Source organism: Panthera leo, chromosome E1 (assembly GCF_018350215.1).
Source record: "Panthera leo isolate Ple1 chromosome E1, P.leo_Ple1_pat1.1, whole genome shotgun sequence".
Lineage (NCBI taxonomy): Eukaryota > Metazoa > Chordata > Mammalia > Carnivora > Felidae > Panthera > Panthera leo.
This window is the reverse complement of record NC_056692.1, coordinates 25,246,397-25,318,485: the sequence shown is the minus strand read 5'-3', so window position 1 is coordinate 25,318,485 and position 72,089 is coordinate 25,246,397. Positions and strand designations below refer to the sequence as shown.

The following is a 72,089-nucleotide window of genomic DNA, read 5'->3' as shown; positions in this document are numbered from 1 at the left end:
TTCCAGAACAGGAGTTGGAACATAACATCAGCAAAAAACATAATTTTTCCAAATGGTTGACTGCACAGTACCACTGGGGGATTCTGGATTAAATATGGGGAAAAAAAGACCAGAGGTCACCAAACACCAAATCTGGCCCACCACCTGTGTTCATAAATAAAATTTTATTTGAATATGGCCATGCCCTTTCCTTTACATAAAAAGCAGTACTGAGTAGATGCAACAGATATTGTATGACCTGCAAAGCTTATCCGGCCCTTTTGGGGAAAGTTTGCCAACTACTGCTACACAAGACCATGAAGCCTTAAGGAGAAGCACCAAATATCCCCTCAGTGTAACACAGTGCCTGTCCCATAGTGGGTGCTCAAGTAAATGTCTGCTGCCTGAATTTTTGCTTTCTTTCCAGAGTAAACAGAATAATGACTTACATATTTCTTGAATGAACATTCTAATTCTTAGATCCATGACTACAGCTTTACCTCCACAGTTGCTACTCTGATCCAAATCTTCACAATCAATTGCACAGATTATCTCCTTTCTAATGTAGTAATGCTCATAAACACTATATTAATCTTATACCTTCCAGAACTTTTACCCTATCAGTTTTAAGAACCCCCTATTGTCAATCTATTACTCAATCTGGTATTCTTGTTTCTCTACCAAACTCTCTATTCCCTCAAAGCCTCTGACCACAGCCTTTCTCCTCCAGCCAGCAAGAACTGCTTGCCATGCAGGGTTTCCACTAACACAAAAGATGCCTTTGTAAAAATGTGATAAAGAGGCACTCTAGGGGCAGGCTAATTACAAAAAATTTTAAACGCCCCTTCCTTGGAACTAGTTTCATGCCAGGGCTCAGGGCTTAAGAGAAAGAGCAGTTTGTAGAGCCCAGGTTGGATTTCAGTACCAGGTTGCTCTCTAGAACTAGTCTTCTGTACATAGTCTAAGATACTCTACAGCCACAGCAATTCCTTTGCCTACCATACCCAGGTAGCCAGCCTCCTCCAACATCAAATACCCAAGCATTCCATTCATTTTAACTAATGCTACTTCTGATATCCTTTGGAACTTGACTCTCACTCTTTCTCTGCTATGCATTCTCTTAGCAATTACACATTCAGTCTGTACTATCATGTAGAACACTTACTGATATGCTTGTTTTAGCAATTTTACTTCCCTTAGTAACCAAGTTCCTCAAAAAAGGAAAGCATTTATTATTCCTTTTTTAAAAGTTTTTTTAATGTTTTATTTATTTTTGAGAGAGAGAGAGAGAGAGAGAGAGAGCGAGCGCACGCACAAGTGGGGGAAGAGCCGAAAGAGAGGGACAGAGGATCTGAAGTGGGCTCTGTGCTGATAGCAGCAGCCCGATGTGGGGCTCGAACTCACAAACTGTGAGATCATGACCTGAGCCAAGGTCAGACACTCAACTGACTGAGCCACCCAGGCACTGCAAGCATTTGTTATTCTTTACATGCTCCTATGAACCTTGTCATTGTGACCTATTTCCATTAGAGTTGTCTGAACATAATAAAGGAATACCAATACCCCGATACTTTAATTTATTTGATAAATACAATTTATTTAGTATAACTGAGATCTGGATTTTAGACTTTTCTAGGATGTGGTCATAAAGCTGAGACACTGGATCTATGAATGTCCTTTTCTGAACAGTGCAGTTACAGATCCCTTGCAGTCGGGAAATACTGACATCACCACAAGGAGAAAATAACTTTCCCTTCAGTAGTTCCACGGAACAGTGCTTCCCACAGCTACTGTTTCACAAGAATCACCAGAGGCTCAAACTGGATGCCACCTCAATTCCACTGAGTCAAACTCTCTGGGAAAGGGGCCTGGAAACTATTATTTTTAACACATGAGCCAAGTGACATTTATGTTAAGTCTGGAGAACACTGCACTAGATATGATCCCAGAAGGGCTGCTCTTATTCTTTATTGTTACATTTATATAGATGGAACTCTGTATAAGTTAGAGTAACAAGGTATACTCTACTTGGCATATAAATACTGCTCAATACGAAAAAGATACAGATTTGTGTTCAGTATAGTATTTAGTTAATATAATATCTAGTTAATAAAATGCAAAATATATACTTTGCATTAATCACTTCAGACAGGCAACATTTAACGAGGACAAGAGGAAGATTCTGGAAATAGAACCCAACTAGAGAGTCCCAAGTCCCATCTCTCAACTAATGTCTCACCTTGATTCTGTTTATGAGAGCAAGTCCTGAGGAATGATAATTGTGCCACTGTCAGCACAAAACTAAGGCACAAGTAATACTAACAAGTATGGTTCTACCCTACCAATGCTCAGGATGCTAAAACATCAAAAGTCTTTGTGAAGTTGATGATACCTGTGTCAAGTTTAGGAAAGAGAACATTTCAGAACTTTCCTGGCCAATGGTTCTACTACTGGGGCCTACTATTTCTGAAACTACACAGACACTTACCTGTGGTACAACATCCTGTAGAAAAGTCACAACACTTTCCATGTAGGACTGCTCCCTGGAAAGGGGTGAAATGGATAAAATTTATCCTGACAGCTTAAAACAAAACATGAAAAAGTTCTTTCTAAAGTCACTTAAAATATTTAAAAAAGAAAAAAGAAAAAAAACCAACTCTCATCAACTGATAGTTCTGCAACCCTGCTTTCTAGTTTCTTTGAATATGTTATTAAGTGAAATGCAAATGAAATTTTAATATTTTTAAACATTGTCTCTTCTTAAAAGTCATGTTCTCTTAATTTGACACAGATATTCTAACTTGTATTTGAGAGTGATGACACAAGGCTATGGCAGGACCTTCCTCTTGAGTCAAAGCAAAAGAATTTACCAGAGCAAGAAAAACTGTTGCTGATGACTCAGTATTTCATGACCTTTTCTTTAAATTGGTTACATACCTAGTCTCTTACCTGTATACAGCAAAATGAATCTGTATTTTGCTGCAGGTGCAAAATTAGGAGATACTAAGACGTCCTCACAGAACTTTTGCAATAGACAAGACATGAGAAAATATTACAATGCATAGAAGTGAAGAAAAATGATACTGTTAGGGTCACTGAGATATTTTAAATAGGAAGTATATGGATATCAGCAAGTGGGAAAAAATTCTTCAAAATATCAAATCATTTCATTTCATGTGAAAAATTACATTTAAAGAAAATCATAGGAGTTATCCTAAATCCTATAAAAAAAAGCGGTATGCCTTAGATAGTTACCAAAACTGATTAGACCTAAAAAGAAAAAAAAGAAAAACAATTTGATTAGGCCTACCTCTCCAACCTTATTTTCCTGCCACCCTCCTAACTTACTCTGCTTCAGTCTCCTGCAACTTCAATTCCTAAAATAGACCAAGCTCCTTGAATCAAAACCTTTACACCAGCTTTGTTCCTGTCAGGAATCTTTCCCATACTCTTCCATCCCTTTCATATCTCCAGCTTATGTGTCACCTCCTCAGAGAGGCCCTTCCTGACAGCCTAAGTCCTACTCCCTACTATCATTCTCTATCATAGCACACTGTGTAGTGTTCAAGCCTATAGTAACTTAGTGTTCCTCCCACTAGAATATAAACTCTATAACAGAAAGGAATCCAACTCTCATTTTCCCTTCTACCTCCAGAATCTATAATCCTGTACTTTAGGCATAGAGTAGATGTTTGAGCATTATTTGTTAAAAGAATACAAATAAATAAAAAACTTTTAAAAAAACACTAAAATTACGTATTTAATTAACAAAAAAAAGCAATATATGTTGAATACCAATATGGTAACGCAACATACAATACTGCCTAAGTGCACAGGCTCTGGAGACAAACTGCCTGGGTTTGATCCAGGTTCCCCTTCTTGGCTGTTCCCAAGGGCAATTTACTTAATTTCTCCCTGCTTTGGTATTCTCACCTATAAAACAAAGGCTGAGAGGGAGGGGGGAAAAATGAAGACTGAAATAGTACCTAACTCATAGCTAATAACATGCTTAACTTGTTCCATGGCCCATAGTTAGCAAAGAAATATGGCCCCAGGAAATACAGGAAGGAAAAAAAGGAAGTATTATAGTAAAATACATATACTTTTCTTAGTCTGAAAAGGCAATCTTTATGTAACATGCTAAACTGCCCAAGGGTATAATACAAAATATTAACATTCCCTTATAAACATTTTAAAAGGTAGAAAACAAGTTTCACCTCACCCAAATACTGAAGGATCTTAATTGTCCACCCTAACCTATTTTATATAGGTCAACCTCCCTATATTCCATTTACGAAAATAGCTTGCCTTACCCATATCTGTTCACTCTAGTCCCTTTGCCTAAAATGTACCTTTGATTCTAATTGTCTAAACTCCGTTCAGCCTTTAAAGTACATTATGTTAGCTTCTTAATAAAACCCTTTAGGATCTAAAATACTAAAATATTCCCATTAAATAATCCCACTAGAATACTCCTTTCAATTCTCATGCTGTTATGCTGGCATCTTTTTTGTTAATTATGGTGATTTCAAGTATACATATCTTTTTTTAATGTTTATTTATTTTTGAGAGAGAAAGAGAAAAACACAGAGCGCAAGCAGGGGAGAGGCAGAGAAAGAGAGAGAGAGAGACAGAGAGACAGACACAGAGAATCTGAAGCAGGCTCCAGGCTCAGAACTGTCAGCACAGAGCCCAATGCGGGGCTTAAACCTGATCATGGCCTGAGCCGAAGTTGGATGCTTAACAGACTGAGCCCAGGTGCCCCTCAAGTAACATATCTTAAAACCACATTAGATCATATGCTCCTAGGAGTGCCTGGGTGGCTCAGTCAGTTAAATGCCAACTCTTGATTTTGGCTCAGGTCATGATCTCAGAGATCATGAGATCAAGCAAGCACAGAGCCCACTTGGCATTCTCTCTCTCTTCTTTTTCTGCCTTTCCCCTTGCTCACGTGCGCAAACATGCGTGCCCCCTCTCTCTCTAAAAGTGAATAAACATTAAAAAAAAAAAAAAGATCATATGCTCCCAGAAAGTATAAATAGGCTTTGTCAAAGAATGCTTAAAATATAGAATGTACTCTTTATGACACTGACTCTGAAACTTTCTGACTGAGACTTAGAGTAAGAGATACATTTTACATCAGGATCTGGTGAACATATATATACATATGAAAATATCCATGTGTGTGTCACAAAAGAATACTCCCAATTATATTTTCTATTATATGCTATTTCATTTTTTAAATAATGGTCCTGATCCACTGAATTAATGATCCACCAATTTTTGAACCTGGAGTTGGAAAAACGATTATTCCTTAGAATTTAGCACAGTGCTTTTGACATACTCTGTAAACGTGACTACATCGACTAGACCCTCCCATTATTCCTTTTATTTGGCCTTGGCGATATTTATCATCCTATAAAGCCTTAATTAAATTTAAAAAGTAATCAACGTTCATAAAGGAAACCTGAATGTTAGTTACTATTCTGAGCAAATTTTCTTTAGTTTTTAGGCTTATACTGAAATTTGCTTACGTGACAGCCTGGGGGCGAACCACAACTCCACCAGTACAACGACTGGGTCTTCTGGGAGAATCTGTAGCCATAGCTTCATTCACTAAACCTGTTTGCAGAACGGAAGAGATAGAAAAAAACTGATCATTATTGTTGGCGGTAGAAGGAAAGGTTTATGGTTGCTCACTAGAGATCCCTTATCAAAAATGCCTAAAATATAGGAAACCTTCCCAGAAATTCCAATTATACCAGAAAGGGGGAAGATTAGGACAGGAAGTAGATAAAGAAGTTTTCTAATTATCGTGAGAGGTTTTGTTTTGTTTTGTTTTTTTTTTTTTGGACTAAGCCTCAGAACCCCAAAACTAGTTAAGACTCGTTCTGGCCCCTCTCATCCACTGTTAACACAAACTAGAAAGGTAAGATGTGCTAGATAGAGAGTCTAGCACAAGACCACTTAATATTTTTTAAAAATGTGCTATCTCTGTGTGCCAAAATTTTAAAATGTACTAAAATCTTAAATTGAGATAGTGAAAATACACATAACACACTATTTGGAGACTTAATGGAACAGTGAGGTAATATCTTCCAACTAAAACTGTTGGGAAACTATGAGCAAGACTGTACATTGTAACTATGTTTGGTGATGGATGTTAACTAGACATTGTGGTGATCATTTCAAGATATGTACAAATATCAAATCAAATTATGTTGTACACCTGAAACTAATACAACGTTATGTCAGTAACAGCTATAAAAAAAGGATTGCATGATCATAATTTGACAAGAGTTTTTAAATCAGATTTGTCAATCCCCTTACTATTATAACCTAAACACCAGAGCCTTAATAAGTAATAAAAACTTATATGACATTAGAAGCCCCTTGTCCTTTCCTGTCACATCACTGAATCTTGATCCTTGAATGTTCAATAAGCATCTGAATCACTGTGTAGATTTTAAGAACATACAGTGTACTTGGTTAAGGCTAAAAGAGGATTGACAGCAATATCAATGATCTCTTACAGGGCTCAGGAAAGTCCACAACCTGGAACTAATCTTGAAAGCCCTTAAAACCATCACTTCTAAGTAAGAAGCATTCTCTCACCGTATTTGAAAATTCCCAAACTGAGGAGTCTCACCTGCTACAACAAAAACACCCTCTGACCCACCTAGTCCAGGTACCCCTTCCTCGGTAGGTATCTTCACCACCAACCCCTCAGCACTCTCATTTCCATTCCACCCTTCATTTCCCGAAACAGAGCCTTCCAAGAAATGTCCTATAAGGGCCCTGTCTCCTGAGGACGACCCTCAGGCCCCACTCTCCTGAAAGACTCGAACAGCGATACCCACTTAACCTCCAACGCGGAGCCACCGCTGCCCCCGGCCGCCCTCTGGCCCCTTGCCCTTCTTCCCCTCCCCCTCCAATCTCGATAGCTCTCTCTCGTCGAATCCATACCAGTCAAGCCCTCTCCCCTCACGCTGCTTGCACCTCGTTCTCGCCAAGCCTCCCCAAAGCCACAGCCCCACCAGCCCTCTCACCGGCCGCCCCGCCGGTAAACGCTGTTCTCCAGCTCAAGGCTCACTGTTTGGAGTCTCCCCTCGTGATTGACGGCTACCACTTCCTACCACGCCTCAGCGGAACTACTTTTCTAGCCAATCCCAGAAGGAAACTGGCTACGGCCGGGCACCGCCCTTGGAGGTCAGCTTCGCCAACCAGCAAGTAGAAAAGAGGCGGACCCGCCTCCTGAATTTATCCAATCCGCTGGGGCTCCAGGGAAAACAAAACAGTATGTAAGTTTGGGTGAAGCCGACGTGTCAGGTTCGGTTGCGAACGCAGGCAGGTAGGGAGAGTTACGAACATGTCTATTTTCCTTTGCAGACAGCACACCTTCGTGGCTTTGTCAAAAGGAATTATGTCTCAGACTCCTCTGCACCTCAGCTGAGCGTCTCGGGCTGGGAGTCGGAGGACCCGGGACTGGTCTGTTTACATCGAATTCTCGCGACAGCTAGTTCGAAGCACAAAGCACGTGGACATGGCAGCTGCCAATCACTTTCTGCTGGCCACTCACCCATCCCTAACCCGCCTTCTGCCCCGCCCTTCTCGATGTGTTTACCTTCCGGGAGCCTCGGCTGGCTTGCGCGGGTGGGCAAACCTAGAGCCAAGGAGGTATTGAGCTAAATGAGGGGCGCGGCCGGTGATCGTGTCAATTTGAGCAAGGTTTGTGGAGCTCACCTGACTCCTTCCTTACCTGTTTCCATTTCCCCTATGGAAGAGATCGCGATTTCGCCAGTGTCATTGCGTCAGTTACATTTCCTTTACATTTACATTTATTGATTTTTTTAACGAACGCTCAATACAGTCTTAAGCATTTCATCAGTATTATCAAATGTAATACGGCAATCCCATGAGGATATAGCTTATTAATAGACATGAGGTTTGTAGAAAATTGGCTGAAACAGCAATAAAAATTTTAAAAAGGTTTTAAGCACAATGGAGGATGGAAAAGTTTAGTAAAGAAACTACCTCAACGGAAATATGCAGTTAATCAGGTGCTGGAGAGATAGATGATAGATATACCAATATAGATATAGATGTAGATGTAGCCAAGAAACCACCTATATGCTCTTGACGCTCTATCAATGCCAATAAATAGCACACCCAAAGTGCTATTTATCGAGCTAATGTTTGAACATTGGCTAATACAAGATTCTGAACATTTATCTTCTTCCACTACACACACAAATTCTGAGCACCATGGCCTTTTAAGATTTGCTTCCTACATTAAGCCCACTAACGGAAGAATCTTTCCACAGTTCTAAATTCCTTTTGCTCTTATTGCTATCATTAGCTTACTTCTTTGCTGTATTTGAAATGTTTGGAGTTTCTCTTGTGCATATCTCATTTTCCCCAACTAGAATGTTAAATTCTTCCTAGGTATTAGAAGACTAAAGTTTTCATATTTTTCAATCCCTCTTAACACCTAACAGCCCCAACCACAACAGGTATTTCAAAATTCAGACTTACTTGAATTAAATAATTACTATTTTCATGCCGTCTAGACCCAGAGCAGGAATAAAGAGGAAATCCAGAGAAAACCAATAGGTAATAATCACAAATGGGACAACCAGCATTTGTATAAAGCTATTCAGTTAAAATAGCTGTTTCATATGCATTGTTAAACTCCATAGCTCTTTGACTATTCCTCTACAAAGCTATGGAAAAAAACAAAGAAACAAAAAAACATAAAGAATACCGTTGTACACAAGCTCACTCATTCATTCATTCATTCATTCAACAAATATTGTAAGAGCTATTAAATGTCAGACATGTTCTAAGCTCCACAGGTACAGTGATAAACAAATCAATCAATGTGCTTTCCTCAGCCAGAGAATTTACATTCTGATGGGAATACAGAAATAAACAGAGAAATTCAAGTAGTGTAAAATGCTATGAAAAAAATATAATAATCCAGATAAATAGATGGCTGGATATACGTAGCGTCATCAGGGAAGCCCTCTCAGGAGATAACATTTTATTTTTATTTTTTCAATATATGAAATTTATTGTCAAATTGGTTTCCATACAACACCCAGTGCTCATCCCAAAAGGTGCCCTCCTCAATACCCATCACCCACCCTCCCCACCCTCCCACCCCCATCAACCCTCAGTTTGTTCTCAGTTTTTAAGAGTCTCTTATGCTTTGGCTCTCTCCCACTCTAACCTCCTTTTTTTTTTTTTTCTTCCCCTCCCCCATGGGTTTCTGTTAACTCTCTCAGGATCCACATAAGAGTGAAAACATATGGTATCTGTCTTTCTCTGTATTTTAACAAAGACTTTAATGAAGTATGTGAGAAAGCTACTGTGGGAAAAAAGCAGTCCAGACAAAAGGAACAAGTACAAAGGTCTAAGAAGGGAATGAATTTTGATGAAGAGTGAGAAAAGAGTATGATTTAAGCAAAGTGAGATAAGTAGAAAGTGATAGCAAACTAGGTAAGTAGTGGCAGATGGAGTATGGTCTTGTATAGAATAATAGTTTCAATTTTGTTCTAGGTGGGAATCTTTTGGAGGACTTTCACCTAGAAAGTATCATGATCATGTTTACATTTCTCAAAGAGTATTCTATCCACTATACAAAGAATAAACTCTTGTCAGGGAGGGAGTATGAGCGGAAGCAGTGGGTCAAGTAGTGAAGCTATTTCAGTAGACCAGGTGGGAGATGCAGTCTAGAACTGGGCCTAGAAGTGAAGCAGTGTTGGGTTAGTTGTGGGATAGAAGGGAAAAAGAGAATCAAGGATGATGCCTGTGTTTTGGGCTTTAACAACTAAGTGATGACATTATGAATAGGATGAACACTGGTGAAGTTACACATTTTTAGGAAGGGCGCATTTCTGTGCTTTGGTTTCATCCTTTATAAATTGTAAAAAGACTGTTCTGAGGTTCATAGGATTTTTATGAATAGTAAGGAAATTTTAAATTCTTAGAACCAGGGGCACCTGGGTGGCTCAGTCAGGTATTGGGATTCTGCTTGGGATTCTGTCTCTCCCTCTGTCTGCCTCTCACCTGCTTGTGCTCTCTCTCTCTCAAAATGAATAAGTAACTTTAAATAGATAGATAGATAGATAGATAGATAGATAGATATAGACAGATTCTTAGAACCAGTTAGAAATTTCTCCAAATTAACTACTTCTAATTAACCACTATTTCTAATTACTCCATTTTTTTTCTCCACAGAGATGGTATAAGATTCTCTCATGAGACTTCAAATAGAGAGAAAGCAAATTTGTGGAGATCATTTTTTAAATGGAAGTAACTTAAGGCTACTCAGTACATATTGCCAGCTTTTGAGTCATTTTAAAGCATTGGTATATGAGGAAACTTTTCAACAATCTGTTCTTGTAGCTGAGCAATACTAACTAGGAAACTGATTTTCAGTGTAAAAGAGTGACTTCGAGCCAGAATTCTGTGTTCTTCCAGTTCCTAAATGATCCATTATAATAAATCACTAATGATTAAAATTGCCTTTCCTAATGGCCCTGCAAGTCAAAACAAAAAATCTCCAGAAAATCATCAGGGAATGATCCATATGAAAACCAATTTTGGGGCACCTAGGTGGCTCAGTTGGTTAAGTGTCCAACTTTGGCTCAGGTCATGATCTCACAGTTCATGGGTTCAAGCCCTGCATCGGGCTCTTTGCCGACAGCTCAGAGCCTGGATCCTGCTTCAGATTCTGTGTCTCCCTCTCTCTCTGCCCCTCTCCTGCTTGCACTCTGTCTTTGTCTCTCTCAAAAATAAATTAAAAAACAGTAAAAAATTAAAAAAGAAGAAAACCAATTTCAAGGGCAGTTTATACTTTATCATGAGTTTTTGTTTCGGTAGCGTTAGGAGTCCTTTTTAGCCTCAAACAAGCCAATGCCTCATTTACCCTGGCCACCAAAACCACTTGGACAACAATCACATGATTTAAGCAGTGGCAAAATAATCTGATTTCACACAGAACTATGATAAACATTAATATTTTAGTTTTTAGTCAAGTGAAAGGAAAAAAAACCAAAGAGGTAAAAAAAATAACCATCATCAAATGTAGGATCATCAATTGTATCACACTGGGGATTTTGATAACAAGGGATACTATACATGTGTTGTATAAGTAGAAAGTGATAGGAAACTAGTTAGGAGAGGGCATACGTGGGATATCTGCACTTTCTGCTTAATTTTGCCATGAACCTAAAACTGCTCTTAAAAAAAAAGTCTATTGTTTAAAATCACATTTCTCTAAAATCCCCCAATTGTGAGGTAAAACTACATTAATTGCTCACTATATAGACTTTCTTTGGTGCATTTATTAGGGTTGAAATTTTGAACACTACCTTTTATAGTAATATCCTAAAAAGTAGAATTCTAAACTTTGTAGAAGAGTAAAACCAACAAAGGTCATATCACCTCATATCTATTTGATTGCAATAGTGCCTGCCATTTATCTGTCCTGCATATTAGGACATAACTGTGGCTTCTAAAACAGCATGTTCCCACATTTCTATTCAAAATTCTAAGTCTTTGTTTAGATTAATTTAGCTCATTCTGAGGCCCAGCAAACTTTCTGAAGACATGGTGATTGTTTTCCTTTCATTGTCTTGAAAATAACCAGTATCTATAAAGTAGCCATATAATTCATCATCCTAACCAGAAAACCTTCATGAAATATAACAATTACACACACACACACCTGCAAGAAAAGGTAGAGTAGAACTGTCTCAGGCAAACCATTAAATATGGCTTCCCTTTATTTCTGATACATTAGTACTACTTTGTAACTCTTCTAGTTGATTAATGTATAATTCTATTGTCTACTTAGAAAACATGTAAACTCTTTAGCAGAAGGGATCATTTGTTTCATTTCTATTCTCCATAAAACTATGAAACATAAAACTAACAGGAAAAATTATATGTCAGAACCCCAACGATTTATCCTGCAATCTGGAGCATGTATTTATAATTAAAAGATACTGAAAACCAAAACTATTTACAAAGATCAAAAATTAGTTTCATCAACCGTTTTAATGATGCCCAGGGCATAGTTTGCCTTCCCCATATACACATAACCCTGAATAAAAACTACTTTAAAATCTGAGAAAACTGAATCTGTATTAATAGTTTTGAGAGGCTAAACATTTAACAAGAGTAATATTAGGTAACATTTAGCTATATAGGCCAGGCATTGTGGTATTATTATCTACATTTTATAGATGAGTACCAAGACACAAAGGTGTTAAGCCATTTAGCTCCAGATGTAGGCGCATGGTAGAAGTGCATAGTTCCTAAAGTCACAGCTTTCTGCCCAGAGAACTGAAAAGGGGAGGGACACTTGGGTGGCTCAGTCATGATCTCATGGTTGGTGAAATCAAGGCTTGTGTTGGGCTCTGTGCTGTCAGTTCAGAACCTGGATTCTGCTTTCAATTCTGTGTCTCCTTCTCTCTCTGTCACGCCCCCTCTTGCTCTCTCTCTCTCTCTCTCTCTCTCTCTCAAAAATAAATATTTAAAAGGGTGGTGGGAGGGCCTTCTGGGTGGCTCAGTCAGTTAACTGTTGGACTCCATCTCTGCTCAGATCATGATCTCACAATTCATGGGTTTGAGCCTCACATTAGGCTCTGTGCTGACAGCGTGGAGCCTGCTTTGAATTCTGTCTGTCTCCCTCTCTCTCTGCCCCTCCCCTGCTTGTTCTCTATCTCTCTCAAAATAAATAAAAATAAACTTAAAAACAAAAACTGAAAAGGGGAGATGCTGAGTAGGGAAAGTACCATGGAGACTGTAGGAAGAGAGGAACTCAGGAGAGGGACCTTATAGATAGCAAGGATCTGGTCCTAATTAGCATATCAAAGACTTTGAGAACTTTGAAAGAACCAGGAAAATCTTAACTCACAGAGAAAAAACAATCAACAGATGCCAATACCTAAATGACAATTATCCTTCAAACACTTTAAAGCAGTACTATAAAAATGTTTCTGGAGGGGCTCCTGGGTGGCTCAGTCGGTTAAGCCTCTGACTTCAGCGCAGGTCATAACCCCACATTTTGTGAGTTTGAGCCCCATGATGGGCTCTGTGCTGACAGCTCAGAGCCTGGAGCCTGCTTCAGATTCTGTGTCTCCTCTCAGCCCCTCCCCGCTCATAATATAATACGTATTATCTACATCTATTATATGTAGATAATATTTCTGTCTCTCAAAAATAAATAAAGATTTAAAAAAATTGTTTTTAAATGTTCCTGGGGCACCTGGGTGGCACAGTCAGTTAAGTGACTAACTCCTGGTTTCAGCTTAGGTCATGATCTCATGGTTCCTGAGTTCCAGACCTGTATCCAGCTCTCTGGAGCACAGAGCCTGCTTTGGATCCCCTCTGTCCCCGCTCTCTCTCTGCCCCTCCCCAGCTTGCTCTCTTCCTCTCTCTAAATAAATACATAAACTTAAAAAAAAAAAAGTTTCTACGGGCAATTGTGAACACCCTTGACATGCATGAAAAAACAGAACAGCTCAGCAAAGATACAAAGAAGACCCAAATGGAAAAAATAAAATAAAAATAAAGAACCAAATGGAAATTTTCAAACTCAAAAATATAACAACAAATGTTCTAACAAAAGGAAAAACAAAGAGTTTCAAAGAAAGAAGAAAAAGAATGTGATGCTGAAAACAAAAATGGGGAAGGGGGGAAATGGTTGTAAACCTCCCCAAGTTTGGTGAAAGATATAAACCTACAGATTCAAGATGCTCAGCAAACCCCAAGCAGAAAACCTCGAAGGAATCCATGTACAGACACTTCATAATCGTACTACTAAAAACTGAAGACAAAGGAAAAATTGTTGAAAGCAGCCAGAGAAAAACAATGCATTACCCACAGAACAATTTGAATGACTACAGATTTTTTCATCAGAAACCAGAAAACAATACTAGAAGGAAACCTAGAATATCAGGAATGAAAAAAGAGGAATAACGATGGTAAATATCTGGATGAATATCACAGCGTTCTCTTGAGTTCTTTAAAATGTTTGATTTTTGATAGCAAAAGTTACAACACCACATGATGGGGTTTTCAACATATACAGATATGACAACTATAACATATAGAGGAGAGGGTAATACAGTGGTAAATTTTCTACATTGTACTTTAAGTGGTAAAATACTGACTTTAAGTAGACTACCAAAGTTTGTATATTGTAATCCCTAATGCAACCATTCACAGAGCCAAAATATTTTGCCTCAAGGATCAAAGTTTAAGTTTTCAACTTTTCTATGACATAGTATATTCAAGAGAAAAAAGCCCACTAAAATGTTTCCCTCCATTAAAGCACTATCTTCCAGATATCTGGAAGATGAAAATAACATCATTAATGTGACCAAAACAAACTTAGTGCACAGCTTATGAAAGCAATGCTAAAAAGCCTGTATTTTACATGATTAATGCTTTTAACTTCTAGATTGTGCTAGACTCCAAGATGGCTTTTAATGATGCCCATCTGCTGATATTCATGCCCTGTGTAGTTGCCTCCTACACTGTTACCAGTTTGGTCTGTGCAACTTATAAAACACAGAAATTGGCACAAAAACAGACAGATCAATGGAACAGAATAGAGAACCCAGAAATGGACCCACAAATGTATGGCCAACTAATCTTTGACAAAGCAGGAAAGAATATCCAATGGAATAAAGACAGTCTCTTCAGCAAGTGGTGCTGGGAATACTAAGCAGTGACATGCAGAAGAATGAACCTGGACCACTTTCTTACACCATACACAAAAAGAAACTGAAAATGGATGAAAGACCTCAATGTAAGACAGGAAGCCACCAAAATCCTTGAGGAGAAAGCAGGCAAAAACCTCTTTGATCTTGGCCACAGCAACTTCTTACTCAACACGTCTCCAGAGGCAAGGGAAACAAAAGCAAAAATGCACTATTGGGACCTCAGCAAAATAAAAAGCTTCTGCACGGTGAAGGAAACAATCAGCAAAACTAAAAGGCAACTGACAGAATGGGAGAAGATATTTGCAAATGACACAACAGATAAAGGGTTAGTATCCAAAATCTATAAAGAACTTATCAAACTCAACACATAATCCAGTGAAGAAACAGGCAAAAGACATGAATAGAAACTTCTCCAAGGAAGACATCCAGATGGCCAACCGACACATGAAAAAATGCTCCACATCACTCATCATCAGGGAAATACAAACCAAAACCACAATGAAATACCACCTCACACCTGTCAGAATGGCTAACATTAACAACTCAGGCAACAACAGATGTTGGCGAGGATGCAGAGAAAGAGGATTTCTTTTGCATTGCTGGTGGGAATGCAAACTGGTGCAGCCACTCTGGAAAACAGTATGGAGGTTCCTCCAAAAATTTAAAGAACTATGCTACAACCCAGAAATTGCACCTCTAGGTATTTATCCAAGGGATACATGCACCCCCATGTTTATAGCAGCACTATCAACAATAGCCAAAGTATGGAAAGAGCCCAAATGTCCATCAACTGATGAATGGGTAAAGAAGGTGTGGTACATCTGTACAATGGAGTATTACTTGGGAATCAAAAAGAATGAAATCCTGTCATTTGCAACTACATGGATGGAACTAGAGGGTATTATGCTAAGCAAAATTAGTCAGAGAAAGACAAATATCATATGACTTCACTCATATGAGGACTTTAAGACACAGTACAGATGAACGAACGTAAGGGAAAGGAAGCAAAAATAATATAAAAACAGGGAGGGGGACAAAACAGAAGAGACTTAAATATGGAGAACAAACAGAGGGTTACTGGAGGGGCTGTGGGAGGAGGGATGGGCTAAATGGGTAAGGGGCATTAAGGAATCTACCCCTGAAATCATTGTTGCACTATATGCTAACTAATTTGGATGTAAATTTAAAAAATAAAATAAAATAAAAAATAGAACTCCTCTACAATTGCAATTGCACTACTTTGTATTTTGTACCCCAAGGATACAAAAACACTAATTCAAAGGGAATCACATGCACATGCATCCCATTGTTTATAGCAGCATTCTAAACAATAACCAAATTAAGGAAAGAGCCCAAATGTCCATTGACTGATGAATAGATAAGGAAGAGGTGGTATATATACACAATGGAATATTATTCTGCCATAAAAAAGAATGAAATCTTGCCATTTGCAATGGTGGGGATGGAACTAGAGAGTATTATGCTCAGCAAAATAATTCAGTCAGAGAAAGACAAATACCATGTGACTTCACACATTTATGGAATTTAAGAAATAAAACAGAGAAACATACAGGTAAAAAGACAGAGAGAGAGAGAGTCAAACTAGGAAACAGACTTTTATCTATAAGGAGAAACTGAAAGTTACTGGAGATCAAGTGGGTGGGGTTGTGTTAAATGTCTGACAGGTTAAGGAGGGCACTTGTAGTAATGAGGACTGGGTATTATATGTAAGTGATGAATCACTAAATTGTACACCTGAAATGAATATTACGCTGTATGTTACTGTGAGGAATTTAAAGAAAAACTTGTAGAAACTCCAGACGTGCATTAAGTAATAGGAACTAGAGTAAATATGCGTCTAGCATGAAGGGTTATGTTAGTTTGGCTGGGAGTCAGATTTATTTAATGTTGGCTGTAGCCAGAGGTGCCAATAAATTCAAATGCCTATCACTTAATTTTTGTGTCCTCTCTTGACTTTGGGCTTTGCACTACTCAGAGAAAGTCTAAATTTTATAGTTTCAGCTCTGTGTTTATACTGGATATACTCTGTTGTGTGGTGGTAAGATGTGGAGGAGGAAAAACATTCTATAATATTATGATTAAATCTCAATCTTTTAATAGAAAAAAATAAAAATAAGATTAAACACAGAATTGGTATATTTTTTTGAGGTTAGGTTACAAAAGACACTGAGCCTTCTGCATTGTTTCTGGTATCATTTGCTATGGCGGTGGCAGGGGCGGGGGAAGAGTTAACTAACATGTTGTGAGAAGCCGTACATGTGACGGTAACTGAGGCCTCCTACTAATAGATAGGCTAAGTGAGCACTGTGCAACAATGCTAGTGAAGCCTTTGGATGACTGTCGCCCTGATTGGTATCTTGACTGCAACCACATGATTCTGTAACCTAGCTTCATCATTCCCAGTTTCCTAACACTTAGAAACTGAAGATAATGTTTTTTGTTGTTTTAGGCTGCTGAATTTTGAGGTATTATTATGCAGCAATATATAATACGTATTTTAATCTTTGAGAAACAGGATAATTATCTGTTTTACAAAATATTGAAAAGAACCAGTGTGTGGATGTGATATTGTGATAAAATAAGAAACACATATTTTGGCCTTTGTCCCAGGCTCCTGGCTAGAGTATGTAAAACCTTTGTGATTTCTTAGGTAATAAAGTCACTAGGAACTTTTGTCTTTGGTCATTAACTCCTATTCCTGACACCGAGTTCCTAAATCCCTTGGAATTTCCTGGTAGGAGCAGCTTTTGTTCTAATGAGATAACTCTTTCTTGGAGAGCTCACTACACACACACCTTTTTTTTTCCTGGAAGGGAAGAGGCTCGAGATTAATAATTGATCACCTAAATGATGAAGCCTCCACAAAAATCCCTGAAGTATGAGGTTCAGAGCTTCTAGGTTGGTGAATACACTCACATGCTGGAAGAGGTTCACCCCAAGCCAATGGTCAGAAGCTCCTCTGCTTGGGTAGAGGTCCATTCTGGACCTCACCTGATACATCTCTTTATCTAGCTGTCATCTGTATCCTTTATTATAGAATAAACCAGTTTCCCTAAATTCTTGTGAGCTGTTCTAGCAAATTATCAATCTAGAGGGGCTTGTGGAAACGGATTTACAGCCAGTTGATTAGAAGTATATGTGACAACCTAGGACTTGCAGTTGGTTTCTGGAGTGGGGGCAGTCTTGTGAGACTGAGCCCTTAACTTGTGGGATCTGATGATAATCCTAGGAAGTGTCAGAACTGAACTGAATTGTAGGACACCCAACTGGTATCTACAGAAAATCAGAGAATTGCTTGGTGAAAGAAAACCTACACATCTGGTGTCATAAGTATCGTATGAGTAAAGGAAGAAATGTTTTCCTTTCAGTGGACATAGGTAATGCACTGTTAAATAAACTTACATCCACAGATTAGAATACTAAAACCTGAGGAGGCTCTGTGAAATAGTGATAGAGAAAATTTTCAAGATTAAGAGGTAAAGTTGCATGTGTATTGCATGCTATGCATAGATTATCACTAAAATAACACAAAAAGGGGGAAATGTTGGCTGCCTTGGGAACCGAGGTGGGAGTTCTTATGTACCATCTCATACATCATATACTTTCCATAATGTACTATACTACTGATCTATGTCACACAGGCAAATAAATTTAGAAAATAAAACAAAGTAGAAACATTAAAACACTGCTTGTGATTGCATAACATCTTCAACTCCTTAAAGTACAGGACTAAACACAATCCTAGAAACACATACAGAAAAGGGCTAATCTTAGCATTTGTAGTCGTGTCTTAAACCAAAAATGTTTCTAGTATTAAATAGCTACTACTATATGGAATTGGACTCCATTGCACTAAAAAGGTGATCTAGGAAAGAAATGTGTAACGTTTTTACATTAAAAAACTTATCTGAGGGGCACCTGGGTGGCTCAGTCTGTTAAGAGTCCGACTTTGGCTCAGGTCATGATCTCGCAGTTTGTGAGTTCAAGCCTCACACTGGGCTCTGTGCTGACAGCTTAGAGTCTGCAGTCTGCTTCAGATTCTGTGTCTGCCTCTCTCTTTCCCCGCTCACACGCTCGCTCTCACAAATAAACATAAAAAAAACTGATTTGAAAAATCAAGATTCAATAATGCATTACTCTAATTAAGTGAAAATTTTAATTTCATGTAGATACATTTACAATCACTGGCAAAAAAAGTAAAAGCAGTTAAATGAATTTTCTTTAATATACATTCAGATTGGTTCAATTTCTAGTTGGTGCAGCTAAGATGGTATCACAGGTCTAAAAGATGGAACCCCCCCCCCCAAAAAAAAAAAATAAATAAAAGATGGAATAACCCTTCACAATAAATTGACTTCTAAAGTGTCTATTAGTTGCTAGGTCTCTGTCTCGGAAAGATTGGAAAAGCAAACTCTTCAGTAACTAAAAATCCTTCTTAAGAACCACAATTACTGTTTTACCTGGACCACTGGTTCTCAACCCTGTTATTGAAAACTGGTATGCTTCCAGTTGTGCAGTTCCTAGCATATTGTGGATGTTGAATGCATGAATTAGCTCTTCAATCTCTTAATGAGATATCTTGTTCTAAATTAATAAATTAAAAAGTTTTCTTATTGGAGAACAATTCATACCAAAATGACATACTCTTAGGTATAGTATACTTCTACTCACTTTTAAGTGGGACATAATATTTCATCAAATGGTTACAAGCCATAACTGACTTAACCATATTCTTAACCATAGTCTATTGTTGGATATTTAGCCTGTTTCAATGTATTCTAAAATAAAATTAAAAAGTCAAGAGCTAAGGGGTGCCTGGGTGGCTCAGTTGGTTAAGCATCTGACTTGGGCTCAGGTCATGATCTTACGGCTTGTGAGTTAGAGCCCCGCGTCCGGCTCTGTGCTGACAGCTCAGAGCCTGGAGCCCAGCTTCACACTCTATCTCCCCCTCTCTCTACCTCTCCCCTGCTCATGCTCTGTCTCTCCTTCAAAATAAATAAACATTAAAAAAACCAAAAGTTAAGAGCTAAATAAACATGTAAAAAAGAGGGGGGCACCTGGATGGCTCAGTCAGATAAGCGTCTGACTTCGGCTCAGGTCATGACCCTACGGTTCATGAGTTCAAGCACCACGTCGGGCTCTGTGCTGACAGCTCAGAGCCTGGAGCCTGCTTCAAATTCTGTGTCTCCCTTTCTCCCTGGCCCTCTCCTGCTCACTCTTGGTCTCTCTCTCTCTCTCTCTCACAAAATAAATAAACATCAAAAAAAGTCAAGAGTGCAAAAATAAACTTGTATTTTTAAAATGTTCCTCTAAAGCATGATCAGAGCACAACAAAAAATTAATATCTACCATTAAACCAACGACAAAATTCCAGCACATCAACAACAGTTCACTGATTTATTAGATGAACAAACATATATCCATATAATCAATGAAAACTGTCTGATATATAAAATAATTTAAGAAATGTTGGGAATTAGCAGCACCATCCGTTATTGAAATAGCAAGAAAAACTTCACATATTTTATGCAAACACGAGAAGAGGGTAACTACTTTAAGACCCAATAATGCCACTGAATGTCTGGGATGATTGAGAAGGGCACCTTTTTAGGCAAACACACCTCCTTCTACTCCAAAGATTTGAGGAGTATATCTGATGATTGATGTTTTACAAAAATGCTAATGAAATAAGAGATACTGCATAGTATTTTTTATTAGGACAAGAAGACTAATGCCGGGCTACTTTAAGCATGGCTCAACACTTCTGCTATGAAAAATTTAGTTCTGAATTATGAAATTAGAAATAAAAATAATTTTTAAAAGACACTAGCTGTCTCTAAGAAACATTAAGTGGAACACAGGTCACTATGAAAATACATCACTTTTCCAGTTTGCTTAATAATTTACTTTAAAAAGTTGTGTAGTTTTCATCACAAGTGACTTATACAAATTTCTTAATAAGCATTTTTAAAAGTTTAAATGTATTTCTAAAATCTAATAGATTCTTTTGATTTTTTTTTAATTTTAGCCCTGTTGTTACATTTACTGTGTCAGAATAAGAGACTGAGTTTGTGTGGAGTATACAAATTTACACACATTTTACAGCAACTTATACCCTAACATCTACAAAATTCACATTTATAATACAATACAAGGCCAGGATAAAACTGCCAAATTCCAAAAAGTGAAACTGTATACTATTTTTATTTTGTCCCCCTAAAAAACGTTCAAGTTCTGCACCAACTTCAAAAAGCCCTCTTATATCCTAAGTTTGGGAAAAAAACATTTTCCAGATACATTTCAGCAGACACAAACAGTTTTTCTGTGCTGATGAAGTAAAGGATTTCCCATTTTCTTCTGGCCCCTAAGTCTGCGTCGCATGGTAAGTTTAACAGCGTTCTTTCGCTGTGAGGTGGTGGGGAGGCTTGCAGTCTGAGCACCACTACTTCTACTTAAACAATTTCGTCTATGCTTCTTCATAAGAGGACCAGAGTTGGATTCCTCTAATGTCCTTTTAAAGTTTGCTGGAGGGGTTCTTTCAACTTCTTGGGCTTTCATTTGACCTGGAGTTGACATCTTTAAATTTTTTTGGTCCATGATGGTATTTGTTGAATTGGTAGGTGCAAGGCCAACTGACAGGCTATTATTCAAAGAATCATGTATCCTTAAAGTCAGGGCTTTAGTGCAATTTTCTTCAAGTGGCTCTGGATCTTTTGCGGGTATGACTGCCGCCGGGACATTGCCTCGAGCTATCTCAGTTGGGACTTCTAAATAATTCTCTGAGAAGGCATTACTACGAACAAGGGCAGGTATATGGTCCTTAGAGTTCAGCCGTGGCCATGGGTCCTCCTCCAGTGACTGAAAAACAAGAAAGTAAGCCAGATAAATAATTTATTCTAGAATTCAACTCAACCATTGGGGAGATGAAGAAGTTTCATTAGAGTAAGTGACAAATTTGGTTGGTTTATTTCCTACTTTCCCATTTTTTTCTATATTCTCATTCCTGAATATTTAGTAGTATAGATAATGTAAAGTGTAACATTAAAGCAACAATGTCATAATGCAAACTCATATTGTTGCTTTGTATCTATTTCCCAAACACTAGAGGCTGTTCTGTGACTTGAGAAAAGCAGGACATATGGGAACCTACAGAGCATGGATGGGGCAACTCTCAAAGAAATAAATGAAAATCATATGGAAACTTTCAGATAGTTTTTTAAAAGTTTGACAAGTGATTCAGATATGCATTACTCCTTCAGATATAGTGCTCTACATACACTCAGAATATTTTTCCCATTGGTAGATGATATTTTTCCTATCAAACCCAAATCTTCCACACCACTAATATTTTATAAAATCCTTGGGGCACCTGGGTGGCTCAGTCGGTAGAGTGTCCAACTTCAGCTCAGGTCACGATCTCACAGTTCGTGGGTTCAAGCTCTGCATCAGGCTCTGTGTTGACAGCTCAGAGCCTGGAGCCTGCTTCAGATTCTGTGTCTCCCTCTCTCTGCCCCTCCTCTACTCGTGCTGTCTCTCTCTCTCTCTCTCAAAAATAAACATTAAAAAAAATTTTAAATCCTTGTCTTAATAGTTTCTCAAAAATGGATTTTAAGCATAAATATTATGGCTCCTTCAGGTATGTAACATTTCCCTCAAATCATTACCTCTTTTAAATCAAATCAAGTTTATTAAAATATTAACATATTCTGAAGTAAACCCTTTTATAGAAGGGTAAATGAAAACATATTATTTTCCTGATATAAAATCCCTTAGAAATAAACACCTTTCAGAAAGTGCTATATAAAAGTATACTTCTAAAAAGAATGTTTTATGTTTCTAGAATTAAAAAGAAAAGGGAAATTTAAGCCATCTGAAAGCATTTCAATCAAACCAAATCAAAATATAATGACTTTAGGTCAAATGGAGACTGGAGATGAGAAACCCTAGTTCCTAATTTGGTACTGCCTCAATTAGACTGCTGCTGTTTTTATCGTTGTTGTTTTAACTAAGAAAATACTCTTTCCTTCTGCAGTCATTGGTTCATTTATTTTATATTGCATAGTTTATTGAAAGCCCAGTTCTTATCTGTTTTAACACTGACTAGATGTTGGGCAGCAATCTTATTTCCAAGTGCCACTGTCAAGAAAGGACAACGGAACAGTCTTCATTCCAGGATATTTACATATGACTTTCAATAATATCAACAAGAGTTGTAGGTGAGTTTATCCTTCTGCATTAGTTGATTCCAATGCCTACTGTGGTCACAAGCATGTTCTGGATAATCACAGAAAACTGTATCTACTCATAAGAAATTATTGACCTCGAGTTTGTCCTGCTTTTAATACGGAAAAAGGATTTACAACAAGACAAGGCAGACAGAAGGATTCCTACTAACCAAACAATCACATCACTAATTTAGGCCTAAGAAAGAAGGTAATAGTCAAGCCATTGATAGGAATAGAATATACTGCTCCAGTTTGTAAAACAACGTTACACATTTTAACACAATTTACTGTAATTTCTGGTGTGCTGGGTCTTTTTAAATTCACAGATTATTATTCTGACACTACAGGAGTGCTGGCTTTTCTTCCCCCACTTTCTCCTTGAACTTTTCCTTTTTATTCTCTTTTTATTGGCATTCTGTGGGAATACGTTGCATCTGTCAGCACAGGCAACTGCTTAGAGTTCTCACACTCATCCCAGATTAATTAGTTGTTTTACTAGACCTTTTTACATATTCATAAAACGTATGTGATATTGAGATTACCTCCTAAAAATACATACTTTACAAGTTTCACTACTTCAGAGATCAACTTCCTCGCTCCATCTACCTTACAATCCAACAATATTAAACAACTAATTGAAAATTGTGTGGAGAACTCAACTGAAACCAAATGTTAATTTTCTGAAACAACTCCCTTCCCTATTCCTCCTTCCTATAGCTCTTGGCTTATTAAAAAAAAAAAAAAAAGGTAAATTTAGTTTTGCCCTAAAGAAAGGATGGAGAAAGAAACGTGTGCCAGAGTAATATATCACTTAAACAAAGTATTTCTACCATATCTATTCCAAAACAAAGATATAACTAGTGGTATACCTTAGAATCCATACCCAAATTCACATGTCTATAGATAGATAAACCTACACTCAAATGCCTAGTCCAAATGTTGGACAGTTTGTTTTTTATTTCCTTATTTTTAATTTACATATAAGTTAGTTAGCACATGGTGCAATAATGATTTCGGAAGTAGAATCCAGTGCTCATCCCAACAAATGTCTTCCTTAATGTCCCTTGCCCATTTACCCCACCCCCCCATAATCCCTCCAGCAATCCTCAGCTTGTTCTCTATATTTAAGAGTCTCTTACATTTTGTCCCCCTCCCTGTTTTTATATTATTTTTGCTTCCCTTTCCTTATGTTCATCTGTTTTGTGACTTAAATTTAAATGTGGGAAAGTCTTAAAAACCAAATTGACCAAAATGTCATTATATTTATCTAGATGCTACTAAACATGGGATTATTTTAACAAGGAAATAAATCAGAGACAATGTACTTATGGTTGCCAATTAAGATAAAACATAATTTCTTGGGAAGAAATTTGCCTTTACTTACTTGTTAGGTCAGAGCCAACAACATAATTATTCTGAATGGCTCCAAATATTTTCCTCTATTTGGGTGGGGCCAATTGGTTAACAAGTAACTATGCCTAAATATAAGTTAGTGTATACATAAATCTCCTTATCTTTATTTTAGTATTAGATCATTATTTCGTTAGAATCATTATTTTCCTAGATCCTTATATCTCTAGATCATTTCTAAAATTCTAGAAATAATTTTTGAAACATATGTACAATTTTTACTAATGCCAATCAGCAGGCTGCAATAATTTTTATGTGAAATCAATATTAAGAATATTTATTCTGGCAATCCCTATCAAAATCCCAACACAAGCATTCTTCACAGAGCTAGAACAAACAATCCTAAAAATTGTATGGAACCAGAAAAGACCCCAAATAGCCAAAGCAATCTTGAAAAAGAAAACCGAAGCTGGAGGCATCACCATCCCAGACTTCAAGATGTATTACAAAGCTGTAATCATCAAGACAGTATGGTACTGGCAAAAGAACAGACACTCAGATCAATGGAACAGAATAGAGAACCCAAAAAAGGACCCACAAATGTATGGCCAACTAATCTTTGACAAAGCAGGAAAGAATATCCAATGGAATAAAGACAGTCTCTTCAGCAAGTGATGCTGGGAAAACTGGACAGCGACATGCAGAAAAATGAACCTGGATCACTTTCTTATACCATATAACAAAAAGAAACTCAAAATGGATGAAAGACCTAAATGTAAGACAGGAAGCCACCAAAATCCTTGAGGAGAAAGCAGGCAAAAACCTCTTTGACCTTGGCCATAGCAACTTCTTGCTTGACACATCTCCAAAGGCAAGGGAATTAAAAGCAAAAATGAACTACTGGGACCTCATCAAAATAAAAAGCTTCTGCACAGCGAAGGAAACAATTATCAAAACTAAAAGGCAACTGACGGAATGGGAGAAGATATTTGCAAATGACATATCAGATAAAGGGTTAGTATCCAAAATCTATAAAGAACTTATCAAACTCAACACCCAAAAAAACCAAACAATGCAGTGAAGAGATGGGCAAAGACATGAATAGACACTTCTCCAAAGAAGACATTCACATGGTTGACACATGAAAAAATGCTCACATCACTCATCATCAGGGAAATATAAATCAAAACCACAATGAGATACCACCTCACACCTGTCAGGATGGCTAACATTAACAACTCAGGCAACAACAGATGTTGGCAAGGATGCAGAGAAATCTCTTGCACTGCTGGTGGGAATGCAAACTGATGCAGCCACTCTGGAAAACAGTATGGAGGTTCCTCAAAAAATTTAAAATAGAACTACCCTACAACCCAGCAATTGCACTACTACATATTTACCCAAGGGATACAGGTATGCTGTTTTGAAGGGGCACATGCACCCCGATGTTTATAACAGCACTATTGACAACAGCCAAAGTATGGAAAGAGCCCAAATGTCCATCGACAGATGAACGGATAAAGAAGATATGGTGTGTGTATGAATGGATAAAGAAGATATGGTGTATACACAGGCACCCCATAAGAGACTCTTAAATATAGAGAACAGAGGGTTGTTGGAGGGGTTGTGGGAGGTGGGATGGGCTACTCCTGAAATCATTGTTGCACTATATGCTAACTTGGATATAAATTAAACAATAAATAAATTAATAAATTTAAAAAAAGAGAGTATTTATTTTGGATGCCTGGGTGGCTCAGTCAGTTGAGCATCCGACTTCAGCTCAGGTTATGATCTCATAGTTTGTGGGTTCTAGCCCCATGTCGGGCTCTGTGCTGACAGCTCGGCACCTGGAGCCTGCTTCAGATTCTCTGTTTCCCTCTCTCTGCCCCTCCCCTGCTTACAATGTCTCTTTCTCTCAAAAATAAATAAACATTAAAGAAAAAAAATTTTTTTAAGAATATTTATTTATTCCTTGGGGCACCCAGGTGGCTCATTTGGGTAAATGTCCAACTTTGGCTCAGGTCATTATCTCATGGTTCATGACTTGGAGCCCTGTATCAGGCTCTACACTGACAGTGCAGAGAGGGCCTGGGATTCCCTCTTCCCCTCTCTGCCCCTCCCCCACTTGGTCACGTGTTTGTTTGCGCTCTCTCTTTCAAAATAAATTAACTTAAAAAGTAATAATATTTATTCCTATCACAGTCTATGTCCCCTTACCCTTTATCTCCATTCTAATGCTTCCTTCTTTATTCTGCCTAAAGGTCAGTGATTCAAATACAAATAAATACATTAGGGAACACGAAAGTAATGAATACATTCAAACTGAGGAATAGACAAATACTCAAATGAACATAAGCTCCTTCACAACTCTCAAAAAGAGAAAGGAGATTTTAAAAGGTTTCAATCCGCACTATTATTCAAAAGTTTTCAAAGAAAAGAAAGCTTTGACAAGAAATTCTTCTAAGAATATAAGTATAAAATATTAATTTGTCAGTTTCTAAATGAAGAGTCAATGCAAGGAAAACTAAGTTGCCACCTGTATGTGAAGTAAAAGAAAGCACTAAAAGTAAACTTCCAAGTACTGAGCATAGGATCACAATACCAAAATCAATCAAATTTTTTGTACTGTGTAGCTCTGAATACCTTAAAAAACTGCCGAATACATAACATAAAATTCTACTGTATTTCCTATTTTAATGGTCAGTCTTCTGAAAAGCACATTCTCAGAAGGCCCAAGTATAACAAAGTAGTTATCAATACTACTAATTTTTAGTAGGAAAATACTGGGATGAAATCAGAAAAAAAGGAAATATGGTACCACTTAAATTTGTTTCATAGCCTATCTTAAACTCATTCAATATTAACATGAGTAAGAAGAGGAATAATGTTTCTTATCCATGTTATCAGACAACAAGTTCTAAGGTCTGATATCCTAAGGTCCACTTCAATCTTGAGTCTGTACGATCTAATCCAAACTGTTTTATCTCTCAGTCTTATTATCTATACGACGGAATAACAACTGCACTATTTACCTATTTGGGTTATGAGGTTCAAATGAAATATATATGAAAGTACTTCACAAACTTTTAAATGCTTACACAAATGTTCATAGTATTAGAAGAGGATCATTAGAATATTATTAATCTACATCACCTTTCTATTAGGTGCTGTACACATAGCTAGCATTCAGAATAGCACTGATGTGAAGATGAATCAATGACAATAAGTTACATGACAAAGATCTATCACTTTCTTGAACCTCATTCAAATCCAAAATCCTTTTCTATGAAGAATCTGAAAACTTTTCAGGCAACACCAACCAAAGAAATTCTATTTATTAAAACAACTTAAATACCATTTAAGAGAATTACATACCTTGACTGGTGGTGTAGAACATGGAGAAGGAGTCATCACGCAGGTTTCTTGACTATTATAGGAAGGACTATCCGTCAGGTTCAGATAGAGCTCATCTTCATTGGTGAAATTTCCCTGACTGTCCACTCCTGGAGAAATGCAGATCACTATAGCACTAGTATTATCTGCTCGAAGCATACGCTGCCTCCAGCGGCCTAGTGCTCGATTCACAAGCATTTTGGCACAAGACTGTCCATGCTCACCCTATATTTAAAAGAACAAGAAGAAAGAAAGTTCACAACTCAGATTTAGTTGCCACTATATCTGTTATCAAATTTAAAGGTGTGTGTGTGGGTTTTTTTTAATGTTTATTTATTTTTGAGAGAGAGAGACAGAGCGTGAGTGGGGGATGGTCAGACAGAGAGGGAGACACAGAATCCAAAGCAGGCTCCAGGCTCTGAGCTGTCAGCACAGAGCCCGACACGCGGCTCGAACTCACAAACTGTGAAATCATAACCTGAGCTGAAGTCGGCTGCTCAACCAACTGAACCACCCAGGCGCCCCTGTTTTATCAAATTTAAAATGAGGTATTCATATGGCTTAAATTAAATCTCCAAAATTTCAAACATTATCCACAGTCCCCATAACTATGTTAAAATAGTATTGCTCTAAATTTTTTAAAGTAATAAAACAAGGCCTTATCCTGTGGTTAAATTTCACCTGTGTTTTTTTCTTTTTGGTAGCAAGAAACTTACGTCTTCACTGTAATTTTAATTAGGAAAAGCTATATAGAAGTTATCTAAAATGGGAAGTAACATCAAATTATTACAGATAAATAATTCACAAATGAGATAATCAGGCATGGTAAAAAAAAAAAGAAACACAAACAAACAAACAAAAAACACATAGTTCAAACTCATGTTGTTTAAAGGTCAACTGTACATAAAAATGATGCCACTGATATGAGAAAAAAAACAATACAGTAAGTGGCTATGGTATGGAGATCACCACATACAAACAGAAAGCGTAAAAAAAAAAAACAAAACTCCAAATGATCTCATGTTATGCAAATAAATGTGGCTTGGAATAAAACTTTTAGTATCATACACAGATTCAATACATGTATTCAATAATTACTAAGTTTCAAAGAACAGAAATGAAAACGATTTTCTTCCACCATACACTCTTACTAGGTGATCTCATAAGTTGTCACAGCTTTACCTAACTCTTAATACTCAAATTTGTATTTGAGAGGCTTCTCTCTCAAATATTTCTGCCTAATGAAAATACCTATCTAAATTAACCACAAGCACCTCCAATTCAACATGCCTACATCTGAATTAATTATCACCCTTCTACCCCAGAATAATGTGTTTCTTCTTGATAATAGCTATCACCAGTCAAAAATTTGGGCATCACCACATTCGTCCTCCTTAAAAACCCAAATTCTATCAATTCTACCACTCATGAATTTCTTTTGTTATTGTGTATATATGGATTTGTTGTTTTTTACCACTGTTACCCTATATCAAGCTTGCAAAATTTCTCATTTGGAATATAACAGTAGCCTCCAAAAGGAAGCCTAATAGATCCATTGCTAAAAATCAAATCAGGGGCACCTGGGCAGCTCAGTCAGTTAAGCATCCAAGTCTTGGTTTCTGCTCAGCTCATGATCTCATGGTTAGTGGGTTCTGGCTCTGTGTCAGGCTCTGTGCTATCAGCACGAAGCCTGCTTGGGATTCTCTCTCTCCCTCTCTCTGCCTCTCGTGTTCTCTTTCTCTCTCTCAAAATAAATAAACTTAAAAAAAAAAAATAAAAAATTAATGAGGTTTCATAGGCCCTTAAGTCTTAAGGCTATTCATAAAAGTCTATGGTTGTGTGTTTTGTTATCTAGTTTCATTTATTTATATCCTGTCTCCTCCTGATGAGTTGCAAAGTCTGTTTTACTAATTCTAGAGCCAGGCAAATGCAAAAATCTACACAAAGTGAACATCCTTAGTTCATATTCAAGACTCCTGACCAACGTACTAAAACAATGTACAGGTCATAATATCAAATTATTGAGTCACTTCTCACCATCAAGTATTTTTTCTCCTCTTGGTCCTGGCACATTGAGATGGCATCCTGCGGTGGGATCATATTCCAAAGTCCATCACTCCCCAAGATAATGTACTTGTGCTTTTGGGGGTCAAGAGTGTGGACACTTGTGTCTGGTTCAGGTGATACCACAAACTCACCACTGAAGAAATCATAGCTCCACAAATCACCTGGGGGTGGGGGGCAGAAGTAAGAAGCAAGAAGTATTATTTCCAAGCTAGTAATATCATGTCAACAGATTAAAGGAGAAAATCTACATATTCATCTCAACAGATGTAGAAAAGTATTTGATAACATTCAAAGTCTACACATGATTTAAAACACACACACACACACACACACACACACACACACACACAACTTCTTAAGCAAACTAGAAATAAAAGACAACTCCCTTAACATGATAAAAGTTCTTTTCTAACACTATACTGAAGGTCCCTCCCTGCATAGTAAGTTTAAACAATTAAAATCAGATATATAAACTGGAAAGGAGAAAATAAACTACCATTTGTTTCAGATAATTTTATTTCTACATGGGAAATCAAAACCAAATCAGATAAATTATCAGAAAAGGAACATTTAGAAAGGTTGTTAAATACAAACCCAGTTTATAAAAGTGAACTGTATTTCTAGACAATAGTAAGAAATAGTAAATATAAATTTAAACAATTTATTTATAAGTTAACCAAATGTAAATATCTGGAAATAAATTTAACAAAAGTTGTGCAAGTCTTTTATGGACAAAATTATACAATTAGATTACAAAACATTAAAAAGACTATCTAAATAAATGGAGAAATAAACTATTTCAAAGGAAGACTTAATACTTTAAAGATGTTAATTCTCCCAAAAATAGCTTTAAAAGCTTTAAAAGTCAATGTAATTCCAAGCAAAACCCCTAAAGAATTTTTGTAGAATGACAAGCTTATTTTTAAAATGGACAGGGAAGAACAAGGGCCAAGATTAACCAAGACAAGTGTGAAGAAAAGATAAAAGACAGAACTTGCTCAACAACTAGGAGTCTTAGTTGCTATCTGAAAACCCCTGCTCACCCGTAGGGTCAAGAAAGGATCTAGTCAAAACTTACAGAATAAATGTCAGTCACTTGGAAGAAAATTCTAGAAATAAAAATGAGCATTTTTATGTTCTTAAACTACCACATGACCAGTCTTTGGAGATTAATAGTTCACCCTTTCAGTGAGTGAGGAAAAGAAGTCCTCATACAGTTACCCTCCTTCTTGATTAGCTCTCTATGAAACAATACCTAAACTCCTACCTTTCAGACGTATTAGTACAAACCTCAAAATGTGCAACTTAAGAACTTTTAGTTGACTCAGGCCATCAAAAACATTTTTACAAGTGAGATAGAAAAAACATTTTACAGAAACCATTTATTCTTCTGTGATACATAATACAAAATAAGTGGAACAATGTAACTTTTCTTTTGCTCCCCAAAACTGGGGGAAGAGTAGAAAGAAAGGAGAAAACATTAATCTCTGACTCTTTTGTTTATAGTGAAATGTACTCTGAGTAAAGACCTAAATTAAAAGCAAAAGGTTTTCAGACAAGAAGGTGGTTTTTGCACTTTCACCATGTCTGACTTCTTTTTAAAAAAGAGGAAGCTCCTGGTCCTTTCTCTTCCTTACTTAAGCCTCCCTATTACCACCCAGCAGAAGTATCGGCCAATTCAAACATGCTCAGAGTCTAAGGAAAAAATAATTCATATCAATTACTCCACTCTAAAAGAGCAAAATTCATTGCTAAACCAGCCCCTTGAAAGAGAAAGGGGCAATTCAGTCTTCAGAGTAGCAACAGAGTGCACAGACGGGAACCTGACTGGCTCAGTTGGTAGAGCATGCAACTCCTGACCTTGGGGTTGTGGGTTTAAGCCCCATGCTGGGCTTAGAGATTACCTAAAAATAAAATCTTTAAAAACAAACAAACAAAAAAGAACACACGGGACCACTAAAAGCTAATTATAATCCAGGTCGACTCACAAAGACACATTTAGTTCTTTATGTTAACAAAACAAAGTTCTTTGGCTGATGAAACTTAAAATGAGCATGGAAACAGTTCAGATAAATATTAATATAGCAAGTACAGAATTCATAAGTGATGCTAAAAGCTTTCAAAAGCAGTTTTTCCTCATTATTTGGAATTACTATTGCCATTCCAAGTAAGAACATATGTCTAAATTTAAAATCTATGTAAAAAAAAGAAATTCCAATTTTCAATATAATGCAGATTACATGACCTTTAAAAAGGGCCACAATTTCTCATGTATAAACTAGTATTAATACCTTTATAAATTTAAAAATATTTTTAAATAAGTAATTTTTTCACTTAAGAGGCACAGTGTGTCAGTTTCTCCCATCATTGGCAATGCCAACCTGAACCATTTGGTTCAAATGCTATCAACCACAACTGTACAGGTGCCCTTTTCATTTTGTAATTGATATGTAATCCAAAGAGTGATAGCTTTGAGTCTGTGTGAAATATCCTCTTGTCCACCAAAATATGCCATGTTTTAGCATTCATTAATGATTCTTAGCCCCCTATGTTTAACTGTATGTTTAACTTTAACTCTCTATAATTAACTGTTACTATGATGGTTGTAAACTGTTGACAGAATAAGAACATTCTTAAATTACACTTTTTGTTGTGTTTTCTGAAGAAGAGTTTCCCATTCTCCTCTACTTGTTTATAATCTTTTTAGTATCTTTATAAACTTATGGATTCTTTTTACTTCAATATGCTATAAATTACTCCTGTCATTATTTGTTTTGATGCTCAAGTTGCTTTAAATTTGCCAGTAAAAGTCCTTGGAGTGTTTGTTAATTTTTAACAAACTCATTACGTGAGTTGTATTCATAGCCAGACTTAAGAATATATGATATAGCCACAGTTCCCTTATGTTACCAATTCAGAGAATTTACATGGCTTTACCTGAGATCAAATGAATGAGGATTAGAATTGGCCCTTGAACTAATTGTTTCTATCACTGACCTACAGTTTGTACACCAAAATAGGATCACAGAGTATCATTCCTGTACATTCTAAAGGAAGGGACCTTGGGCACTGGGGCAGATGTAGTTGGTTGCCTGCTTGTTGGCTGTTTCCTTTTTGTCTTCAGTAGAGGCACTGGAGGGACCCCAGAGGAGAAAGAGGTCTTCCTTCTGGTTTCAGTATGTTTTCTGCTTTCTTCTGTGGCACATGGCAGCCCAGTGCACAGGACACAGTGGTCCTCACCCCTAGTGAATTTCAACATTCCTCTCCCTACCCTCTTTGGGTGGCTTCCCATGGAGAGCTCCCAAACAACTTTTGCCTCACTTAATCCATTCTTAAAACTGCAACCCAAATCATCCTTTTAAAACTCAAATTTAACATGGTGGTATGGGGCGCCTGAGTGGCTCAGTCAGTTAAGTGTTCCACTTTGGCTTAGGTTATGATCTCACAGTTCATGGGTTCAAACCCCACATCAGGCTCTGTGCTGACAACTCAGACCCTGGAGCCTGCTTCAGATTCTGTGTCTCCCTCCGTCTCTCTCTCTGCCCCTCCTCCACTAGTGCTCTCTCTCTTTCAAAAATAAATAAATGTTAAAAGAAAAAGTTAAAGAAGAAAAAGATGGATGGTGGTGATGGTTGCACAACATTGTAAATGTACTTAACACTACCACTGAATGGCACACTTAAAATGGTTAAGATGGGGGGCACCTGGGTGGCTCAGTCAGTTAAGTGGTTGACTCTTGATTTGGTCTCAGGTCATGATCTCACAGGTTCATAGAATCAAGCCCCCCCTTGGGCTCTGCACTGACAGCGCAGAGTCTGCTTGGGATTCTCTTCCTCAAGATAAACATATATTAAAAACAATAATGATAAAATAAAATGGTTAAGATGGCAAAACTGTATATGTATTTGCCATAATTGAAAACACACACACAAATCGAGTTGTTTCCCACTTCTACTCTGCAACAGTTTATTCGTATTCTTAAGACACAACTCTTAACCACAGTCTAAAAGCATGAAATATTTTCTCATTTTATCTGTGCCTCTTATTTCTGTATCAATCTCTGTTCTAGCTACACTGGCCTTTGTCAGAGCTCCTTATATTCACCAGCCTTCCTCCCATCACAGAGTTGTTCGTAAATGCAGTTCCTATGCCTAGAACACACATTCTTCCACTTTTAACATCAAGTAATTGTTAGACTTAAATATCTCTTGCTTCTCCAGCTAGTAAAATACCATTTTATTTTATTTAAATGTTTTATTTATTTTTGAGAGAGAGAGCACGTGTGCAAGCGGAGAGAGTGAAGGGGGGGAGGGGACAGAGGACCTCAAGTGGGCTCTGCGCTGACAGCAGCGAGCCTCATAATGAACCGTGAGATCACAACCTGAGCCAAAGTCAGATGCTCAACCAACTGAGCCACCTAGGCGCCCCTAAAATACCCTTATTTTAAGTTCTTATTAACATGCATACAAATATTTAGAGATGTAATTTTTCAGTCCTTTTTGTGATCTGATGAATGCCTCTCCCCTTCTCTAAACTGTAAGATTCCATGAGGACAAAGGCCAACCACATGCTTGACACATACTGTAATCAGTATCTGTTCAATGAATAAATGATTTGCAAGATTCACATGCAATTCCATGAGGCAGCCACAAGAAGGCACCTTTGTCACATCTGTACTCAAGTAACTATAATCCTAATGAGTGCCTAAAAACGATACCAATTTCTGCTAAGCAAACTTCCCTCTTTCCCAAAAAGCTAGAAGAAAAATGGCCACATGCCATAAGAATGGTGCTAAATACGATAATTTAATTTACTATGAGCCAATAAGTATTATCATGCAACATGTTAAACTATTAATTTTTTTAATTAAAAAAATTTTAGCAGGGGTGGGGAGAGACGGAAAGAGTACACACATCCACATGTGTGCGGGGGAGGGACGGAGGGAGAGAGAGAATCTTAAGCGGGGTCCACGCTCAGCACGGAACAAGACACAGGACTCAATCTCATAACCATTAGATCATGATCTGAGCTGAAACTAACAGTGGGACACTTAGCCAACTGAGCCACTCAGGTGTACCCCATCAACAGTATTTAAAATACTATCTATGCCACTGACTCCCAAATTGCTATCTCCAGCCTGGACCTCACCTACTGCCAATTTTCATGAAGTCAACTACATGAAGTCAACTGGACATCAGTGGTTTTATGTCTGATAAGCACCTCAAACTAACTTGTTAAAAACAGAACTCCTGACCTCCTTTTGCAACTGATGTTTCAGTATTTGCTATGTGGTTAATAGCTGCTCAGTTAAAAAAAAAAATCATTAATAAGGCTATCTGCATTCATTGTTCCTTCTGCCTAATAAATTCTCTTGCCCCAGAAGACACCCATAGGTCTCAATGCCTCATCTCTTGATTCAAATGTCATTTTTTTCAGATCTCCTCTGAGTATTCCATTTAAAATTACACCCCTACTTCCCACAACATTCCCTGCTTTATTTTTCATGATAGCACCTTTCACTACATAACACAATACATAGTCTACTTATTATTTCTTTATTGTCTGTTTTCTCCTATTAGAAGGTAAGTTCCATGAGTCCAGGAATTTTTTATTGTTTTGTTCATTGTGGAATCCCTAGAACCTAGAAGAGTACCTGGCACATAATAGACATTTAATAGATATTTGGTAAATAAATCAACAAAGATTCATTTATGAGTCATGAAGAAGTGGGAACTCTGTGTGGTTTTAAAATATGTGCACAAATTCATTATACTTCGTAAGAAGCACAGCTTAATTCTGCTCAGAAGAAAAATCGACTAGATTTTCTAGTCTAGTCTAAGAGGAAGTGATGATGTGTCGCTTTTGACACTAGACCATAAAAACACATTATGGTTGTTGCACCTTGCTCTCTTGCATCACTTGATCAGGGGAAGCCAGCTGCATCAAGGAGCCCTACAGAGAAGCGCACAGGACAAGGAACTGAGGCCTACTTCCAACAGCCAAGTATGTAAGGCATCCTAGAAGTGAATACTCCAACCCCATTCTGGCTTTCAGATGATACCCATAGGTGATATCGTGATTACAACTACATGCGAGACCCTGAGCCAGAATCACTCCCAGGTTCTGAGCCACAGGAACCATATGAAATAATAAATGTTTTAAACTAAGTTTGAGAATATTCTGTCAGATAGCAAGAGATAACTAATTCAGTTACTCACTCTGGGGAGATATTAAGATCTAACAACATTAAAAATGTACTTATCTATGAACTGAGTTTTCCAACTGGTATCCCTTGAATGGATTGAGTATGACCATGTGTTAGCAGGATGGGACCTGAGTGGCTAGAGCCTTTAGGCCAGTTACCTCCAGCCTGAAGTAGCCTCCTTCACTTACTGAAGAAATATTATCATACTGTATGTGTATGTCATAGTATTTAAAAAAAAATTTTTAATGTTTACTTATTGAGAGGGATAGATATTGAGAGAGACAGAGCATGAGCAGGGGAGGAAGAGAGAGGGAGGCACAGAATCCAAAGCAGCATGGGGCTCAAACTCACAAACTGGGAGATTATGACCTGAGCTGAAGTTGAACGCTTAACTGACTGAGTCACTCAGGTGCCCCTGATGTGGTGTTTTAAAAGTAGGGGGCGCCTGAGTGAATCAGTTAAGTGTCTGACTTTGGCTCAGGTCATGAACTCACAGTTTCATGAGTTCAAGCCTTGCATCAGGCTCTGTGCTGACAGCTCAGAGCCTGAACCCTGTTTTAGATTCTGTGTCTCCCTCTCTCTCTGTTGTTCCCCCACTCGCACTCTCTCTCTCTCTGTCTCAAAAATAAATACAGATTAAAAGTTGGTAAGTAATGTACTATGACCCAGCAATTCCACTTCTAATTTATATGCCTTAAAGAAATCTCATAGGTGTATATATTCATAGCAGCATTTTTCAAAGTAGCAAATGCATAGGTATAACCTAACTGTCCAATCAGGGTGTGGAAGAAGAAAATACAGTTTCATAGTGAGACTGAACATCTAATAGTCAACAATTAAAACTACATTTATAAAGATGAATAAATCTCAAAAACAACACACAGTGAAAATAGCAAGTTAAAAAAAGGTGTTTTGACTATGATAGAAAGCTAATCCAAAGATCAACATTTATTTATTTGTTTAACTTATTTATTTTAAATAAAGGCAGACTGCCACATGCAGACCTCATTTGGATGTGTCTGGAGTCTTGGAAGCTTGACACTACCCTATGTTCTCCTATCAGTGGACCTCGAGAGCTTGTTTGGAGACTCTAGCTGGGGAGCACAGCTACTAATATACGCTTAACCGAAGAAGGGTCCTCCTCTATCAGGGAAGGTCATCCTCATCAACCAAGTATGCAGCTTCAGGAGGGATGCACATGGAGCAGTGAGGGAGGAAGGGGACACCCACCTAGCCAGCCAGATCAGTCAAATCAACCCTGGCAATCAATGGGTTGACAGATGTCACAGCCAGATCGCCCTCACATCCCAAAGATCAACAATTTGAAAAATATTACCATGGACTCTCAAAACTATAAGAGATCCTCAAAGTCTTATATTCTCTAACTTCCTATCCACTGTAGAAATCTATGCTAACCACAGTGGGTAGCCATTTAGCCATGTGAACACTTCATGGAACACTTCGTGGTTCGTGGGTTTGAGCCCCACATTGGGCTCTCTACTGTCAGCACAGAGCCTGCTTTGGATTCTCTGTTCCCCTCTATCTGCCCCTCCTTTGCTTGTGGTCTCTCTTAAAGAAAAAAAAAAATCTCTCCAAATACACCAATCAATACTTTTTGTATTGACTATACATTCTGTAAGAAGCTCATTGAATGCTATTACTCAGTCTCCATCTCCCCACCCTCACTATCCCAATAAAGAACAAAGATGTAATATAGAAATTTGACCTGGTAGCAGTTAATAAGAAAAACATCTAAAGACTGGAGCTATTTGAATAAAACAAATGTGGTATGATTACTAAAAGCTAATGACAGGATTCCAGGACACTTATTAGTAGAAGTACAACACTCAGGTAGCAGGAACTAAATATTTCCATTATACTTCAAATTGGTCACACCACATCTTGTAGAGTGTCCTCAATTCTGGAACATTTACTGAAGGAAACATCTAGAGGAATATGATAAGAATAATGAAGAGACTGAAATTAGCCTAGAGGAAAGACTAGAGAAACATGCTAGGCAATTTTGAATAGGTAAAATGATGGTCATTAGGCAAAAGGCAAAATAAATATACTGCTTTGTTTTTGTTTCAGCACACATAACTAGAGCCAACATCTGAAAGATTCATGGAGGCAGATTTTAACTGACAATTATGCAAGTGTTTATACTATGAAATATTAGGATTTACTGAAGATATTCAAGCATGGGCTGAATTATTTCTTGTCTGAATTGCTCTAGAGATATCTCTGAACAGAAGAATATGTGAAACAGAAAAACCAGTTAGTTTTCTTGGTCTTTCTGCTCCTTCTTTTCCACTACACAATCACTAATGGGTTTCAAGGCTTAAAATGCTTGGCACATATACTTCATATATACATAATAACTTGGCATCTACTCTTTAAAAAATGTTTATTTATTTTTGTGAAGAGAATGTGAGCAGGGGAGGGGCAGAGAGGGAGGGAGAGAATCCCAAGCAGGCTCCGAGCTGCCAGCCCAAAGCCAGATGCAGGGCTTGATCTCATGACTGTGAAATCACGACCTGAGCTGAAATAAAGAGTTGACACTCAACCGACTGAACCACCCAGGCACCCCAGAATCTAAACTGAAGGTTCACTTTACTTTTTGAACCTGAAGTGAGACCCTGCCCTCAGTCCAGTGAATTGCCCCATAAAAAAACCCTCTATTCTTTAGTAATATTAATTCTCTACCAATTATCACCTTCCTCCCTCTTTTTCCTTGCTAAGAATTGAAGGATCTCTTACATCACATGCTTATACTATGACATGAACAACCTGGGTAACTAAGATAGCATTCTAGTTCTGCAAAAATCTACAAAATATGTAAAGTGCCTATATACTGCTACAAGCCCCTAAATAGTACCCTTGTCTCTAATTTTATTACCCTATAATTTTAGCCATTATAGCAGCCAAAACGACCCTTTAAAAACAAACTGGATAGTACCATCAACAATAGCCAAATTATGGAAAGAGCCCAAATGTCCATCAGCTGATGAATGAGTTAAGAAGATGTGGTATATATATATATATATATATATATATATATATACACATACACAATGGAATATTACTCAGTGACCAAATGAAATCTTGCCATTTGCAACAACGTGGATGGAACTAGAATGTATTATCCTAAGCAAAATACGTCAGTCAGAGAGATAAATATCCTAAGATTTCACTCATATATGTGGAATTTAAGAAATAAAACAGATGAGCATATGGGAAGAGAAGGAAAAATAAGATAAAAACAGAGAGGGAGGCAAACCATAAGAGACTCTTAAATACACACAAACTGAGGACTGCTGGAGGGGGTATCTGGTGAGGGGATGAACTAAATGGGTGATGGGCATTAAGGAGGACACTTGTTGGGATGAGCACTGCATGTTATTTTTAAGTGATGAATCACTAAACTGTACTCCTGAAACCACTATTACACTATACGTTAACTACTTGGATTTAAATAAAATTAAATGAATAAAATAATAAAAAAATAAAATAAAAAACTGAATCAGTCCGTCCTACTTCGATAAGCAGTAACAACAGCTAACATTTATAGAGTGCTTATGATGTGCCAGACACTATTTTAAGCACTTTAAATATATTGTCATCCAATCCTCACAAAAGAATGAGGCAGGTACCATCATTAACCCCATTTACAGCTGAAAAAACTGTACCCCATTAAGTAATTTACATATAATAAGTGATCTGCCCAAGTTTGTATAGTAAGTAAACAGCATTGGATTGGAGCCTTGGAATCTTGGCTCCAAAGTTTCTCTCTTAACTACTGTGGTATACTTCTCCTACTCCTCAATTCCTTCCCAAAAGTATTTATTTATTTGTTTATTTATTTTTATGTTTATTTATTTTTGAGCGAGAGAGAGTGCGAGCTGGGGAGGGGCAGAGAGAGATGCAGACACAGAATCCAAAGCAGGCTCCAGGCTCTGAGCTGTCAGCACAGAGCCCAATGTGGGGCTCGAACTTACAAACTGCTTAGATCATGACCTGAGCTGAAGTGAGATGCTTAACCAAATGAGCCACTCAGTCGCCCCAAAAGTTTATTTATTTATTTTGAGAGACAGCACAAGTGAGACAGGAGCAAAGAGAAAGAATCCCAGGCAGACTCCACGCTGTCGGTGCAGAGCCCAATGCCTCAGGGCTCAATCCCATGAACCACAAGATCATGACTTGAGCTGAAACCAAGAGTCAGTCAGATGCTTAACCAACTGAGCCACCCAGGTACCCTTTTCTCAAAAGTATTTAAAATGAAGTTTCTTATCATGGTCTAGCCATAAAGCCTTGTGGGGTTTAGTTCCTGCCTACCACCCATAATGTCTTCACCAAACTTACCTTACTTAGCCTGCAGAGCCCTTCTTAATTGGGTAAGTATCCTCATCTCCACTTTCATTTTACATCTCTACCTCCTCTCTCTCACACTGGTTTCATTCATGTTCCTTAAAGACATCAAGCCCTTTCTTTCCTGCATTAGGATTCTGTGCTTGCAAATGACAATTTCCAACTCAGGTTAAATTAGGCCCAAAAGGCAACTCAGAAGAAAACCCAAGTAGTTCACACAACAGACAAGAAGCTGGAGAACCAAGCATGGATACAGGTCAGTTTCAAGCCTTAGGCAGGAAAACCCTACCATATCAATGGGCACTGCCGAAAGAAGTCAGTATTCCTAAGATGAATTCATTCCAACCAGTTTCTTTGTTGTTAATTTTTGTCCTTACTAGAGTCACAATTCAAAATCCTAGAATAGAGAATCTGACTGATTTAACTGAGCTGACCTATGTTTTACAAAAGGACCCTGAATAGGAACGTCTAAATTAAGACTGCACATATTAGGGGAGACATAATTCCCAAAATTTCAGTATGTTATTTAGTAGGAAAAGAGAATACATGCTGGACAACTCACCCATCCACTGCCCCAAATCAAATACCTACTGCCTAATGGCTTTGTGGGAATGTTTTGACTATTATTTTCCTCGCCCCCTTCTCCTCCTTCAGGTCTTAACTCAAGTAATAAATACTTTTTTAAAGAATGTTCCTTGATCATCCTCTTTAATGTAGCCTTCCACTGTTACCCACTAATCCTCCTACCAATTACAGGTATATCACCTTGTTTAATTCCTTTATGACACTTTTTAGAACAATTTTCCCATTTGTTCATTTGTTGTCTATTTCCTCCACTAGATTATAGGTTCCATGAATGCTCAGCCTATCTGCATTTGATCACCAAAGACGAATTAAGAGATAGTAATATGAAAGGTAGAATGATCTTTTGAAAATGCAAATCAGATGGTGTTACTCTTTACCTTAGTATCATTCAATGTTTCCCAGTACACTCAGACTAGAATGCAAATATCTGCCATGATATGGCCCATGTCTGCCTCATTAACTCCAGTCTCTTGATAATTCCTAGAACATGTCAAGTTCTTTCCCAATTCAGGATCCAGGCCTGAAATATTCTTTAACAGACTCTTTACAAGAATAGCTCCTTCTCAGCCATCAAATCTCAGCTAAAATAACACCTCCTAAAAGGAGCATTTCTATTACACTATATAAAAGTTTTTCCATTCTAAATTATTTTTTATTACAGAACCCCATTTCTTTTCCTCACAGTATTTCCTAATCCATACTTATTTCATTTACAAGCTTATTTCTTTATTGCCTATCTCCTCAACTACATAGTCTTGTTCTGTGAAAACAAACAGAATATATCTACCAGTAAAATCTCTCCAAAGCCTAATTCAGTGCCTGGCACTAAGTCAGTACTCAAGTTTCTGTTAGAGGAAAGAAGGAAAAAATCAGTGTTTCCTAAAAGAAATTTGCTGTACAAGAAAATTTAACTGGCACATCCCAGGTAAGATATTTCTGTAGCTATAATCCTCTAGCCTTTCTTCCAAAACCAGGTAGACTAGAAAAGAAGTATTTTTATTTTGTAATGAACAATTATTTTGCTAGCTAAAAAGAAAAGAACCTTAAAGGCTCTTAAGAGAAATATGAAAGGCTGAAGGAAGCACATTTAAAAACAGTTTTAAGGGTAACACCAAGCCCAGACATACATATACTTCCCTAAGTATAGGTAGGAATCAGCAAAACATTAAATGTGACTCCTAATTAAGAAGCAATTGGCACTGAAATCCGTATTTTAACCTTCCCCTGGATTGAGTGTTAAAGCATTTACTATTAAAACAGCATATTTCTACCCCCATTATCTGTTAAATGAAGGTTTAGTTCTTAGTTTCCTCTTTTATGTTACCACCGTTCACTGTAGAAAATGTAATAGGATTTCACTAAGTAAGTCCTACTTACCAAGCGCTCTTGCTACTGCCAGAAAAGGAATCTGGTCAATAACTGTACTCCTTCTAACAGGTCCATTGTGAGTGAGCCGAGGTCGTTTCCAAACTACACGATTCACCCCAGACTTGTTCATCACACTGAAAAAAGAGTTCATAAAAATACTCTAAATGAATAAAATATAACAAAGTAGATCAATGTGTCAAATACCTAATATAATCAATTATCACGAAATAATGACTTATCTATTTCAGACACAAAGATGCATAAGCCAAGATTCCTGTTCAAAGAGCAAAGACAAAATAGGGTAGATTAACATGGGGAATTTGGAGATTACTAAGGTAGGTTAGACAGAACAGAGTGGAAGTAATGAGAAGAAAAATGAGTAGATAACTTGTCAGAGAAAAAAGCAAGGTAATGTGATAACTAAGAAAACTGAGGAGAGGAAGAGGCTATAAATAAACAGTGATAAAAAAATTAAAAGGGGAAGGTTATATAGTTTTTGAAACTTGTACTGAAAACGGTACAAATTCAGTTTTAATATTCTTAATTTGAGGCATAGGATATACCTAAATAGAAACAACTATGTATTACAGAAATATTTCTGTAATTAGAAGTATGAGAGTAGACTTTGCAAGCAGATGAGCTGTAGAGATATAGATGTGGGAGTTACAGAATAAGGAAACTCTTAAAAAGGAATGTGGCATAGGAGCAACAGAAATCTGTAATTAGTATATGGAGAAGTTAGTACATGTTAGGGTACCTAAAACATGAAAATACAGTCAATCTTTGAGCAAAAAAAGTAATAACACAATAGAGATGGTCTCTCTGCAGTTACCTGGTATGACTGAAATGGTAAACTGACTCTTAATTTAATCATAACCTGCCTGGATTAAAAAAAATCTACACAAGAAAAATGTTCCTCTGGAAGGCTAGAAAAGTTGGGGAGAAAACCACAAAGAGAATTTTCAAGAAACTATATTAGCCTAATTGATATTAAGTCCACCTGACAGATACATGCAGAAGACAGAGGGTGATTCCCAAGACTCTGAGACAGATGACACTAAGATAATATAATTAAGTCTTCTCACTTAGAACTCCCGTGCATCCAGACACCCTTTGATTATAATCTGAAATTTCATTTCATCAACAGCAGGCCAACTGACAATAACATGAGGTTTTCTTGTCAGTTATTTTTCTCATGATTAATGAGTACTAAGACATCTTGATGAATACATGAGTCCCTTATCAGTTGATTATGTTGACCTTGAGTAGCATGACTCTATCCTCCTAAACTTGATGAACACCAAAATAAAACTGGCTTTAAGATTTAGAAAGCTGTGGGGTGCCTGGGTGGCTCAGTCGGTTAAGCATCCAGCTTCAGCTCAGGTCTTGACCTCACGGTTTGTGGGTTCGAGCCCTGCGTCGGGCTCTGTGCTAACAGCTCAGAGCCTGGAGCCTGCTTCTGATTCTGTGTCTTCCTCTCTCTCTGCCCCTCCCCTGCTCATGTTCTGTCTCTGTCTCTCAAAAAAAAAAAAGAAAAGATTTAGAAAGCTGAAGACAGGACAACTAATGGCAACCACCCTCAAAGGAATGTCACTATAAAATGCTATATACCTCAGCAGCTGCCAGCTAGTTAAGCCCCAACTACGGCTTTTCTATCTCTACTCTAACTTCAAAAGAATGAAGATACTAGAGAAAAAAAAGATAACAAATGGAATAAAAGTCCTAAGAGAAGAAAAATAAAGGCATAAGCCATATAAATGAGAAAAGGCCACTCTTCCTCTGAGCCAAGAAAAACATGAATATGGCAGAACAGCCTCAACCTTTCTGAAGTAGAAAACAAACTTATCTGATAAGGGCATGCCAGGGGACTTGAGCAGCTGTCTCACGAAACTTTCTGTAACGATGGAAATGTTCACTCTGCTGCTCTCCATGGCTACTGAGCACTGTAACTGTGGCTAGTGCTAAATGAGGAACTGAATTTTTAATTTTATTTGATTTTAATTCTATTTAAATTTAAACAGCTATATGTGGCTAGTGGAAACTATATATAGGATAGCACAAAGGAGGAATGAAGCAAGTACAGAATGATCACAAAACGCTGTCAATGATAACACAGAAGAGAAAATTAAGAGAGTTGTTTATTTACTATCCCTTTGAGAACCCATTTAGTTTAATTCACAGTCCTCAAAGCAACATTATTCTAGGTCATAGTCTCAAGAGTGAGACTATCAAAGGTGGCCATTTTGTTATTCTATGCTTTCTTCAATGCTGATCCTCAAAAAACAAACAGGAGAGTAAAGATTAAATCTACCATTCACAAGAAGAAACACCATCATTCTGTCTTCATACCACCTAAGTCCTATTCTTTCCTAAACCTGCTCCCTAAAATGTAAGTTTTAATACATACTTAGGTAATTACAGTAGCTACCCAAATTGTTTCCATTATAAATCTAAGTAGGAGCTCTCTTGACACTTAATAGTCAAAGATATTATGGTCTCTGTGTTTCTGAGGAACAAAAAACAAAACAAAAAACAAAAGCAGACTGCTTTTATTGTACTCCCTGCTGTTGTCCTGTATGATTAAAAGGCATACACAAAAGGAACAGCCTGATATGCAGAGAGCTGACTTAGCAGCAACAGAAGGCTGGAAAAACATAGCACTGGCCAGTTGCCTAGGGTGAGACAGAGGGAAAGGAGGAAATAACTTCTAATAAAACAGCTCAATTTGTGCAAAAAGACACCTGCTCCCAAATGGCAAAGAGCATCTGTCCAACTATCCAGATGGTATTTTAAGTGATAAGACAAAAAACAAACTCTAAAAAAAGTTATTAAAAAAAAAAAAATCAAAGAAAATCTAATTTAACAATTCATATAAAAAATAAAGAATCATCAAGAAAATATTTTTAAAAGATTAATGAAAAGGGATCAGGCCTACCAATATTAAAAATTGCAACAAAGCCTCAATTTAAAAAAAGCATGCTATTGGTACACATATAATATAAAAAAAGCTCAGAAAAAGACCCAAGGATATACAGGAATTCAGTTTATAATTGCAAAGCCCACTTTGCATGACTACCAGTAGTGGTCTCAGATACAGACTGACTTTCAAACTCATAGGATCACATAAATGACAGCATGAAACCAGGCTCATTTAACTTTGTAGGATACAGAACAGGAAGCACAGTATGCCAGCATGGCAGCTTCAGTCATGTTGTCTCCAGAAATGATCCTTAACAGAAATCCAAGAGCCATTTTCTAGCCCCCATAAATGAGCTTCATATGCCACAGGAATCAGTGTCTTTTAATAGCCCATCCCTGCACAAGTCAAACTGCATGATATAGGGCTGCTAATAAGGTCTGTGCTTTCCAACAGAAATTTATAGTACACTCAAAATCTTCTCTAAACAGATATAGTTCCAATTCAAGGATCAGTATACCATAAGCAATGTTACCTTATAACAGAGCTAACACTCTGTTATTTATCTTAACCAGAGAAACAGTGCTAGAAGAGAGTAAACTCAAGGTCATCTTCCCATTAAAGAGGGGTTTTATGCCTGGTAAAGACTTCTAATCAGTAAGAAAAAGATATATAATTGTTCAAGTAGCTACTAATGGCCATAAAGAAAAAAAATTACTTGTACCCTACTACACATCTCAGATTTTAAAATTCCAGGGAGACTGAAGGTCTCTCCATACAAGTACTAGAAAAGTGATTCCCAGATCTTTTCAGGGGGTCTGCCAGGTCAAAATTATTTTCGTAAGACCATGTGTATACAGTGGAATTTTTGAAAGGCTACATGTCTTGATATATGATAAAACGTGTCAATATTTGGATATGTGTAACTCAATAAACCAGTATTTTACAAATGACCAATGCCTATGTTACAAAATCACACATGGGCACTATATACTATACCATTCCAACTATATGATCTTCTAGAAAAAGCAAAACCATGGAGACAATAAAGAAACCAGTGGTTGCCAGTAACAAAGGAGGTAGGGAGGATAAATTGGCAAAGCACACAGAATCTTTAGACAGTGAAACTATTCTTATGATACTGTAATGGTAGATACGTGTTACTGTATGTCTGTCAAAACTCTAGAACATCCCTAAGGTAAACTGCGGACTTGGGGTAATAATGATATGTCAATGTAGGGTTATCAATTGTAACAAATACACCACTCTGGTGTAGGAGTGAAGTTTGTGTGTATAGGAGGAGGCAGGGAGTATACAGGCATTCTCAGTACCTTCCACTCCATTTGGCCATGAACCTAAAACTGTTCTAAAACATAAAGTCTATTAATAAAAAAAAAAAATCCTCTGTGGATTAAAAAAAAAAGCCATTTAAGCAATAGCTCTCAATTGATATACCTATGGATCTTAATGTGAGTGTATAAAAAGGTCATTAATATATACTATTATTAACCTTTAAGAAACTACCTCTTTTGGAGTTCTGGAATAACATCAAAGATGACTATCTCCAATACATGGAAAAGTTTTTAAAATATTCCTCCTTGGGGCACCTGGGTGGGCTCAGTCAATTATAGTCACAATCTTGCAGTCTGTGGGTTTGAGCCTCGCATTGGGCTCTGTACTGACAGCTCAGAGCCTGGAGCCTGCTTCCATTTCACCCTCTCTCTCTCTCTCTCTGCCCCTCCCCCGCTCACATGCTGCTCTCTCTCAAAAATAAACATTAAAAAAATAAATACATAAATGAATGAATGAAACAAAATACTCCTCCTTTTTCCAATTATGTATCTATGAAAGACCACATTTTACTTCTGATACTGCAACTAAAACATCTTACAACAGATTGAAGGCAGAAGCAGATATGAGAATCTAGCTACCACTATTAAGCCAGACATTAAAGAGACTTTCAAAAGTGTAAAACAATGCCAGTCCTCTCACTAAATACACGTGTTGAGAAATAGCTATTTTTCATAAAGATGTTATTTATATTAACACAATGGGTTTAGTATTATTTTTTAATGAATTAAGAAATATTTGAAAATGTCTCCATTTTTAGTTTCTAATACGGTAAAATCATTATATATAATCCATATAAACAAAAAGCTCTTTGAGGTCCACAATTTTTAAGAGTATAAAGGGTTCCTGGGGCGCCTGGGTAGCTCAGTAAGTTAAATGTCAACTCTTGATTTTGGCTCAGGTAATGATCTCATGGTTTCTGGGAAGCATGTTGTGCTCTGTGCTGACAGTGCAGAGCCTGTTTGGGATTCTCTCTCTCTGCCCCTCTTCCAATCACATGCGCTCTCTCTCGATCCCTCTCAAAATAAATAAGTAACCATTTTAAATTAATTAATTAATGATTTAAAAATTTAAAAATACTCCTCTTTGGCCCAGCAATTCCATCTAGGAAATAATCCTACAAATATATTTGTATGCACAAAAAGATGCGTGCACAAGATTTTTCATTTTACAGTAGTGTTTGTAATATCAACAACAACAAAAAAATAGAAACAAATACTCTTCAACAGGAGACTAGTTAAATAAATGATGGTACATCCATACATGGTACAGCTTCTTATTGGATTGTGCATGAATAGCTATCAAAGAATACACAGTAATACTGGCTTCTTGAGAGGGAGAGGAACTGGGTGGCCTGTGGGACAGTAGTAGTTGAGAGACCTTCTAAAGTACATCATTTTATGCTACCTAAATTTTAACCAAATGAATGCTCCCATTAAAAATTATACATATTTAGATATATGTAAATCATCATACAGAAAATTATTAACATTTGGTGTATTCCTATACTACTCCTTTTCTCTGCATAGTTGAGATCACACTACAAATATAACTTATATCCTGCTTATTTTGTGACTAGTAAGCATTATCCTTTATTACTAAAAATTCTTCATACATATGAGAGTTCATTATACTACTCTCTCTACCTTTACCTATGTTTGAAAATTTTCTTAACACCATGATTTTTAAAAATTTACTATAAACATTATTTTTAATAGCTATATCATATTCAATGTTATAAATATGTATGATAATTTACTTAACAATTCTTCAATTGTTGGGCCTTCAAGTTATTTCCAGGCTTCAACAGCCATTAAACATCACTGCAATCAATAACTCTCTTTAGATATTCTGGTCCACATTTCAGATTTCTTTACAATACATTCCCAAAATTACAGAATCTATAAACATTTTTAAGTTAGTGATGTGTATTATATTCTATACAGGTCATACCAATTTATAATCCTACCAACAGGATTCCCATTTCACACTATAAAATATTGAGAAGTATCTGTTTTTTTTTTTAACTTTGGTAACCCAATAGCAAGAAATAGTTTCACTTCAGCAATTTTTTCAAATATTTACTCGCTTTTGCATTTTCGTTGCTGTTGTTCAAAAGTCCTCTCCTTCATTCACCCATCTGGGTGTGGCAGTGTTTTAGTGTTTTTCTTACTGATTTTTGAACCCCTTATAGTTTAAAGATATTAATTCTTTTCCCAGTTTATTAATACTCTGGAAAAAACTATTTTGATCTAATAGAAGGAAGAAAAAGGAGGCAAGAAATAATATGGTAAGACTTTAGTTAGAACAAGTATTTAGAAAATACTGGATTCTATTTAACTTGCCTCATACCCTCAATTTTTAAAAATTAGTATTGGAATAATTTTTAAATGTTCTCATGTTATTCATTCCTCTGGTTTTTAGAATAATCTTGCATTTTAGTGTGCATTATAAAATATGCTAAAGCCACTTTCAGTTCATAGTTTACAAACTACACATTGAAACAATAACTTGAAACAGACAAAATAAAATAATCAGAAGAAAGGTTTGCAGCAGCACATCTGACTTAAAAATCAAAGAGCTAGGGGCGCCTGGGTGGCTCAGTCGGTTAAGCGTCCGGCTTCGGCTCAGGTCATGATCTCACAGTCCGTGAGTTCGAGCCCCGCGTCGGGCTCTGTGCTGACAGCGCAGAGCCTGGAGCCTGCTTCAGATTCTGTGTCTCCCTCTCTCTCTGCCCCTCCCCTGCTCATGCTCTGCCTCTCTCTGTCTCAAAAATAAATAAAAACATTAAAAAACATTTTTTTAAATAAAAAAATAAAACAAAGAGCTGAAGGTTAACTGTAACAAAATTCTATTCTCAAAGCCAGATTCAAACTGTTCTACTCCAGAATCCTAAGGGCTGTTCTGTTCAGATTCTGAAAGTCATGCTGATCAGTATTTATGTAAAAGGTGATCAGTAAATCCTTGTATGTGTTACTTGACTCCCATTAAAATAGGATTTCCCTCTGGAGCCATTATTAGAAAAAAAAAAAAAAAAGTCAATTCAAAACAATGAGGTAAGTATGAACACAGATGGGTACTTTATTAGGCAAACTAAAAACATGTAATACTGAGAAAATAACTTCAAAAGTGAGTAAAGGTCAATCTGGATAGTAAAGCAGAAAAGGACTAAATAGAACCAAGAGAGGAAAGACAAAACAGCACAATGATTACCTCCCACCAAGTCCTTCGATTCGTTCTCTTTCCTTGGGAAGTTCTGGCTTATGGTCCTGTGTCACCTCCACAGCTCTGACAAAATCATCCTTCGGGTCATCCTGAATTCCAAGAACCACCCCTGAGTCACCCACGTGAGCTACATACATCTTCATGCCCCGTATGATGACCACACTGGCAGTTGTCCCTGATGTGCTGGGAAGACCTGTCATAGTCTTTGGCCATTCTGCTGTAATAAGAAATAAAATATTTTACTCTTCCAGATATAAACATTAGTATTGTATCAGAATAAAAATGGCAACATGTGCTGAATCAGACTTGATTTAGAAAAAAAAGACTTGAATTAGCATAGAATAAAATTTAAGAATATTTTTAAAGCTATTCAAAAAACTTGTGTTAATTCCTTCATCAATATATTAATGAATTTTATAAATAATATAATTATATTACAACCATCAAACCAACACTAGGAAAAAAATATTACAGGATAGGGGCAGCTGGGTGGCTCAGTTGATTGAGAGTCTGACTCTGGCTCCAGTCATGATCTCCCTATTCGTGAGTTCAAGCACCATATTGGGCTTGCTGCTGTCAGCCTGTCAACACAGGGCCCACTTTGGATCCTCTGTCTCCCCTCTCCCAACCCCACCCCGCTTGCACTCTCTCAAAAATAAATAAATATTTTTTAAAAAATATATTATAGGATAAAGTAACTAGTTCCAAATGTCTTAGTCCTAACTACATTTAGCAGCAAGGATGTCCTCAGAGTTTTGATACCTCTATAGCCAGTAGCTTAGCATCTATTTATTAATTTCTCTTTGAAAAGATTTCCATAAAAAAGCTACTTGAGTTGTTTTTGAAGTAGCTGTTTTGAATATTCGTAATCTAACAAATAACATTTTTATTGAGCACTTATTGTATACCAGGTTCTGTGCTAAGAGCTTTACATGTATAATCTAAAATAACCACTTGCAAAAACAAAAACAAAAAAACAGCAAAATAACACGTGCATGGGGCGCCTGGGTGGCTCAGTATGCTAAGCATCCAACTTCAGCTCAGGTCATGATCTCATGGTTTGTGGGTTAGAGCCCCATGCTGACAGCTCAGAGCCTGGAGCCTGCCTCAGATTCTATGTCTCCTTCTCTCTACTCCTCCCCCGCTCACACTCTGTCTGTCTCTCTCAAAAATAAACATTAAAAAAAATTTTTTAATTAAAATAATACTTGCAGCAAACCTCCAAGACAGGTAAAATTATTCCCATTATTTTTATTTTGCAAATAGGGAAATCAATAGGTTGAAATAGTTCAGAAAGTTGCTCAATATCAAGTGGCAGAGACCCAATATATTTAACTCCGAAATCTTAAATGTCTAGTTCATTGTTATTGAAAAACTCTAAATATTCTGGGGGCACCTGGGTGGCTCAGTCAATTAAGGGTCTGACTCTTGATTTCAGCTCAGGTCATGCATGATCTCAGGGTTTGTGAGCTTGAAGCTCAAAGCCTGCCTGGGATTCGCTCTCTGCCCCTCCCCCACTTGTGGGCGCGCTCTGGCTCTCTCAAATAAACTTTTAAAAAACTTGAAATATTCTGTAATATTAAATAAACTACAATTTATGGTTCAAGATAGCCAACTGAATCCAAACACTGTCACATTCTCCTCACCAAAATCCCATTGAAAGGACAGAATATAAGTATTAGAAAAAGTCCATAGCAGTCATGAACACAGAGAAGGGGCATAAGCAAATCTGAGGAATCCCCAGAATTTTAAAGAAATGGAATTACATTAAAGGAAAAATCAGAATGCAAAACTTGTAATCCAACATAAGCAAAAACCACAGTCAGTAAAGAAAGCAATACATCAGTTTTCCCTGTTAAAAGAGTCCCAGAAAAACTCAAACTCACAGACAGTGACAGCAGCTGTGTCAGGAATAGATAGCAGAAGTTTGGCAGATATAGTTAAAACTTCAGGAGCTAGGTCAGTGCCTAAACTTCTGCACAATAAAAGGTGAAACATTTTAGTTCTTAAGCTGCCAGTAATTATAATACCTTTCTTTTAAGGGAAGTGATGCATCTGTTGATAGAGACAACAGGGGCTCAAAGGGGATGAGGGATAAGAAATAGGGTCTAAAAAACTGGATGGGGTGCTACACACCTTTCATAGCCACAAGGTTTCTCTAGTGTATTCAGGTTAACTAGAGTTCTTTTCTTTAAAAAAAAAACAAAAAAAAAAACAAACATTTATTTACTTTTGAGAGACAGAGCATGAGCAGGGGAGGAATGGAGAGAGAGGGAGACACCGAATCCAGGCTCCAGGCTCTGAGCTGTCAGCAAAGAGCCCGATGCGGGGCTTGAACTCATGGACCGTGAGATCATGACCTGAGCTGAAATCAAGTCGGATGCTTATGCACTGAGCCACTCAGGCGCCCCTACCTAGAGTTCTTTTCTTTACAATATTACATACGCTAAAAAGATATTTCTTGAATCCTACAGTGCATCTCCTCATCTCATCCAGCAGATGGAATCCACCCCACAGAATGTCCTGTCACTCACAGCAGAGGGCTGCTTGCAACATATGAAATAATGGCCCTCACAACTGCTGAGGGAAACCAGAACAGCTACCAATACTGATGAAGCTAGAAATTCACACAATGTAAAACCACTGCAACAGTACTAGACACACAGTAAATGCTCAATAAATGTTAGTTTTTGTTATGACCATTATTTAAGAAAAGCAAAGAGCCTGAGAGGCATCAAGAGGAGTATACAAACAAAAAAGGCCCCCCCCCCAAAAAAAATCTGTGGAAAAATCCTAAGAATCTATAGATTATTGGCACTGATAAGGTTCAGTACGGTTATATATTGTTATATAAAATATCAATGCTATTTCTGTAAACCAGCAACAAAAAATTACAGTGTTACAAATGTTGGGGCGCCCGATGGCTCAGCTGGTTGAGCATCTATCTGACTCCTGATTTTGGCTCAGGTCATGATCCCAAGGTTGTGGGATTGAGCCCTATATCCAGCTCTGTGCTGAGCATGGAGACTGCTTAGGATTCTGTCTCTCCATCTGCCCCTTTCCGCTGCTCAGGGGCACACGTTTTCTCTCTCTCTCTCTCTTACTTTTAAAAAAATTACAAAATGTAACTTTTAAAATACCACTCACAATTAACAGCAAAAGGTATATATCTGGGAACATGGCTAACAAATCTCTAACAAGACTTTTATGGAAAAGTTGTAAACCAAAGTATGGTTTACAAGAGAATGGTAAGCACAGAAACGGACCCATGCATAAACACTTGATACACGAACAGTAAAGATAGCATCCAGTACATGAAATTGCAACAAGATTTAAAACAAAACAAAAAACAAAAAACAGGTGTCTGGGTGGCCGACCACGCAGAGCTTGCTTGAGATTCTCTCTCTCCTTCTCTCTCTGCCCCTCCCCTGCTCTCTCTCTCTTTAAATAACCCCAAAACTACCAAACATTTTGGGTCCCTGATGCCAAGCACAAAAAGTCAATTCCAAGTACATCAAATGACTTAATATGAAAGTAAAGCTTAAGCTGCTTAGAAAATATTTAGGAAGGTACATTCATGACCTCAAGATAGGGAAGGATTTCCTAAAGACAAAAGATGGGCTAGCCATATAAAGAAAATGCGAAATTGTACTACCATCAAAATTAAGAATTCTTGTCAGGAGATCCCATGAGTAGAGCGAAAAGATATCTCAAAAAATGGAGTTTGTAATATATATACATTCCACAGGAATGGTATCCAGAATATATAAAATGCTCCTACAAAACAAATCAATAAGACAGACTATGCAATAAAAAATGGACAAAAGGCTTGAACAGGCCTTTTGCATAAAAGGAAATCCAAACAGACAAAAACCATGCAAAGGTATTCAGCTTCTTTAATCAACAGGGAAATATAAAATAAAAACCACAATGAGATTCCACTACACAATTACCAGATCACATAAATAAAAGTCTGACAATAGTAACTATGATTAGGAATATGGAGCAACATGTTCTATCAACTACTGGTGGGAGTATAAACTGATATAACCACTTGGGAAAACATCTAGGCATTATCAAAAATAAATATACGTATACACTTTGACTACTCACTATCCCTAGACATATACCATAAATCAATGTGTGTATGTGCATATATATATATATATACACACACATATACATACACACAATACATATGAATGTTCAGAGATGCATCATTCATGTGGGCTGAAAAGGAGGAACAACCCAAATGTCCTTCAATGTGACAAAAGACTACAATAGACTACACTACATGTAACATGTAAGAATCTCACAAGAAGCATGAGATAAAAGCAAACCGCATGATTTTCTTCAAAAGAAAACGATCATGTTTTAAAATAAGTAGTAAAACTATTGAGAAAAATAAGTAAATCAGGGCAGCTGGCTCAGTCAGTGGAGCATTCGACTCTTGATCTTGGGGTTGTGGGTCTAAGCCCAACGTTGGGTGAAGAGATTACTTAAAAATAAAATCTTTAAGGAGTATCTGGGTGGCTCAGTCGGTTAAGCATCTAACTCTTGATTTCGGCTCAGGTCATGATTTTGTGGTCATGGAATCAGGCCCCACGTCAGACTCAGTGTAGGGCACAGAGCCTGCTTGGGATTCATTCTCTCTCTCTCTCTCTCTCTCTCTCTCCCTCTCCCTCTCCCTCTCCCTCTCCCCCTCCCCCTCCCTCCCTCCCTCCTTCCCTCCCTCCCTCTCTCTCTGTTCTTTCTCCACTTGTGCTTGCTCTCTCAAAAAAACTTTCTTTTAAAAAGGAAAAAAGAAAGAAAAATAAGTAAATTGCTATAGAACTATCACCACAAAAGTCAGGACAGTGGTTACCCCTTGAGAAGATAAGAATATGAGATCAGAAAAGACATATGTGGCTTCTGTTGTACAGGCAATGTTCTCTTACTTAACTTTTAAAGCTCATTTTGTAACTACTCACTGAAGTGTACATTTACATTTCGTGACATTTTTATATGTATGCTATATTTCACATTTTGTTTAAAGTTAAAAAACAAAAACAAAAAAGCAGGAAGCAAGCATCAATTTTGCATGCATAGATCACAGCAGACAGCTCCCTAGCCCATCTACTTTCCCAGTTTGGTCACAGGTATTACTCCTAGAAGCTCAACCTACAGTATGTTGAATGTTTCTTTCAATTATTTTGTGGGTTAACTACAGCTCCCGCTTAAAATTTTCCTTTTCTTTTTTAACTTTCATTTATTTATTTTTGAGAGAGATGGAGAGAGATGAAAGAGAGAGAGAGAGAGAACAAGTGAAGGAGAGGCAGAGAGAGAGGGAGACAGAATCCAAAGCAGGCTCCAGGCTCTGAGCTGTCAGCACAGAGCCCAATACAGGTCTGGAATTCACGAACTGCGAGATCATGACCTGAGCCAAAGTCGGACACTCAACCAACTGATCCACCCAGTCGCCCCCATAAAACCTTTTCTTTTCAAATAAGCTAAAATAGATTTTTTTTTAAAGTTCTTAGCTGCAAAAAACAATTATCACAGTAAGTATGAATGAGAGAACTCCCAGAAAGGTTCTTAAGCACATTCAGAAAGCAAAATTTACCTAAAATTTACCAGCTGTTTGCAAAAAGCACCTAAACAAGATGGAAAAGAAGAAAAAGAACTTTAAAGAAAAAGAATATTCAAAATTATAATATTAACATTATTTAAATCACATTTTTTGGTCAAAAACACTAATATGTACAAAGTGATATTCTGCAATGATCTAAAAATACTGAACATGCTCTCATCATTTGAAAGTCACCTTTTATCATATGCTACATTTTGCCTCAGACCTATTTCTAGACTCATCCTACTAATCTATTTATGGTTCTTTTCAATAATTAGGAATTTAAGTATTCCCCAATTCTTCTTCTATTTTTAACAATCTTAAGATTTCCATGGGGCGCCTGGGTGGCTCAGTTGGTTGAGTGTCTGACTTCGGCTCAGGTCATGATCCCACAGTCCATGAATTCGAGCCCTGTGTCGGGCTCTGCGCTGACAGCTCAGGGCCTGGAGCCTGCTTCGGATTCTGTGTCTCCCTCTCTCCCTCTGTCCCTACCCTGCTCATGCTCTGTCTCTCTCTGTCTCAAAAATAAATAAAAACATTAAAAAAAAAATTCCAAAAAACTTTAGAAGTTGGAAATTTAAAATGACAAACCCTGTTGAGGTCTGATTAAAACTGCAATAAATTTATATACTAAGGAATCAATATCTTTATAATTAGTGTTCCTTGTTTTCTACTTTACATTTTATTTTAATCTTTTAGTTTTTAAAAAATGACTTAACAGGGCACCTGGGTGGCTCAGTCGGTTAAGCATCCGACTTCAGCTCAGGTCACAATCTCACAGTTCGTGAGTTCAAGCCCTGCGCTGGGCTCTGTGCTGATAGCTCAGAGCCTGGAGCCTGCTTGGGATTCTGTGTCTCCCTCTCTCTCTGCCCCTCCCCCGGCTCACACTATGTCTCTCTCTCGCTCTCTCTCTCTGTCAAAAATAAACATTAAAAAAAATTTTTTTTCAATGACTTAAAAAAGGGGCGCCTGGGTGGCTCAATCGATTAAGCGTCTAATTGTTGGGTTTTGCTCTGGTCATGATCTCATGGTTCATGAGTTTGAGCCCCACAACAGGCCCTGCACTAGAAGCACAGAGCCTGCTTGGGATCCTCTCTCTTCTCTTTCTCTCTAAATAAACTTTTTTAAAAAATGTATTCAAAAAATGATTTAAAAATAAATGACTTAAAACTAGGAGCATATTAAAAAGACAGTATCATAGGGCGCCTGGGTGGCTCAGTCAGTTAAGCATCCAACTTTGGCTCAGGTTATCATCTCACGGTCTGTGAGTTGGAGCCCTGTGTCGGGTTCTATGCTAACAGCTCAGAGCCTGGAGCCTGCGATTCTGTCTCCCTATCTCTCTGCTCCTCCTCCATCCACGCTGTCTGTCTCTCTCTCTCTCTCAAAAATAAATAAACATTTTTAAAAATTCAAGAAAAAAAAGGAATTAGGTAAACACTAAAATCAATTTTTTAATATTTTTTTAATGTTTATTTATTGAGAGAGAGAGACAGGGCATGAGCATGGGAGGGGCAGAGAGACAGAATCTAAAGCAGGGGGCTCAAACGTGGGGCTCAAACTCACGAACTGTGAGATCACAACCTGAGCTGAAGTTGGACACTCAACCAACTGAGCCACTCAAGCGTTCCAACACTAAAATCTTTTAAACACATTTTATTGACCCTTCTCTTGAGGCAAGAATATTAGTCAAAGAAGCCACAACTAAAATGGGTTCCTTGATCTGTGTAGGGATTAGAGAACCATGAGGTTACAGAGATCAGATAGGAATAGTTAGATAGGAGTAGTTAACGCAAAGCAAAGTTGGTAGGGTTACCTTACGTTAGGTAAGGGCAACAGGGCAGAGGGAAAAAAATGCATCTCCAGAATGGTCACTCACAAGGCCTTATTTGATTCAAAGAATCAAAAACAAAACAAAACAAGAAACAAAACAAAAACCAAAAACTTTTCCTAGTTTAATTAAAGAAATCATTAACCTTCTTCAAAATGGTATATGGCCATTTACATGTACTTGTACACCAAGGAAAGAGAAATACCCACATCATTGAGTAACTAATGAACGATGGCTCTAAGATAATAATTCTGGAGCTACAGAACACAACCACAGTCCACTGGTCATGGGCTAAGGCTCATGGAGACCAAGTACTAAATAGCACTTTGAATCCAGTCCACCTCAGGCTCAGTGGAACCCCAAGCCTATGCCACAGCTAGTTTAGTCCCCAAATAATTGCAGCAACTAATAGCTTCTCCTCATAGCTCTTAATTGACGAGTCAGGAAGCCTATTATACTTGAAGAGGCCAAGTGTTAAGATTTTAGAGCACCCCAACAATGATACTCTCCTCCAAAATAGTAAATGAAAAGCATTATCTCATCTCTCAAAGAATCACAAAGATTGGTTGGCACCATTAAAACATGAAAGCAGGGGTAGGGATCCAACATATTTAATTCTATAGTTTGACCACTGCAAAAGTTCTGACAGTTCTTAGAAAACGACAGTGGATTACATTCAGTGGTGATCCTAAATGCAACTGCTGTTTCTGATTTATCCTCTTTAGTAAAACAAATAAATACAGACTTGGCTATCTGGTATGCATTCAGCAGCAGGGCCCTGATGAAACTGCTACTTAAATTCCTGGAGATACCCAGGCTTCTGATCTTTCTGAGACCTGTTTCTTTGGATTTACTTTTTTTCTTTTTTGCATAAAATGAAGTAATTATGCATGAATAATTCAGAGAATTTCTTGTTCTTGAACAGATAGAGACTAAATAGCCAACAGCATATCCCATCACTCCCAAGTACTATCACAGTATCTAATTCCTATAAACAAGGGCATTCTCCTACAGGTCCACAATCAACCATCAAAATCAGGAAATTAACACTGATACCATACTACCAACTAATCTACAGATCTCATTCAAATTTTCATCAATTATCCTAACAATATGTTTTATAATAAAATGATAAAATTCAGGACCTCTTTATTATATTTACTCATATCTCTTTAGCCTTTCAATCTGGAAAAATTCTTGTTTCCTTGATGCTTTTTAAGAGTACTAGATCAATCATTTCAAGAATGTCTCTCCATTTGGGTTTGTTTCATGTTTCCTCATGTTTGTATTCAGATTATGCATTTTTGGCAGGAATAACACAGAAGTGTTAAATATCTTCTCATTGCTGGCAGTATGCAATCTCAACTTATTCATTAAAATAACGCTACCTGGGGCGCCTGGGTGGCGCAGTCGGTTAAGCGTCCGACTTCAGCCAGGTCACGATCTCGCAGTTCGTGATTTCGAGCCCCGCGTCGGGCTCTGGGCTGATGGCTCGGAGCCTGGAGCCTGTTTCCGATTCTGTGTCTCCCTCTCTCTCTGCCCCTCCCCCGTTCATGCTCTGTCTCTCTCTGTCCCAAAAATAAAATAAAAAACGTTGAAAAAAAAAAAAAATTAAAAAAAAAAAAATAAAATAACGCTACCTTTGGTCACTTAAGGTCGTGTCTACCAGGTTTCTCCACTCTAATCTTTTTCCTCTTGTAATTAATAAGTATTTTGTGGGAAGATAATCTGAGACCATGTAAAAAATCCTTGTAGTGGGTTGAATGAAATATAGGTCCACCCTGAACCTGTGAATGTGACCTTATTTGGGAAAAAGATCTTTACAGGTGTAATTAGGTTAAAGATCTTAAGAGATCATCCTGGATTAGACTGGGCCCTAAATTTTGGATTTAGTGCCCTTAAAGGGAACAAGTGCCCTTAAAAGAGAAGGGGAGAAGACACAGAGAAAGGGATATAAAGATGGTGGATGGGGCTCCTGGCTGGCTCAGTCAGTGGAACACACAACTCTTGATCTCAGGGCTGTGAGTTCCAGCCCCACTTTGTGTGTACACAATGCTTTAAAACAGGGGTGCCTGGATGGCTCAGTTAAGCATCCGAATGGATTTCTGATTTCAGCTCAGGTCATGATCTCACGGTCCACAAGTTCAAGCCCCACATCAGTCTTACGCTGACAGCGTGGACTCTGCTTCGGATGTTCTCTCTCCCTCAATCTGGCCCTCCCCACTGTGTGTACGCCCTCTCTCCCTGTCCCCTCTCTTTCTCTTTCTCAAATAAATAAACCTAAAAAAAAAAAAAAAAAAAGGTTGCTTAAAAATAAAATCTTAAAAAGACGGTGGCAACTAGGTGATAAATCTACAAGCCAAGAAATACCAAGGATTGCTGGAAGCCACCAGAAGCTAGGAGAGAGCATGGAACAGATTCTCCCTCAGAGCTTCCAAAACAGAGGCTAACACCTTGATTTCAGATGTCAGACCTCCAGAACCATAAAAGAGTAAATTTCTGTTATGTTAAGCTACTCAATTCATGCTAATTTATTATAACACCTTTAAGAAACTAATATAATTCTGTTCCTCAAATTTTCACCCACTAGTTTTAGCATTCACTTATGTCTCCTGATTGAATCATTATTATGATGGTTACTAAACATGATTCTCTATCATTCCTGCTACATTTATTAGTGGCCTTTCTACTGTAAAGCCTTACACATTTGTAATAGCCAAAACTGAAGACAACCCAAATGTCCATCAGTAGGTGAATGGATAAACAAATTGTGGTGTATCTACACAATGGAATGCTACTCAGTAATAAAAAGGAATGAACTACTGATATATGCCAAAACATGTGGTAACAGAAATTATCTAATACTGATCGAAAGAAATGATTGACAAAAATAGAAAAAATCTAGTACTGGATAAATATGGCAAACTCTTTCGAACATGTGATGTGTGAGAAGGTGAAGGTCCTTGAAAGTAAAAACAGAAATACCAAACCAAAATAAAGATACAGGTTTAAAATTCTCTGATTTAAGAGAACTCTTCTTCAAATTTAATTCTATCACACTTTCCCTTATCTTTCCTTCTATCCCTCCCATTCTCTTTCAGTGTTGGTCTCATTTCTAAATTTAAGGAAAATGAAAACTATCTGCCAAACCTATTCTTCAGCAGCACCTAGGTGGCTCAGTCAGTTGTGCATCAGATTCTTGATTTAGGCTCAGGTCATGATCTCACAGTTTATGAGTTCAAGCCCGGCGTCAGACTCTGTTCTGACAGCTCAGATCTGGAGACTGCTTTGGATTCTGTGCCTCTGTCTCTCTCTCTCTCTCTCTAAAATGCCCCCCCCCCAAAAAATAAACATTAAAAAAAAATTTTTAAAGCACAAACTTTAAAACATTATTTCTTAGAAGGCGAGCATAACACAAGAATAACGCATACATGTGAATACACATAAATTAGGTACGTATTATAACTTGGGAACAAAGAGTAAAGAAAATAAGAAAATAATATGAAAAAAAATGACTTTAATTCCATTTCTAGGGTTTCTACCCAAAAGAAATGAAAACAGAATCAAACAAACCTATGTTCACAGCAGCATTATCCATGCTAGCCAAAAGGTGGATACAACCCAAATGTCTATCAACAGATGAATGGATAGACAAAATGTCATATATACACAGGATAGAATATTATTCACCATTAAAAAGGAAAAAATCCTGATACATGGCTATAATCTGGATGAACCTTAAAGACATTATGCTAAGTGACATAAGACACAAAAAGACAAATATTACATGATTCCACTTATACGGGGTACCTAGAATAGGTAAATTCATAGTGACACTAAGTAAAACAGACGTTACCAGGGGCTAGGGATGAGGGTAATAGGGAATTACTGTTTAATGATTACAGTTTCTGTATGGGAGGATGAACAAATTCTGAAAATGGACAATAGTGATGGTTGCACAATACTGTGAGTATACTGAACTGTATACATAAAATTGGCTAAAATGGTAAATCTTGTATGTATTTTACCACAATTTTTTAAATGGGAAAAAATTTTGTATTAAAAAATAGAAGTAAAAAATCCAATTTAATCATTTCACCCACAGAAATTCAACTAAACTAGCAGCTACTTTAAGCAAGAAATCAGCTCTAAGAGATTAATTATGAAGTATGTAAGGCATGCCCAACCAAAAGACCTCAAAATTTACCTGAAAGACAGAAAAAAACATAATGGTCATCTCACAATTGTCTGTGTGATCTTTACCGGGATTTCACAAAGCCAAACTCTTTTCATAATAATTCTAAGAGCTTATTTGCCCTTTTCACTGTGTTGACATTTGAACTGATGGTTCAAAAGCAGTGGTTTGTAAAACTGCTGGTGCCTTAGCAGGAATCAAGGCAGTGACACCAAACTGAATTAGTAGTCTCTGTATTCTCCATAGCCACCCACTTACAGTTTAAAAAAAAAAAAACAACCAAGTGGGGGGGGGAGGTGGGTCGGGGGGGGGAACCAAACCAGTTTTACTTAATGTCCTTGATGTTGCAATAAAAAATTAATTTTATTAAGCCTCCACCCATGAACACATGTCTTTTTATATTCTGTAGAGAAAGGGAAGTACATACAACAGGCTTCTGTTGCATATTATGCCTGTCTAGAGGAAAAGTACCTTTGACTCTGTGAGTTATGAAATGATCTAGCCCATTTTTCACGGACCATCATTTTTACTTGCAATACTGATAAACTATATTAACAACACTTGGGCATTTGACATACATTTTCTTCAAAATGAACAAAGTGAAGGGCGCCTGGGTGACCCAGTTGGTTAAACGTCGGACTAATGATTTCTGCTCAGGTCACGATCTCACGGTTCGTGAGTTCAAGCCCCATATCAGGCTCTGCACTGACAGCATGGAGCCTGCTTGGGATTCTCTCTCTGCCCCTTCCCCATGCATGTGCCCAAGCACACTCTTTCTCAAATAAAATAAACTTAAAAAAATAATAAACAAGGGGCACCTGGGTGGCTCAGTCGGTTGAGCATCCAACTTCAGCTCAGGTCATGATCTCACAGCTGGTGAGTTGGAGCCCTGCATTGGGCTCTGTGTTGATAGCTCAGAGCCTGGAGCCTTCTTCAGATTCTGCGTCTCCCTCTCTTTCTCTCTGCCCTTCCCCGCTTGTGCTCTCTGTCTCACTTAAAAATAAATTTAAAAACATTAAAAAATAAATAAAAAGTAAACAATATGTACAAAGTGAGCTCTTGACTTCAAGAAAAACAACTGGCAGTATTTGTTGCCAGTGATAAACTTTTTCTTTTTTTTTGAGAAAGCAAGAGAGCACAAGTGGGGGAGGGGGAGAGAGAGAGAGAAAGAGAGAATTCCAAGCAGGCTCTGCTCTGTCAGCACAGAGCCCAATTTGGGGCTCAAACTCATGAACCGTGAGATCATGATCTGGGCCAAAATCAAGAGTTGGACGCTTAACTAACTGAGCCACCCAGGTGCCCTGCCAGCGATGAATTTCTAATTGCTGCTTAAAAACTCACATTTTGGAAAATGTGTATTCACTACAGTGAACTTGATAGCTTCCCAATCTTAAGACTTTTCTGATGAGATCAGGAATATTAACAAATGTGATATTTTCATATTGCATAATAAAATGTCAATATTTCGAAAATCGGCATAATTCAGTGATTATTTCCCAAATGACTAATGTACCATGTCATAAATTACACACGGGTAATGATTCATGATTCATTCAAAGTGCAAGGCAGACCAATCAATCAGGTTTCAGATTCCATTTTTACCAACCTTAAGAAACTATCACTTTGGTGTAGGATATCCACAATTATCTGAAAACACCACTAAACTATTCCTCCCTTATCCTATTATATATGTGAGGTTGCCTTTTCTTTATATACTTCAACCAGAAAACCCAACACAATAGACTGAATGCAGAAACAGATATGAGAATATTTATTTCAATATTTCTTATTTCAGAAAAAAGCATTTTCACTTAAATTATATATTGGGGTGCCTGGATGGCTCAGTCAGTTAAGCCTCCCAGGTCATGATCTCATGGTTCATGAGTTCAAGCCCCACATCGGGCTCTGTGCTGACAGCTCAGAGCCTCCAGCCTGCTTCAGATTCTGTCCCTCCTTCTCTCTTTGTCCCTCCCCCGCTCACACTCTGTCTCTCAAAAATGAATAAACGTTAAAAAAATTTTTAATTATATATTAATAATGACTATTTATTGAATAATGAATATGATGAATTATGAATATGTTCATTTAAATGTATTAACATACATTTGATTTACTTTTAATAGGTTAATAAGTATTTTTAAATGTTCTCAGTTTTAATTTCTCACAGTGCAAATATAATGGATGTAGTCCACATAAACAAAAGCTCTTCAGGGTCCTCAATCATTTAAGAGTAAAAAGGGTTCTGAGAGCAGAAAGTTTGAGAACCACTGCTATAACCTAGGGAGCACTACAAAAGTAGAAACAAAGGATGCTTAATTCCAAAAGAAACAGAAACCTTCACAGAAGAAAACATATTGACTTAGAAACTTAGAGGAGTTTATTTTTCAGTTTTCTTTTTTGGGGGAGAATTCAAGAAAATGGAGTATTTCAATGTGCTCTGGGACGGTGAAAAGACTAATGTAATAGAAATGTGGGTAACAAATAAAATTGAATAGAGTCTAAAGTTGGACTGGGAAGGGCTTACCCTATAAATTATAAACGCAGTTCATTTATATAGAAAATGAGGGGCCATCCATGAATTTGGGACTGAAGAACAATTTTTTTCTAACAACCTTTATCTCCTGGGTGTGCCTGGGTGGCTCAGTCGGTTAAGCATCTGACTTTTGATTTCCACTCAGTTCATGATCTCACAGTTCATGAGTTTGAGCTAACAGCGCATAGCCTGTTTGAGATTCTCTCTCTCCCTCTCTCTGTCCCTCCTCTGCTTGTTTCTCTCTCTCAAAATAAATAAACTTAAAAAAAAATCTGCAACTCCTGTGTCAAGACTTTCATATACTCAGCATATTCCTTTTTTTTAGGTTTATTTATTTTGAGAGACAGAGAGGGAATTAGTGGGGGAGGGGAAGAAAGAGACAGGAACCTAGGATCCAAAGCAAGCTCTGTGTTGACAGCAGAGACCTGAATGCAGGGTCTGGAACTCAAAAACAGCAAGATCGTGACCTGAGCCGAAGTTGGACACTTAACCTACTGAGCAACCCAGGCAACTTAACCTACTGAGCAACCCAGGCACCCCAATATTTTTTTTTTCAAGTTTTGAGTACAAGGCTTAGCTGTGGAACAAAGCAAACTTTAACATCCGTTTGGTGTATAAGGCTCTAAACTATGCCTCATAAGAGTGAAAGTCTGATTTAAAAAGTATGTGTATGTCAAAAAACATACACATTCACATTTGACAGCATTGTCCCTGCCTTATTAAAAAAATGCTCAAGTAACAAGGTTTATACTTTATACTTTTAGTTCAAATATATGGCACACTCATGCTGCTCCAAGTGTACTGCAAAATAAATAGGCCTCTAAATACTTCTTTGTATCTAATCTTCCTCTATCTTGATGTCCACTCCTAGCTGCCCTGTAGGCAATGAAATGACATATTTCTGGAATATACTGCAGCGCTTTCCAGCTCTGCTCTGCCTACACGAAAACAAAACAAATAATAGGGGCCTCTGGGATTGGATGGGAAACGCCTCTGACAGGAGGACTGGCTGTTCTATGAGTCAATCAAACAATTCTTGGCAGAAAGCCAGACAAACAGAAAACAGACTTTGAAAGAAGCTAGTCTACAACTCTGACAATACCTTATAAAAACTGTTCTTTATTTGACCAATTTTTACACTCTTCTATCCCCCTGTCCCGCTGCCGAAAATAAAGCAATATTATGCTACCACAAACAAGAGAATTTTTTAAATGACAGAGGTTATTATCCTCTCTCTAAAAAAAAGCTCATGCCATTCATTCGGAGTAATGGATAAGCGCCTATAACTCTGTATAACGCATGTTGGGTACAGAAACAATGGCTGCTTTAGAAAACATTTAAAGCTTAGAGGAAACTACAACTCTGCTGAATTTTTAAAAATAAACCTATTTCCTTTTAGCATATCAGTAATTTCTCCTGTTACTTTGACCGGCAGTTACAACTTTTAAGTAGTAAAAGTGAGAACTGGTGAGAATTATCTGATGGCTTAGCTAAGGCAACTATTAAAAAAAAAAAAAAAAAGTATACTTTTAAAAAGCCCTAGTCGAATTTAACACACACGCCTAAGGCGGGGCCAGTTTGAGACATAGCAATGCATTCCCCGCTTTTTTTTTTTTCCCATAAGCAGTATAAGCATAAAGATCTTTAAAACATTTGATGATAAGCAACCGAATTCCTCCCAAGACTTAACTCGTTGGATAATTACATTTAACCTTATTAAATTAGTCTGCAGTATACTTCAACTACCAACCACCCGGGGTCAATTTGGTGAACCGACACCACCGGTAGGAGGCAACCGACAGGGACAAGTCCTTCCAGAGCAAAATTATGACAGATTCTTGGGAAGCACTCTCATTTTTGCCGTCTCCCGCTTCCTTTGCGCGTGGCCCAGGTAACAACGTATTTTCAGTTCATCTTTTGGCCAAAATCTGGCGCCAGGTTTCAAACACATTTCCGCAGGCTGCCACCAAAGTGACGCTGGGAGAGGACCGCTTCCCTGGGTCCTTGGAAGGTGGAAATTAAGCGCGGGCCGACTGCGGGGAGACAGCGATCCGATCTTTCCCAAAGCCACTTCGCCCGACCCTCCACCCTCGAAAGCGCTATTCAACCTAGGAGAGACTTCACTTACAACCAAGGTGCACTTTGTAGCGATCTGGGTGCCGGGGGCCCACTCGGGGCTGGCGCTCTTATAAGAGCCCTCAACTGCACGAAGAAGACACAAGCCAGCGAACTTACCCAGTTTCTTCCACATGGCGAGGTGACAAGCTAGGAAGCCTTTGCGGATGGCAGCGCAAACCTTCGCCGGCTCGGACGAGGTGAATCCCTTCTGCTTCTTGATGAAACCCCACAAATGCTCCCGGGCAAACTGTGCCGCCTCCCGCCCGCCGTGACCGTCGCACACGGCGAAAAATGCCACTGAGGAACGGCGGCGGCAGCAGCGACCGGGAGTTGGTGAGGCCGCGGAGTCCGGGGGAGGGTCGCGAGCTTCTCGGGCTGCCGCCGCCGGGCCTCTCCCCGAGACTTCGCTGCCAGCAAGAGTCGACGGTGACCGCTGCGGAGGCGACGGCTGAGAGAGCGACCGCCGCGTCGGGGGCTTTTCTTCAGCCGTCGGCTCGGGCTCCACCACGATTTGAGTAACGTCCTCCATGTACTTCCTCCCGCCCTGGTCGGAGAAGACGCTCACTCCTAGCGAGTACAGCCCCGCCATGGCCGGCTGGCCGGGATCCCGCCGGTCCCACGCAGCCCGCCGAATCTGGCGGCGGGAGACACACTCCGCGCCCGCCGGCCAACTATTGTTTACCTTCGACGACGCCGAGAGGGGGGAGGAGGCGGTCCCGGAGGGGGGGCACGCGATGTCGGGACTTGTCCGCGAGAGCTGGGCCGGGGCTCTAGGGCGAGAGGAGCCGAGCAGCTGCGCCTGCGCAATGCGCTTCCCCGCCTGCCCGCGCCCACCACACAAATCAGACGTTCTCCTTGGCTGTCGTCATTCGGCTCTCTGGGCCTGACCAATCCGGAGTCGGGTTGGGGCAAACCCGCCCCCAACCCTCGCTCCTACCGGCAACGGCCGAGCTTCATCCTCCGTGCGCGGGCACTGGGCCCGCGCGCTGTCCTGCCGGGCTTTCCGCTCTGCCGTGGGTGTTGTCGCCTCCGGGTTTTCGTCGGATGCTGAGCACTTGTACAGCTTGGGCTGTCACCTTTATTGCTCAGTCGCCGGGATCGTAATGCAGCCTACTGCGCTTGGCGTTCCGCCGCTCGCCTGAGTGGGAAGCCGCGTAGGCTCGGGCCTCCCACGAGTGGAGAATCTGGGAAGGAGAAACCTTTCATTCGTTGAAGTGAAATGGCGGGAAACCCCACTTAGGAAGGTAGTTGTGAAAAGGCTGGAAAAAGTGTGGCACTCTTGAACTGGATTTGGGTGGGATGTATCCGACTGGCAGGGAATCCAGTTTGTGTTGTTAAGGAAACGGGAAATTTCCACCATCCGCTGCAGTTTTGTTTCACATAACTAGTATGTAGGAGACTTAAAAGGGTTATATTTTAACTAATTTTAAACATCTTTTCAGCTTTTGTTAAACCTAGTACTTTTCCCAACGAGCCCTGGGTACAGTATTGTACTCCTTTGGTGGTACCACTTCAAGTTATCACTTGGGAATAGCTTACGAAAATTGCCAAGCACTCAGTGCTCTAACAATTGGGTTAGCTTTCCACCCCCTTTGCCCAATAGGTTGTATTCTAAACACTGAGACCTTTGCACGGATTTCCACAAATGAAACCTCAGAGTAGGCAGGTTATATGTTCTTAGCTGCAAACTTTCTTGAAGTGAATCCGTTTAAAGTTCCCTTTTTCCAGTTTTAGCCACTTCATCAATTATCCCGTGTGCCCTTTGCTGTAGGGCTTTCCAGAGTCTCAAACGGAATTCTACTAGTACAGAAATAGGAGTAGGGAAAATGTTCATTCAAACAATTGGCACCAAAAAAAAAAAAAAAAAAAAAAAAAAAAGTTGGCTCAAGAAGTACAAATAGGAGGAAAAAAACCTCCTTGTACTACTACTAATAATAACCAAATCAGGGGGCGCCTGGGTGGCCCAGTTGGTTGTGTCTGACTTCAGCTCAGGTCATGATATCTTGGTTTATAAGTTCCAGCCCTGCATGGGGCTAACTGCTGTCATCACAGAGCTGCTTTGGATCCTCTGCAACCCCACTTGCGTTCTGTCTCAAAATAAGTAAACTTAAAAACAAACAAAAAAGCTCAAAATGTAGAAAATCTGAGTTACATAAAATTACAATTAAAAGTGTAATCAGAGATGACCCTATACACCAAAATACACTAGACCAGATAGTTTCAGAGTGTGAAAATACTTGGAAAAATACCAGCTTGTTTTGAAAGATAATCAAATCCTGTAACCAAATCAATCAGGAGGACTGGGTGGCTCAGTGGTTGAGTGTTCACTTTTGATTTCCACTCAGGTCATGATCCCAGGATCATGGGATCAAGCCCCTTGTGGGGCTCCTTCCTGAGCATGGAGCCTGCTTATGAATCTCTCTCTCTCTCTCTCTCTCTCTCTCTCTCTCCCCCTCTCTCTTGCCCTCCTTTCCCTCCCTCTTCCTCTTTCCCCCACTCTAGCTCTCTCTCTCTAAAAATAAAAAACAAACAAGAAACCTAATAATCATAACACCAGAAGAAAATCTATAGAGTATTTTATAACTGTAAATGCAAAAATCCTAAATGAAAAATTAGCAGTTCTAACCCAATAGCCTGCATACCTTGAGACCTGCAAGAGAAAACAGTTTGTGTAGCTTTATATTATTCATCTTAAACAGTTTACCCACCTTCCCTCCCTCCCTAGAGATTACAAAATAGATAATTCCCTTGAGCTTTATAATCCTTTTCACTCATTCACAACCAGTAGCCTCCAGGTCATACACCATTACCCTGATTAGCATCTCCATGCTACCCACTACTTCCATTAATCTGATTCAGCGTCCACTTTTCACCAACCATTCTAACCATTTCACTCCACACTTTAGATTTCAACATCTGCTAACAGTCATTTCCCCTTTATTCTTCACCTCTTCTCTAAATGTTCCCATCAACTTCCTGTTCCAACTGAAAACTGGTTTATCACCTGGCAAAATTACCTCTCTTGCAACTTTCCAAGTAGAGGAGATTGTTTTACTTCTCACAGTTTTTTTTTTTTTTAATCTTCAAACCTGCTCTTCATGTTCCTCCAAATCATTTCTCTTTTTCCTTCAAAAACCCAAGCTTTTTTAAAGTACTGCCAACTGCTACTACACCAAGATGTCATCACCCTAGTAACTCCCTCTTCATTTGTTCATGGCTCATTGTCTTCCTTTCTTCCACTATTTTTGTCACTTCTCAGCCACTTTCTCTTTTTTTTTTTTAAGTTTTTTTTTTAACGTTTATTTATTTTTGAGACGGAGAGAGACAGAGCATGAACGGGGGAGGGTCAGAGAGAGGGAGACACAGAATCCTAAACAGGCTCCAGGCTCTGAGCTGTCAGCACAGAGCCCGATGCGGGGCTCGAACTCACAGACCGCGAGATCATGACCTGAGCCGAAGTCGGCCACTTAACCGACTGAGCCACCCAGGCGCCCCATCTCAGCCACTTTTTCAAAATGTAATCCACATTTTCCATCTAACACCCTGTCTTCTCAGTTCCAAATTCTCCTCTTCGTGAAGTGGTCTTGATACTGTTAAAAGCAAACCCTCCATTTGTGTTCCAGATCCTTTCTTCTCTTTCCTTCCCCAGAGCTTTGCTCCACCAATTACCCTTTCTTGCTCCTACCTCATAAGTTTTTCCTCTTCTACTGGGTCATTTCCATCTGTACACAGACATGTTCTGGTTTCTATTTTAACTAAAAACAACAACAGGGGCACCTGGGTGGCTTAGTTGGTTAAGCCTCTGGCTTTGGCTCAGGTCATGATCTCATGGTTCATGAGTTTAAGCCCTGCATCCAGTTCTCTACTGTCGGCTTGGACCCCACTTCAGGTCCTCTGCCTCTCTCTCTGCCCCTCCCCTGCTTTCACCTGCTCTCTCTCCCAAAAATAAACACTTAAAAAAGCAACAACAAAAAACTACCTACCTTGACCCCTTACACTACCCCATGTCTCTGCTCCCCTCACAGGAAGATTCTTTGAAAGATTTGTCTCTAATATTCTACATTTAATTCCTACTTCATAATTCCTCCTTAACCTATTCCAAACAAGCAACCATACCCATTGTTCTTTTTTTTTTTTTTTTTTTAAATTTTTTTTTTTCAACGTTTTTTATTTATTTTTGGGACAGAGAGAGACAGAGCATGAACAGGGGAGGGGCAGAGAGAGGGAGACACAGAATCAGAAACAGGCTCCAGGCTCCGAGCCATCAGCCCAGAGCCTGACGCGGGGCTCGAACTCACGGACCGCGAGATCGTGACCTGGCTGAAGTCGGACGCTTAACCGACTGCGCCACCCAGGCGCCCCCATACCCATTGTTCTTTTAAGACTTTTTGTGACATAACCAGACCTCTCTATTTCCAAAGCTAAGAATGATTTTTCTGTTACTGACTCTGCTCCAAATGAAGAAGCAAATGAAACCACTGTTTCCTTCTTGAAACTTAGTAGCAAGTCAAACCAATGCTTCTTTCTTAAAACTTCTCTTGCTTGAAAAGAAAGCACACTATGCTGGTTTTCTTCCTACCTGATTGATAAACCACCCTTTCTCATTTTCATTTGCTGATTTCTCCCCAGCCAGACCTTAAGTTGCTGGGGAGAGTCCAGGGCTTGGTCCTGGGCTCTTTTCTGTTCCTATACACTCCCCCTAGGTAACAGCATCCAGGACCATAGCTCTCCTCCCTCAGTCTTATCCACATCGGTAAGCATCACCATCCACCATACTATTCAAGTCAAAAAAACAAAAACAAAAACAAAACAAAAAAAACCAAACCTAGGAGTTTTTTTATTCCTTCTTTCATTCTCTTCCCCCCACTCCATCTCCCTACCAATTTCCAATCCTTCTAATTCATCAGCAAATCCTTTTGACTAAATCTCCAAGATCAATACTGAATCCACCACTTCTCACTGCCTCCACCACTGCCATCCCAGTTTAAGTCACTATTACCTCTCACCTGGGTCACTACATCAGTCTCGCAAAGTCTCATTTCTTTCACTCTTGACCCTGGCATTCCTTTTTCCACTGGCTACTATCGTGATCTTTCAAAACCGTCAATCAGGTCAAGTCATTCTGCGACTCACTACGCTCCATGACTTCCCCTCACATTTAAAATAATATGTATGGGGGTGGGAAGATAAACAAAATAAGTGAAGGATTAAGAGGTACAATATTCCAGTTGTAAAATGAATAAGAGGGGGAGGTAATGTACAGCATAGGAAATATAATCAATAATATTGTAACAACTTTGTATGGTGACAGATGGTAGCTAGATTTTGTGGTGACCATTTCATAATGCATATAAATTTCTAACCAACTATGTTGTACACCTGAAACTAATACGATATTGTATGTCAATTATTCTTTAATAAAAAATAATAAAGTAAAATAACATTATTTCATAATAGTTTTCCCCTTCCCCACTACACTCCAGCCTCACTGGCCTTCTTTCTGTTCCTTGAACCAGCCAATCTATTTAACAGTCCTAGGACTTTCTGCATTTAGCTGTTCCCTCCCCATAGAATGCCTGCGGGGGAGCCTAGGTGGCTCAGTCAGTCAAGCAACTGAGTCTTGATTTCAGCTCAGGTCATGATCTCAGTTTCATGAGTTCTAGCACCACATCAGGAAGACAGTGCAGAGTCTGCTTGGGATTCTCCCCCTCTCTCTGCCCCTACCCCCACTCATATTGTCTCTGTCTCTCTCAAAATAAATAAATAAACTTGTAAATAAAGAATTATAAATAAAGAATGCTTGCCTCACCTCTAGTAGCTTAACAAGGCTGGATTCTTCATGCTATTCAGACCTCAGTCTAAATATTAAGGGACTTTCCTGGCTATCCAGTCTAAAGTAGCCACCCAGTATTTCTACCACATAACGCACGGTGTCTCTCTGCCCAGTCGGATGGCGGCCCCCAAATGTGAGGCGATGATTGTGTGGAAGATGGTGGCATGGACGGTGAAAGGG

General features: G+C 38.3%; 2 protein-coding genes across 13 annotated transcripts in view; both read right to left on the bottom strand.

Annotated features, from left to right (window-relative positions):
* The window catches only part of BCAS3 (BCAS3 microtubule associated cell migration factor), a 608,014-nt gene extending 600,615 nt beyond the window's left edge, over window positions 1–7,399 (bottom strand). For 8 of the 12 annotated variants that reach the window (XM_042915734.1, XM_042915729.1, XM_042915735.1 and 5 more), the window contains exons 1-3: window positions 6,946–7,031; window positions 5,514–5,601; window positions 2,468–2,522 (exon numbers count right to left, since the gene is read on the bottom strand). In XM_042915734.1, coding sequence (XP_042771668.1) covers window positions 2,468–2,522; window positions 5,514–5,584 — 126 coding nt within the window. In that variant the 5' untranslated portion in view covers window positions 5,585–5,601; window positions 6,946–7,031. The other 4 variants (XM_042915733.1, XM_042915732.1, XM_042915730.1 and 1 more) reach the window with 4 other exon arrangements.
* A 12,720-nt stretch (window positions 7,400–20,119) lies between these two features.
* PPM1D (protein phosphatase, Mg2+/Mn2+ dependent 1D) lies at window positions 20,120–67,047 on the bottom strand. The gene is made up of 6 exons (XM_042914937.1): window positions 66,194–67,047; window positions 49,783–50,011; window positions 42,312–42,436; window positions 29,747–29,937; window positions 27,692–27,934; window positions 20,120–21,599 (listed from the first exon to the last, which is right to left on the bottom strand). The coding sequence occupies exons 1-6, from the start codon at window positions 66,663–66,665 to the stop codon at window positions 21,042–21,044; spliced, it is 1,818 nt and encodes a 605-aa protein (XP_042770871.1). The 5' UTR covers window positions 66,666–67,047; the 3' UTR covers window positions 20,120–21,041.
* Between the last annotated feature and the right edge of the window lie 5,042 nt (window positions 67,048–72,089).

What these genes read in the sequence shown, in the direction of transcription:
- PPM1D (XM_042914937.1), bottom strand. Translation starts at nt 66,665, where the DNA reads ATGGCGGGGCTGTACTCGCTAGGAGTGAGCGTCTTCTCCGACCAGGGC. An exon ending in GGCAGTAGCAAGAGCGCTTG is followed by an intron (nt 29,938 to 42,311) that starts GTAAGTAGGACT and finishes CCCCACCCCCAG; the next exon opens with GTGATTTGTGGAGCTATGAT. An exon ending in GTTCTACACCACCAGTCAAG is followed by an intron (nt 21,600 to 27,691) that starts GTATGTAATTCT and finishes CTTGTTTTTCAG; the next exon opens with TCACTGGAGGAGGACCCATG.